The sequence below is a fragment of the Dipodomys merriami genome, unplaced genomic scaffold (genome assembly GCF_024711535.1).
Source record: "Dipodomys merriami isolate MVZ:Mamm:240054 unplaced genomic scaffold, mDipMer1.0.p SCAF_125, whole genome shotgun sequence".
In the NCBI taxonomy this organism is placed as follows: domain Eukaryota; kingdom Metazoa; phylum Chordata; class Mammalia; order Rodentia; family Heteromyidae; genus Dipodomys; species Dipodomys merriami.
This window is the reverse complement of record NW_027202549.1, coordinates 1,557,241-1,624,094: the sequence shown is the minus strand read 5'-3', so window position 1 is coordinate 1,624,094 and position 66,854 is coordinate 1,557,241. Positions and strand designations below refer to the sequence as shown.

Sequence of the window (66,854 nt, the reverse complement as noted above, 5' to 3'; positions counted from 1 at the left end):
TCAAGACGTAGCAGATTACAAGAACAGCCTTAAAATAGTTCAGCCCCTTGGATGGCTCTTCTCTAGAAATTTATCTATGTCGTTGAGTTAGATGGGGGGTGGGGAGAAGCAAAGGGAGTTGGGCATCAGTGGTTCACACATCTGTTCATCGTAGCTACTCAGGAGGCTGAGATCTGAGGATCATGGTTCAAAGCCAGCCCAGGCAAAGAATGTCTGTGAGACTCTGATCGCCAATGAACCACCAGAAAACCAGAAGTGGAGCTGTGGCTCAAGCAGTAGAGTGCTAGCCTTGCACACAGAGAGGTTCAGGGACAACGCCCAGGCCCAGAGTTCAAACCTCACGGCTGACAGAAAGCAAGAAAGGAAGAAAACAAAAGCACTCACCTCAGCTAGGCACCAGTGGCCCACGCCTGTAATCCCAGCGACTCAGGAGGCTGAGATCTGAGGGTCACAATTCCAGGTCAACCTGGATAGACCATCTGTGAGACTCATCGCCAATTTCCCAACCAAAGAAAACCCAACAACGACAATGACGAAAACAGGAAATGGAGCTGTAACTCAAGTGAGTGTTCGCTTTGAACACAAAAGCAAAGGGCCAAGGCCTAAGCCCTGAGTTCAGTCTCCACTACCAACACACACCCATACCCATGCACACACAGCACACACACACACACACACCACACAACAACAACTCTTTCACGGCTCTGATATTGAATGGCTGCATCTCTTGGCCTAGAAACAGAATAGACTCAAGACCTAACTACATTTATAGGCACACCGCAGCCAAAACTTTCCTTGGGCCATTAGCTCAAGCTAGTCAGCTCTAGCTGGAGCTGCAGAGAGTAATGATGGAGAGCCATCCCTCCATTATTTCCTGGACCAAAAAGAGGATAATAAGCTTTTATTGATTGGGGAGGGAGGGAGGGAGGGAGGGAGGGGGAGAGCTAAACAGTTGGCACTTGTCCATCAGAGACTAAATAAATTAAATCAAGATTTCTCTTCCTTCTTTTGCACAAGCCCAGGGGCACAAGGGAAGAGTCACCCGCCATGCAGGAAGTGTGCAAAGCATCCTGACTTTGAACTTGAACTCGACCAGTTCCAAAGCAGTCCATTACATTCTGGAGCAGGTGCGTTATTATGTATCATAAACATCCTGGCCTTATGACAAGGCTGAATGACTTTCCAGGCCTAAGTTATGGAGGGGAAAAAAATTACCAAACTAGGACAGGAAGGAGAAGTCTCTATTCATTCCTGATGGGAAATAGGACAAGCAAACCCTGGGTTGTAATCTTGGACAAATATTTCTTCAATGGTTGACATGTCTACGTGCTGACCTGAACGAAATCTGATGCTTCAGAGGTGTGAATGTGCGTGTGTGTGTGTGTGTGTGTGTGTGTGTGTGTGTGTGTGCATGCGCATACGTGCACACCAGTCCTGGGGCTTGAACTCAGGGCCTGGATGTTGTGTCCCTGAACTTTTTTCACCCGAGTGTTGGTGCTCTACCACTTGAGCCACAGCTCTTCTTCCAGCTTTTTGGTGGTTCCTTGAAGATGAGACCGTAAGAAGACTTTCCTGCCTGGGCTGGCTTTGAACCCTCATCCTCAGATGTTAGCTTTCTAAGTAGCTAGGAGTATAGGCGTGAGCCACCGGGGCCCAGCTTGTGTTTGATTTTTCGATAGTTTTGTTATTACGTGTCTTACTGAACTCCTTCTTGGGTTGCGTTTGATTTACAACCATCCGGCTTCCTGTACTCAGATACTCAGATGGCGACATTTAAGACAGATCTGAGGATCATGGTTCAAAGCCAGCCCGGGCAGGAAAGACCTTGAGACTCTGATCTTCAATGAACCACCAAAAAACCAGAAGTGGTGCTGTGGCTCAAGTGGTAGAGCACTCGCCTTGAGCTGAAGAGCTGACAGACAGTCCAGGCCCTGAGTTCAAGACCCACGACCAAAAACAACAACAACAAAAAAAGAATGTCATGGACTTTCCTGCCTGGGCTGGCTTTGAACCATGATTCTGGGCCTGGGCGCTGTCCCTCAGCTCTTCAGCTCAAGGCGAGCACTCTACTACTTGAGCCACAGCGCCACTTCTGGTTTTCTGCTTCACCAACACACTTATATGTGTGTGCTAATCTGTGAAGATATGTGTGCATACATTCTCATGTGTGAATAAACACACTTGTCATCTGTGTGCAAAGAGACACATTGATGTATGTGTATGTGTATATAGACACCACGTCTGTGTCTGGGTCTGTATTTATACGCATGTCTGTATGGCTGTACGTGTATTTACATATATACATGTAGATGAATGTATATACACAGCTGTATGTATCTACACCCATGTACATATGTGTGCATATGGATATATATGTAGGTATATATCTACATATGCAATACGCATACAAATGTATATATGAGTGTATCTACATATATCTGGACATGCATGTGTATATATGTGCGCACATATATGCATATGAATATGTATGTATATGTATGCGGGAGATGGATGGGAGATATAAGTATAGCATTTACAGATGAGATGCTATGGGATATATGAGCTACATGGGGTGAACATATGGTATATATGTTTTCTATGTGTTACATATAGTATGTATATATATATGGTGTGTATGTTGTCTATAGCATATAGGGGTAGATGGATACATAGGATATTACGGGATGTATGGGATATACACACACACACACACATACACACAGAAGCACATACAGTCGCACCTATAGGAAAGGAGAATGCGGGTTCACTCCTTTAACCTCTGGGGGGCAGACAGCTGGTTCTTAGAATTGGGGGGGCCACCTCGTCCCGCCCCCCCATCCTGGCCAACCTCACCCCCCCATTCCTGCCGCAGGAGTTGGGGGTGGGAAGATGGGAAGAGTGAAGTCCGGGGGGAGGGGTCCCCTGGCCTCTAGGACTAGGTGTGTGTGTCTAGGTGGGCGTTGGTGCAAGCTTGAGGGCGAGAGGGAGAGAGAGAGAGAGAGAGAGAGAGAGAGAGAGAGAGAGAGAGAGAGAGAGAGAGCGCATGCCGCCGGGGAAGGAGCGAGTCTGAGCTGGGTCTCCATCTGCAGCTGCGATCAGGAAGAGAGCGAGTTCTGTATGCAGAAGCTGGGAGGGAGGGAGGGAGGGAGGGGGGCCGCGTTTGGGAAGGAGGGGGCTGCCCGCACCCCAGGAGGACACGCCTTCCCCGCTGCACCACCCCCACCCCCAGGAGACCACAAGGTGAAAGGATGAACAATTTGGGGTGCACCGGCTCAATCACACACACACACACACACACACACACACACACACACACACACCTTTTAAGAAAGGTGAGTGCAGGGGTGAGGTGGGGAGGGGAGGCCGCGTTGGGTGTGTGTGTGTGTGTGTGTGTGTGTGTGTGTGTGTGTCCTGGGGTGCAGAGTGTGCAATGCGGAGGAGGTTTGGGGTGCTGCAGGACAGACTCCCCCGGAGGGGGGAGTATCCCAGATCAGCCGTGGGAAAAGGGCGTGTGTGTGTGTGTGTGTGGACGTGGATGTGGGTGTGGGGGTGTGGGGGGTCCCTTGGAAATCCCAACTGGTGAGATGTGTGTTTTGGGGGGGAGCCCCCCCTCCCCATGCAGAGAGCAAGGACACGTGGGTATGGAAGGAGCCAGCAGCCAGGCCTCCATCCATCCTTGTAGCTAGGGGGGTGGGGGGTGGCTGCCCCACCCCCACATCCCAAGGGGCACCCCACATTCCAGCCCCTAGGACCGGCAGGGGGAGGCGGAGGGAAGGAGGGGGGGAACCCAGGGATCCCCGGGAAATCCGGAGCTGCTCAGCCATAGCACCCCACACCGCCCCCCCTCCCCTCTGAGTAGGGGAACCCAAAAAACTTGGCTTTGTCTGGGGTTCAAGGGGAGGTGGTGGGGGTGATTTGGGGATCAAAGAAAGATGAGGGGGGGTCTCCCTTCCCTCTCTACCTCCCCTGCCCCTCCACTCTTCCCCAAACTGGTCAAAATCCTTAGGCAAAGACTGAGTAGACACAGGACCCCAATGTGGGGGTGATCTTGGGTGGTGGGGTTTTTTTTGGGGGGGGTGGTGAGGGAAGAGGAAGGGAAGAGATTTCTAAAAAACTAGTCAGGGTTTCTGGGGGAACCCCCCCTTACTCCTTGGAAGGGGGTGGGGTTCCAAGTGGGGTGAACCATCCCTTCCCCCACAAAATCTGGGACACCACTCCCCCTTCTAAACCCTAAATGCCCACCTGATGTCTTGGGGTGCCCTCCGGCTGGTGTGTGTGTGTGTGTGTGTGTGTGTGTGTGTGTCTGGTGTGTCTGTGTGTCTGTGTAGGGGGCAGGGAGATGTTGGCTGGGTTCTGGGGGAGTGGAAAGAGAGGGGAAGCGGAGGGGGAGGGAAGGTCTGGGGGTGTCGGGGAGCCATTGAGGTGTGGCTGAAGGGGGATGGGGTTCGCGTCTTCCCTGACTCCCTGATCAGCATCACCTCAGCCCTGCATGGAGCACAGGGTGTGTGTGTGTGTGTGTGTGTGTGTGTGTGTGTGTGTGTGTGTGTGTGTGTTTTGGGGGGGGGTGTTCTAGGGGTGTCCCTGTGTGATGTTCACTTGCTGTGAGGAAATAAAGGGGAGGAAGAAAAAAAGTAAGCCAAAGCCTCCCTTTGAATGAATGGGGGGGACAGCTGGGTTTTGTGGGTGTGAGGGGGGAGGTAGGGTACCCAGTGTCTTGCTGGTACCCGTTGGGTCATGGAGAGATTTGGTGGTGGAGGAAGAGGGGGGTGGGCAATGTCTGCCCTGTCCCTGGTGAGATCTGACCTCCTGGTACCATGGGGGGGGGGTAGAGCACCCCCCCAAGAAAGATGGGGTGTGGGGGGAATATCCTCAAATGGGACACATCCCCCCACCAAAAAACCTGACCCCGCCCCCTGCTCACCCCCACAAATGATCTCCAAGGTCTTTCTAGCACAGTCTTGCCAAAAAAAAAAAAAAAAATCCACCCAGTCCAGATAGCTTCTTCCTTTTAGATTTTGGAGGAAAAAAAAAACAACCACCGGGACCCACGATCCGCCCTTTTCCACCCTCCCCCCCCCCTTCCCCACGTCACAGCCCAAGGCCCCCAGCCCTTCAAACCCAAAGCACTTAGGCTCTCTATCTGCCGGAGAGAATCTCACACCAGGGAACAGTGAAAGGCCATGCATGGATCAGTGCCCAGCCAGCTACTGGGGACACCCCTCCCTGTACCCCAACAGCATGCAAACCTCAAAACACCCCTAGCCGGGGCTCCTGCGTGTTCTACGCAGGACCAGAGGACCCTCCTGCCCTGCTCCGGTCTCACCTAGATAAGTGGGTGGCTAGCTCCCTGCACCCCCACCCGCAGCTCAGCGAACCCCCAAATTGCAGAAATCCAGGGCAGGGAGGCTTTCTTCCTAATCCATGCGGTCCAAGGATAGAGATCCCCATGAGAGTCTGATACCCATGTTGTGCACTCTCTCTTTCTCTCTCTCTCTCTTTCTGTCTCTCCATGTCTGTCTGTCTCTCTCTCCCCCTCTCTGTCTGTCTGTCTGTCTGTCTGTCTCTGTCTCTCTGTCTCTTTTTCTGTGTTTCTCCTCTCACTTAGAAACTGTCTCTTCATCTTCTGTCTCTCCATGTCTGTCTCTCTCTTTCCCCCTCTCTGTCTGTCTGTCTGTCTGTCTGTCTGTCTGTCTGTCTGTCTGTCTGTCTCTCTCTCTTTTGTGCATTTAACCATGCACAGAAATTCCCACAACTGCTCACATTTCAGGGGAAACAAAACAAAACAAAATAACAACAACAAACCCTCTGCAGGCTCTGAGTTGGTGCGTCTGTGTGTCTGTGTGTCTGTGTGTCTGTCTGTCCTGGCTCTGGAGCAGCTGCAGAAAGGATTTTTTTCAACACCAGGAGCAGATGTGTTAGGAAATGACCTCTGCCCCCACTTTGCCCACCCAGATCCTCAACTTTCCAAGTACCCAGTCAGGAAGTTTTATTTCTTTTTAGTGGTGACGATTCAGTGTGTGTCCTCACGCACTGGAATATTCTCTTGTCATCGCCCACCTTCCATTGAGATCAAAATGAACACCTGGAAATGGAAAACTTGCCCAACTTTTTAATTAAAGAAGTTGTTTATTATTATTATTATTAATAATTATTATTATTATTTGTGCCCAGAGTATCTGCAATGCCCACGCGTGACAGAGATGTCCACCTAGAAAACAGGACTTTTAAAATGACTATTTCATTACATTTTTTAAAAAAAATTACAGGATCTTTTCATGAGCCTGTGCTGATACTGGGACTTGAACTCAGGACCTGGGTGCTGTCTGTCTCTGAGCTTTTTTTTTTTTTGCTCAAGGCTAGTGCTATACCACTTGAACCACACCCTCTCCTTCTGGCTTTTTGGGGGTTCATTAGAGATGAAAAGTCTTAACTGATTTTTTTTTCCTGCCTGGGCTGGCTTCGAACTGTGACCCTCAGATCTCGACTTCCTGAGTAGCTAGGATGACAGGCGTGAGCCACGGCCATCTGAGAAATTATATGTATACGTATATATATATATATATAATTTTCTATTTTTTAAAAAATCACATCATTCCTCAGCTCTCCATTTATAAAACTGCCTCTATCTTCAAAGGCTCCTTGAAGCTTTAGTGCTCTTTTCAAATAAACTCACACAGCCCAAGTACAAACACATCCAGTTTTCCATCTCAACGTTGTCTAAGAAGGTGGAGAAAAACCCTCTGGGTATGTGTGTGTGTGGGGGGGTGAAGGTTATGTTGCTAGAATGATCCAGGGTGAGTGTGTGTGTGTGTGTGTGTGTGTGTGTGAGAGAGAGAGAGAGAGAGAGAGAGAGAGAGAGAGAGAGAGAGAGAGAGAGAGAGAGAGAGAGAGAGAGAGAGAGAGAGAGAAAGATGTCAAGTCATCTAAAAACCAAGAGCCCGTCTTCCTGTCTGCCTGCTTCTTCCTCTCTCTGTGTGTTGGGCTGGGCTGTTTCCCGGCGCTGAGGTGGTGGTTTTGTCTTGAAATGACATCCACGCCCCAAATCAAAAAAATAAAAATTAAAAAAGCCCCAAAGACCCAACCAGCTGAACAAACAAACAAACAAACCACAACATAAAAACCCCACCAAACCCTCTTGCCTAGAAGTTTGGAGAGAAACACCCCCCGTAGGAGAAATCAAACTACTTGTCCTTCCAACCATGTGGTTAGAATATTAAATAACCCACGTGTTGCTGGGCGAGGCTGTGCAGAAGGCGGACGGTTGGACGTGACACCGCAGTTTTATCCCCCCCCCCTCCTCCGAATTCCTGCGATCTAGGTAGGGGAAGTGGGGGTGCAGCCTTGGAGAGTTGTGGGGGAGGGCATAAAGAAGTAGCAACCCCACAGCCTGTGTCGGGAATAAGAGCTGTGCAGAGTTCCTGGGGTGTGTGTGTGTGTGTGTGTGTGTGTGTGTGTGTGGATGGAGAGTGGGGAGAGGGGGTGTCTTTCCAATAGTCTCATGCTATCACAGAAGTGGGGTTCATTACGGATAACTAACAGTGGGGCTTTATAACCCCTCACCCCACCCCCTCCAGCAACTACCACTAGCCTGCACCTCCAGATGACGTATGATTAATGCGATCAATTGATTACCCGCATGCAGTTCTAGACACTGTGAATGTGCATCCAATGACTTGTTTCTGGGGCCATCTGGCTGGCTTCTTGTGGGGGGGGACCTGGTATGGGAGGGATGTGGATGCTTAGCTGTAGTCACTGCACCAATTTGGGGGGGAGTCTCAAGTCTGAGATACCCCCTCCATCCCACAAACCTAGGGAGGGAGTCATCAAAGCATCTCCTGGGGTGTGGTCATGGGGGTTGGGGTGTCATACACTGTATAGCCTAGAGTTGTGGGGGGGATATTGCAATATGCCAATGTGTGTGTGTGTCAGAGAGAGAGAGAGACAGAGACAGAGACAGAGAGAGACAGCGAGAGAGACCGGAGAGACACAAGGATGGAGAGAGAGGAAAAAAAATCATAGAAAAATACCAATCATGAGAGAGGAAAAAAAAAGAATCAAAAATCACTCTTGAGAGAGAAAAAAAATCATTTTAAAAATCACTAGAGAGGAAAAATCACAGAGAAGTAAAAATCACTAGAGATTCACAGGAATCATGCTTGTGAGCGAGGGAGGGGAAGATCATCTAGAAATAAAACAAATCATATTGAAAATATGGACAATCCTATGGAAAGAAAATAACTTGTATAGCAAATCCTACAGAACTAAAAGTCACTGGAGAGAAGGAAAGAGGGGGGGGATCATAAAAATCACTCTTGAGAGGGAGCAAATAGATAAAATAAAAAAATCACTAGAAAGACAGACAGGGGGAGAGGAGAGAGGAAAATTATAAAAAGCATAAAAATCACTGGCGAGAGAGAAAAAGATCCTAAAAAAATGAAAATGGAGAGAGACAATAATCAGGATTTTTTTTTTTTTTTTTACAAAATCAACTCTTGCTAACTGATGATCCATAGCAAATGGGGAGGGAGGGGGGGTCCATCCAGGCCTTGGACAGGGTGTGTGTGTGTGTGTGTAAGAGGGGGGACACACAAATGCAGGTATGCTAATTATGGGGGGGAACCTTCCTCCCCTCCCTCCCCCCCCAGGAATTAAAACCTGGGATCACCCAGCATTGCTAAAAGGCATTTGATTGACAGGTCACCCCCCACACACACACATATACCCATCCAACCCTCTATGCTCCCCACTTGCCCCCCTCCCTGGTTTCCCCGTCCCCCCCCTCTTCCCCTCCCCACACTTTCCATTCGTGGGTGGGGCGCCCAGTGCCGCGTAGTCCGGCCGTCCCGCGTCCCCCTAACTCCCCCCCACCATCACCACCCATTCCCAACACTGCAGAGGGAACTTCCAATCAGAGCGCGCCGGGGGTGTGTGTGAGTGTGTGTGTGGTGTGGAGGGTGCGGGAGGGGCGGGGGGAAGTGGGCGGAGGGAGTCCGGAGAGAGAGAGAGAGAGAGAGAGAGAGAGAGAGAGGGGGCGTGGCCTGGAAGGAACCATTCAGCACGGCGGCGGAGGGTGAACCGCTTTCCCCCGCCCCTGGGTCTCCCCGTCCTCCAATCGTCTTCCCCCCGCCCGTCGCCCCCCCTCCGGCGAGTCCGAAAAGGCGTGGTGGTAGCGTCCGCTGGGCTATAAAAGGCCCCGCCCCGGCGGCCGTGCGCCGGGTTGACAGGCGCCGGGGCTTCGCGCGGCAGCAGCGGCAGCGGCAGCGCGCGCGCGGCTGAGGAGGCCGGGGCTCCGCGAGCCCCGCCGGCTGGTGCTGGGGTGCGGTGTCTATCCTGCACCCCCCTTCTCCCTCTCGACGTGAAGTGGGAGAGGGGAGGGGTGCGTGTGTGGATGGGGGGGGGCCGGTGCGGACCACGCCGAGACGTCTGTGGATGGATGGGGTTCGGAGGTGAGCTGCGGGATGGGGGGCCCGGAAGGTGTGTGGGGGGACACTGAGCCTGGGGAGGGGGGAGCCGAGATCGAAGCTTGCCACAGCAGAAAAAAAAAAAAAAGAGGATGTGGGTCGTGGGCTTTCGTTCTTCGGATGGATGGATGACTGTCCCCCGAATGTGAGGAGGGTGGATCTGTGGGTGTTCCCATTGGGGTGCGGACTGGGTGGGGTGTGGGGTGGGGGGGAGCTTTCCCCCTGGGTGGGAAACAAACCCCTTTGCCTGTCTTGAGTGAGAACTTGACAAAAGGTGGGAATTGGGGGGGGGGAGAAAAAAAGGAGGAAATTTTTTTTAAAAAAAGTGGGGTGAGAGTGTAAAGATGGGGGGCAGCTGGTTAGCAAGTGGGGTTCTAGCCCTCTCCCCCCCAAAATATAAGAAAGCTTCCTGCAGAGACTGGGGAAGGGGTGCCATTTCATTCCCCCCACCCACCCCCTTCCCAACTCCCACCCAGCACCTCTGAAAAAAAATCCTCCCTCTCCCCCTCTCCAACCTTCCCCCCCCCAAAAAAAAAAGCTGAGGAGGCAAAAAAAACCCTGAGACATTTTTAGGGAGTGGTAGGTGGGTGAGGGTGTTCATCTAGAAGGTGACATCCCTTCTTCCTTCCTCCCCCTTCCCCCTCCCTCCCTTCTCCACCCCCCCCCAGAATAATCTGGTATTTCTGAGGACACCCCCACCCCCCCCCCACATACACACAACCAACCAACCCAGTTCCTCTGTAGTCTGCAGAAGGATCCAGGAAAGAGTCGATGAGATTTTTTTTTTCTTAAAGGTTATCTAGAAAAGAGTTTTTTTTTTTTCCTTTTTCTTTCTTTTTTTTTTTTTTTTTTTTTAACTTTTGGGGGCAGAAACTAGTCTTAAAAGTGCTGAATCATGTGGAAAAAAAAAAGAAAAGATGGGGAAAATAGAGTGGGACTGGGTGTTTTGGTCAAGTTGGGTGTTTCCCCCCTCCCCTCCACACACACACACACCCAAAAAGACTCCTCCATTTCTGCCTTTGCAGGTGAATGTGTTGAAAGTTAAGGCGTCGGTATTTAAATGGTTAATGTTGAGGACGGGGTGTCTCTGGCTTTAGGATTTGTCAGTTTGCTTGGGTTGGTGGCAAGTGGGAGGCATTGATTCTTTTTTTCTTTCCTCTGTCTTTAACCATATTTTGATTTGAAACAAAAAACCCAAAAGGGGGGGGGGTATCTTAAGATGTTATACGTGTGTGTGTGTGTGTGTGTGTGTGTGTGTGTGTGTGTCCTGTGTCTGTCTGTGCAAACTGGAATAGAGAGGAAAAAGCTGGCCAAGAAGTAGGGGACATGCTCTTTCGATGAGTAGAAGGATGTGACCAATTTGATTTGTCATATGCCACTGAAGGGGAAAAAAAAACAAACCTGCTAACACTGCAGAATGAAAAGAAGGGGAGAAAAAAATCAAATCAAATGAAGCAGGAGTTGCCCATGGGATGGGTGGGTAGGTGGGAAGGACATTAAAAAAAAAAAAAAAAAAACCTTCATCAAATTGCACTCAGTGGAAGTAGCAGTTTTCCTTTATTAACCTAACGTCTTTCTTGGTCGATTTTTTTGGGGTGGGAAGGTGCAGTTTTGAAGACACACTGAGAGGTCACACACCAAGTAGCATCCAGGAGATATTTCTTTTAAAAAACAATCAAGATTGATTTTTAAAAATTATATAGAGATATAAAATAAAATGAATGGGTGTGTCCCAAAGCGCTTTACATTTCCGTTGCTCATTACCTGCTGATTCATAGGGCATGGGAGGCTAGGAATTTTCCTCCGACACTTCACCTGTACTTGGCAAATAAAAGGAACACATGTTAAGCATCTTACCAGCTCACGGCTCCTGGACTTGTTACCTTTGATTACCTACACCTGTCACCTGTGTGACACAAAGGTTCCTTTTTTTCCCCTTTGCAGTGGTGCTGTGGAGAAATAGTGGCACTCTTGAATTGCACGGCTATTTTAGGAGGGAATTGAAGAGCATGCTTTCTCGTGTTTTCTTGACAGCCAGCGTTCTTAATATTCCATTAGCAAGACCTGTGGGGTGCCCCACCCAATTTCGGAACCTCTGCAAGACCAGGGGAGGAAAATCAGATAATTGCTATAGTACGGGGGGGGGGGGAGATTTATTTCTAGGCTTCTTGTCCTCTCTTTAGTGAAATAATTACTAAGGATCTGTAAGATCGTCTTATCTTAAAAAATTAAATAAAAGCACTGGGGTCCTTGGGGTTTTTAACCTGTGCGTGTATGAAAATAGCCATTTAACTTTGAGGAATTGGTTTGGGAGAAGAAAAAAAAAAGAGAGAGAGAAATAAGAACCGCGTCTACATTTTCAGCTACTCAGAATAAAAGTCATGATTTGGGGGGGGGGGGGGAAAGAGACAAAATGATCATAGCATAACGGAAAGTCCGAAAGAAGAATTTGGTTTTGTTTCTGCTTTGGGGTGAATATATCCATAATATTCTGTGATAAAGTTGTTTTTTGTTGGGTTTTTTTTTTTTTGGAAAGTCGGGGGGTCATTTTCAGGCAATGCATAGAATAAACCAGCACATTCTACAGCAGAGGTTGCTGGCTGGAATAAGAAATAGAAGGGTGGATCTCCCATTATTGCTGGGTTCTTGGAATAGAGTCATGATTGAAAGGACACTGCAAAATCCATATATAAGAACATCCTAGCTACTCAGGAAGCGGAGATCTGAGGATCACAGCTTCAAAACCCAGCCTGGGGAAGGAAAATCTGTGAGATTCTTCTCATTCCACAAACCACCCAAAAAGCCAGAAGTGGAGCTGTGGTTTGAGTGGTAGAGAACTACCTTTAACTGGGGAAAAAAAAAAAAAAAGCTCAGGGACAGCGCCCAGTCCCTGAGTTCAAGCCCTCAGATTGGCACCAAAAGCAACAAAAAAATACCCCACATTTTAGCTTCTCTGAAAAGACGTGATGAATTCGCCATTCCAATTGTACCACTGCGCTTACGCCATTTATTACAAGACAAGCAGGTTTGACCAAGAGGAAGAGCGCTAGGAAGCATTATGTAAAACAAAAATCAGAGAGATGCCAAGTTGATAGCATCTTTAAAAAAAATACTTAAGGGAAAAATGGTATTTTTTTTTAACTGATTGCTCAAAGGACCGCCTGCTTTTTCAAATCGTAATACAACGAGCAGTTAGCATATTGGTAGTTAATGTGAAAATTTCTCCAGATGCAAAGAAAAATCAGACCTGCTCTAGCCAGAGGTCTACTTTTAATATAGATAGATAGATAGATAGATTATTGATTTATTTTCTATGCTGGTCCTGGGACCTGATCTCAGGGCCTGGGCTCTGTCCTTGACCTACAATCTTCAGATCTCAGCTTTCTGAGAAGCTAACAGGCATGAGCCACCGGCACCTGGCCTTAGTTTTTTTTTTTTTTTTTAATTTAATAGCCCACCACCTTGCTTTAAATTCACTGCATTTACAAATCCTAGCACCTGGAAAGAGCTAGAGAGAAGGGGAAAAAAAGTGGTGTGTATATATATATATATATATATATATATTTTTTTTTTTTTTTTTTAACCTGATTGCTAAAAAGACTGCATGATTTTTCAAATCACAATACAGTGAGCCGTTAGCATATTGGTAGGTAATGTGAAAAAAAAATCCTCCAGATTGAAAAAAAGAAATCAGAGCTGCTGCAACCGGTGATCCACATTTTTTTTCCTTTTTTTTTTTTATTTAAAAAAAAAAAAGCCAACCCACCTGCAAAGAGACAGACAGACAGAGACAGAGACTGAGTCACTAGGAACATCCAATCCAGTGAAATTGCCGGTGATGGTAGCTCATTCTAATCTCAAAATAGATTTCAGACCAGGCGCTGTAGCTCATGATACCTGTCATCCTAGTTACTTAAGAACCATGGTTCAAAGCCATCCAAGGCAGGAAAGTCTATGCGACTCTTTATCTCCAATGAAGTACCCCAAAAAGCTGCATTAAAAAAAAAACCTGTGACTCAAGTGGTAGAGCTATAGAACTTGGTGCAAAAAATAAATAAATAAAAGCTTCAAGGACAACGCCCAGGTCGCGAGTTCAAGTCCCAGGCCCGGCACCAAAACTATTTTATATTAAATAAAATTAAAACTCGGCTGCTTCAGGAATCAAATCGGTAACACTTGAGTTTTGGAGTGTGGGTGATCTTAATGTCTACTGAGCTTTTTTTATTTTTATTTTTTCCTTCAAGGTTAGGGTAATATCACTTGGAGCCACAACACCACTTCTGTTTTAGGTTTTGGTGGTTTTTTTTTTTTTTTTAGGTGGCTCATTGGAGATACGAACCTCCCAGACTTTCCAGTTGGAGCTGGTTTGGAACTGCGATCCTCCGGATCTCAGCTTCTTGAGTAGCTAGGATGACAGGTGTGAACCACTAGCGTCCAGCATTTTTTTTTCTTTTATCTCACCCTTAGGACATGGAGATTCTTGCAGAATAGAGAACAGAATATAGTTGCCCTTCACGGATTACTGAAGCTTCTCACATGATAATGATTGGCTGAGCCAGATATTGGCGGCTCACGCCTGTCATCCTAGCTACTCAGGAGGCTGAGATCTGAGGATCCTGGTTCAAAGTCAGCCCGGGCAGGAAAATCTGTGAGACTCTAATCTCCAATGAACCACCATAAAACTGGTGGTAGAGCACTAGCCTTGAGCTGAATAACTCTGAGACAGTGCCCAGGCCCTGAGTTCAAATCCCAGTACCAGCACACACACACAAATTTTGGAGATTGTTGCTCCTTTAAATCTCGGTGACAGTCAATACTTCCACACAGGTTTTTTTTTGTGTGTGTGCACAATTCCAGAGTGTTCTTTAGTGTGCACATTCTGCCACATCCATAGGATGTCCTACACAAAATGGAAGTGGTATTTACAGTTCATCCAGTGCTGCTTTCTGAGGATGCTCACTAAAGCTCTTAACTGCTGCTCTGGGGACTTGAACTCTGGGCCTGGGTGCCGTCCCTGCCCAGGACAGCTTCAAACCCCAAATCCTCACATCTCAGCCTCCGGAGTAGCTGGGATTACAGGCGTGAGCCACGAGGTACCTGCTGTTCTATTCAAAGCAGCTTAGTCCTAAGTAGCGAGGCTCCAGTTCTTAGGCCTCGCTTCCGTTCAGAATTCATCTCCTTTGACCTCAACCTCATCCTGGCTGCTTCTAGAATGTGCCAACTCACCCAATGTCTGCTAATGATCTCTCTCCTTCCGTCTTGCAGGTGGATTCTGCTACTCTGCGCACTTCTGCGGACTTCTTGTTTGCCTGCGTGCATGAGCAATTCAGCAAGCCAAAACACGTAAGTTCAGCCAATTGACTATCACCCCCTGAGATCACCCCAAGACTTCAGCATCCTATGGGTGGCGAAGATGGGCTGGCTGGCTGGGTGAAGTTGGCATTGTGTCATTGTGATTTTTGTCACCTACACGCCAGGTCAGCCATCGATTGGTATCTTTACCTTCCCATGCACAGTTATAGAATATGAGGTGTTGGTATTTTGGGGGGGTGGCTGGGGTGGGGGGAGATAGTACTGAATGGACAGTTCTCTTCAGTGCAGCCCTGTTTGGTCAAATCCTATTTGAAAGTGCAATCCCCACCCAGCTTCAAGAATAGAATGCTTTTCTGGTTCAATGCAGGTCCATGGGGATCGGTGGAATACAGTCACCCCAAAAGTGATCATTCTAGCTGCCCCCAATCTTTGCCTTTAGCAAGGTTATGTGTTCAAGTCTCCAACAGAACAGGTGGCTGGGTGGGTGGCTGGGTGGGTCGGGTAGGAATTCTCCAGGATGTCTGGGGTTGGATCTGCCTTCTGTAATTGATTGATGTGAAATTCTTCCATGTGTGATGATGGTGTGTGCACACACACACACACACTTGTGCATGCGTACATGCTGGGACTTGAACTCAGGGCCTGGGCGCTGTCCCCAAGCTTTTTGTGCTCAAGGCTCGTGTTTTCCCATTTGAACCCAAACTCCACTTCTGGATTTGGGCTTCGAAATGCGATCCTCAGCTCTCAGCCTCCGAAGTAACTAGGATGACAGGCGTGAGCCACCGTGGCCCGGCCAACTCCTAAGCTCCACTGTGCATCTTCAAGCAGAAATGGACCCGTGTCGAGATCTCTTCTTATCACTTGGTGGACCTCAAGTGTATCATTTATGACTTTTTTTTTCCCTAAAAGCTGAGCATGGTGATACATCCCTGTAATCCCAGCACGTTGGACACTGAGGTTGGAGGATCACAAGTTGGAGGCCAGCCTGGGTTATATAATTCACTGTGAGACATCATAAGACAGGCATCAGTGGTTCATTCCTGTCATCCTAGCCACTCAGGAGGCTGAAATCTGAGGATCGTGGCTCAAAGCCAGCCCAGGCAGGAAAGTCTGTGAGACTCTGATCTCCAATAAACCACTAGAAAACCAGAAGTGGCACTGTGGCTCAAGCGGTAGAGCACTCGCCTTGAGCTGAAGAACTGAGGGGCAGCGCCCAGGCCCAGAGTTCAAGCCCCTGGAAGGGCAAAAATAAATAAATAAACCATAACGGTGACGGTGATGTCTTTCATCAATGGCTAGGTCTAGCAAGCTGATTTTCATACGAAACACCATCTGTCTTTTTCCTTGATTTTTTCTGCTCTGTCTCCACCCTCCCACCCCGTTACCTAGAACATTCCGTCCATTTCCTTCCGGTTGCATTTTTTTGTTTCTCTGCACCGGCGTATAGCTGGAGTTGCTAATAGAACTTTCCAGCCCGCATGGTACATATTGATTATTTGCAATCACCTTTGAGCTTGACTGGATATCCATAATGACATGTCTATCAAGAGGAGAGAAAAAAATAATAAATGCTCCTCATACATGTCAAAATCACGAGGAGGAAAACCTTTTTTTTTTTTTTTAAGAAAAGGGCAAAAAAGTCCCGAATAGCACATGAGATACCAGGTTTACTGTGGCATGCAGATTGAAATGGTATCTTCTACGCTGGCTGGAGATGGAGTTTGGAAAGCCAGCCCCCAATACCAGCCTCCTGCCACCTGCCTTTCTTAGTGCATTTTGGATTTTGCCCTTTTCCTATTATGCCACCGTAAACATCTCCTAGAACCCCAAGCAACCAGAAAGATCTTTTCTCCCTGAGGCAGGTATTCAGAAATTGCAAAACAGCTCTGTTGCAGTTTGGAGGCGGTGTAGGAAGGGGTTGGGGGGGGCCTGGCTGTAGGCCCATAGCCTTTTGTTTGACTTTATTTTTTTACAGAATAAAAAAAGCTTGTTTTAATATCTATTTAATGTAAATATATAATTTAATTTTTGAGATTTAACTTAATATATAGTAAAACAAGCTTTTTTCCTGTAAAAATAAAGTCAAATAAATATATGTGTATACATATATATAATATATATTATATATATGTATGTGTATGCATATATATTATATATATTATATATGTATGTATACACACACATTGGTCGTGGGGCTTGAACTCTGGGCCTGGGCGCTGTCCCTCAGCTCTTCAGCTCAAGGCTAGTGCTCTACCACTTGAGCCACAGCGCCACTTCCGGTGTTTTGGTGGTTCATTGGAGATAAGAGTCTCATGGGCTTTTCTTACCCAGGCTGGCTTTGAACTGCGATCTTCTAGATCTCAGCCTCCTGAGTAGCTAGGGTGACGAACCATCCATTATTTTCTTAGGAAGGACTGAACGGAGGAATACAGCCAAGCCTTAGGAAAACCAAAATTTAATTTTTTTCTTTTTTTTTAAAGCTTCTTATTGAATGGTAAATGAAGAACTCTCTTTTAATCTTCTTCTTTTTCTATACCGTTCTTTAAAATCACTTTTCCTAAAGACACGTGCTAGTATAGACTCACGCCTGTCATCCTAGCTACTCAGGAGACTGAGATCTGAGGATCAAAGTTCAAAGCCAGCCCCGGCAGGAAAGTCCATGAGACTCTTATCTCCAGTGAGCCGCTCAGAAAACCGGAATTAGTGCTGTGGCTCAAGTGGTAGAGCGCCCACCTTGATCTGAAAAACTCAGGGACAGGGCCCAGGCCCTGAGTTCAAACCCCAGGACTGGCATATACCCTAACAACAAAAACAATTAAAGCAACAAAAACCACAAGATACCTAGGTTTCCTTGTAATTGGCAAATATTCATGCAAGATAGTATAACCCACCACCAGGAGGGGGACAAAAAGCAGTAGAACTAGTTTTTCTTCCATCCATGACTTAAAGAAGAATAAGAAGGAGGTTGATGTAATGAATTCAGGTGATAATTGGCTTTTTTGGTGGTGGTGGTGGTGGAACTTGAACTCAGGACCCGGGTGCTAGTCCCGAGCTCATTTATACTAATGATATTTTATATCACACATTTATTTTAGATAACGTAATATAGTTATATTTTACATCTATATTAGATTATAAATAATACATGTCCGTTATGTTAAGTTGGTGGTGTGAACCACATGGGTCTCTGCGCTCCTGAATATCTGGGATTACAGGCGTGAACGACAGTGTCCAACCTCCATGTGGTTTGTTTTTCTCTACTCCAGCCAGCAACTCCAAGATACTTTTTCTTTTATACGGCTGCAGCTTAAAACCACGAACCCTGTTACAGACCCTCCTTGTCAACATCTCTTCTTGGACCATCATCCCCAGGAGATAATTTTGTGATCACACAATGGTTGACCCTCAGTCTAGCCATAGTATGAAATCTCCAGAACGTTCTTAGAGAAATCATAGACCAGTATTTTTACAGATCCAAGGGATGGATGTTGTGATAACATAGACAAACTCCCTCTGAGACTAGAGTTTTGGTGTTTTTTGGTGGTGGTGGTGGTGGTGGTGGGGCTTGAACTCTGGGCCTGGGCACTGTCCCTGAGCTCTTCAGCTCAAGGCGAGCACTCTACTACTTGAACCACGGCACCACTTCTGGGTTTCTGAGTGGTTTATTGGAGATCAGAGTCTCACGGACTTTCCTGCCAGGGCTGGCTTTGAACCTCAATCCTCAGATCTCAGCCTCCTGAGTAGTGAGCCACCACGCCCAGCTTGAGACTAGAGTTTCAACTCACTGGAAAGGAAAAACAACTTCAGTGTGTGGGAGGGAGGGACATAAACGCCCTGTCATCCTAACTCATCTGGAGGCTGAGATCTAGAGGATCACGGAGTGAGGCCAGCCCAGACCCCCCCCCCCCCGGCGGGGAGAGGGGGGAAATCTGAGACTCTTGATCTCCCATCAACCACCAAAAAGCCAGAAGTAGGGGCCATGGCTCAAGTGGTAGAGCACCAGAAGAAGAAGAAGAGGAGGAGGAGGAGAAGGAGTTGGTCCTCAAGGACAGTTGCACCCAGGCCCTGAGTTCAAGCCCCAGGACACACACACAGACTCTCTCTCTCTCTCTCTCTCTCACACACACACACACACACACACACACACACACACACACAGAATTATTCACACAGGCCTCTCCAGGGCAGTCTGTTCATGCAGAAGAATGACAGCAGAATGGTCGGCCTTAGTGCCATGTCGCGTTTTATTTCTAGAAGGTTCTATGCTTGGCATGGGGCCAAGAAAGCAAAGAGGAGGAGGGGGTTTTGGTCCTTGGATGGCAGGCACGCTGCCAGGCCTGATTGTGTCCAGCGGGGTAACGGCCTGGCTGGAGCCGTAGAAGGGTTGTGAATGGATGATGGTCTTCCACACTGGCACCGGCGGTTATGGGAGGGGGTGGGGGGGTGGCTCCAGCTGGCACCGACTGGGGGTGCACCACCTGCTTGTAGCTTAAGAGACAGTCCAGCCCAGCTCAGCCCCAGCAGTGTGTGGCATGACACGGCCCAGAGCCCTGGGCCTGGGCCTCTTCATGTTTGACGGGTGCCATATTGGAAAAGACCCTGGGTGTGGGGTGAACTACTGCTTTGAACCCTCCACCCTCCATCCATTGAGGACAAGCCTCTGGTTTAGAAGGGAGTCCAGCCTCCAAAAGAGGCTCACGGTCCATTCTGCTATGGAAAGGACCAAAGAAGCATCTAGATCCATCTAGAACTTTCTTTTTTATTTTGTGCTGGTCCTGGGGCTTGAACTCGGGGCCTTGGGCGCTGTCCCTTCGCTTTATTTTGTTCCCCTTGATGCTAGGAGGGGGTCTGACCTCTTGAACTACACCTCCACTTCAGCTTTTTGGCTGGTTCACTGGAGATAAGAGTCTTCATGGACTTTCCTGACCCGGCTGGCTTTGAATCACGGATCCTCTAGATCTCGGCCTCCTAAGTAGCTACGATGACAGGCGTGAGCCACTGGCGCCCATCTTCGAGGTTTGTTTTATTTTACTGTTTTAAATCTACAGATCTGGGCTGGGAAGGTGGCTCAGTGGTAGAGCGCTTGCCTCGCATGCATGAGGCCCTGGGTTCGAATCCTCAGTATCACAGACATAGAAAAAAGCCAGAAGTGGCGCTGTGGCTCAAGTGGTAGAGGGCTAGCCTGGAGCTAAAAGAAGCTGAGGGACAGCGCCCAGACCCTGAGTTCAAGCCCCAGGACTGGCAAAAAGAAACATCCACAGATAGTTCTTTTATGCTTGGTAATCTGCCTTTGTCTGTTCTTACCTTGTCTGGACGAATCACTATTTCAATAACTTCGTATTTTTGTTCTGTTCGGTGAAGAGGAGAAATTCTACCTCGGGGTTATGAGCGAGAGGAAGGGCTGTTCGGTGTTTGGTTTAAGGATAGACAGGTGTGGCTGAAAAACAACAACAATAAAATGCTCCCAGTGTTTGAACAGCTGCAGACTTGCACTGGGCATGCCAAGAGGGTTTTGTTTTGACATGGGGTACAAGAGAAAAATGAAGAAAAATTCTAGCCAGGCGCTAGTGGCTCACGCCTGTCATCCTAGCTAGGCTGAGATCGAGAGGATCGGGGTTCCAACCCAGCCTCGGCCAGGAAAGATCATGAAACTCTTACCTCCAATGAACCACCAAAAGCCAGAAGTGGTGCTGTGGTTCAAGTGGTAGAGCACTAGCCTGGAGCACAAAGAAGCTCAGGGACAGCACCCAGGCCCTGAGTTCAAGCCCCAGGATAAGCAAAAAAATAAAATAAAAAATATTTAAAAAGGCTTGATAAATTAAAAATTTGCATGTGTTTACAACTATTCCTGGAAAGCAAATTAGAAAGTCAAAGGCGTTGAATTGAAACCCAGCTTTGGCCCAAAGCTCTTGAAAAACAAGCAAATATAAGTGCTAGCCACCGATATATTTTTTTAACGTGGATTTACAAAAAGTAAATATCTAAGTAATTTAATTTCGCGGAATTTTATGATTGTGCTCTGAGCGATTGGTGGCTTTCTGTGTGTATACGTGTGTAGTGTAGGGTTTTTGTTGTTGTTGTTTTAATAATAGAAGATCACTGGAAAATTCCAACAGAATTATTTCCTAAGTATCCTCTGCTTTGTTTTTGTGTTTTCATTTTTGTCAGTCATAGGGCTTGAACTCTGGGCCTGGGCGCTGTCCCTCAGCTCTTCAGCTCAAGACTAGCGCTCTACCACTTGAGCCACAGCGCCACTTCCAGTTTTCTGATGGTTTAATTGGAGATCAGAGTCTCACAGACTTTCCTGCCCTGGCTGGCTTTGAACCATGATCCTCAGATCTCAGCCCCCTGAGTAGCTAGGATGGCAGGCGTGAGCCACCGGCTGCTGGTTTGTTTTAATGGAGGTCTAATTAGGAATGGCTTATGCATTGAATCCCACACACACCCCCCCAGAGAAATCACTGGAAAAACAAAAAAGCATACAGTTCTTTCTCTTCCTCTTTCCTTCCTCCTAAACTCACATTTGACCACAACTGCTTTAGATGTGTTCAATTTCAATTATAAGGATGACCATCGTAAGTGGGAGGGAGCCGCCAGGGAGGTGTTTTTTGGTCTTTTAAATCAGGGTACCTTGGAAATAAATGATCATTTTCATTACACAGAAGAAAACGCATGTTTTCTTCATTACAAAAGCCAGAAGGATTACAGTGATGGCGTTTGTATTGTTGTTGTTCAGGAACTTTTCATTCTACCTATCAAAGCGACTTGGGTGGTGTAATTAAATTAGCGCGTTTGTCCTGTCATCTGGGAAATGGCCGTGTGTCTTAGACAAATCACCTGAGTTGATTTTTCAGAGGTAATGTCCATCGGCCAGTAAACGGGGGGCAGGAATGTCTTGGCCCATCCCGATCCATCTGATTTTAGTTCTCAGTGCTCCTAGAAGCTCACTGAGATGCACCTGTTCCCATGTGCTTTCGAAACCAGGCACGGTGGACTCTGTTGGACTCTGGAGGCTGAGATTGGGAGGATCGCAGTTCGAGGCCAGCAAGCCTGGCAGCCGGGAGGAGGGGAATAATGTGGCATTTCAAAAGACAAAAAGCAATCAGAGCCAAATAACAACCACCAATCTCAAAGCAAAAACACCACCACCACCAACACCAACAACAAATCCCACGTTTCCATCTTCTGGAATTTGTTTTGGTAAATCCTATTTTAGGCCGGGCGCCCGGTGGCTCACACCTGTCATCCTAGCTGCTCAGGAGGCTGAGATCGGAGGATGGAGATTGGAGGTCAGCCTGAGTAGTCGAGACTCTTTTTTTTTTTTTTTTAATCTCCAGTGAACCCCAACAAGAAGCTGGAGGTTGGAGCTGAGCGTCAACCGGTAGCCCTGAGTAGAAAACAAGTTAAGGGACAGTGTCTAGGCCATGAGTTCAAACCCTCCTAGGACTAGTGAACACACACACACACACACACACACACACACACACACACACACACACACACACACACACACACACACACGCACACACGATTGGGTTTCGATGCAGTTTTGCAGGATACAGCACCAGGAAGAGTGGCAGGTTTCTTCTTTATGTAATTTGGGTATTTTAAGCAACTTTATTTCAGGGCCGTTGGCCTATTTGGAGCGAGAGATAATTGACCCATGCTAACAAGCCCACGTTACCTTGGAAAGAATAAATTAAGAATGGGACCCGGAGACACCCTCCCGTGCTCTCCCCAGAGACCCTCAGGAACTAGTTTCTGAGCGATCGGAAGAGGGGAAGGCGTGTGGAGAGCCTCTCTGAGCCTCTCCTGAAGTTTTAGCCCAAGTCGCATCTTCTCCAGGCTTGATCCTCAGCGCCTCTGCTTTGTGCTTGTGTCCCTCCCTTCCCATCCGTGGAATTTTCCTCCATCAGCATCTCCAGGTGGCTCCCCAGCCGCTGTCTCTGACTCTTTTTGCTCAAGGCTGGCGCTCTACCCCTTGAGCCACAGTGCCATGCCCAGTTTGGGGCTGTCCATTGGCGATCAGAGTCTTCTAGGCTTTCTTTCCCCGGAGCTGGCTTCCAACCGTGATCCTCTAGATCTCAGCCTCCTGTGTAGCTGGGAGGTACTCTGGGGACTTCATACGGGGAGTACTCTGCCTCCCTCTTCCCTCCTCCTCCTCCTCCCTTCCTCCCTCTGCCCCTCCTCCCTTCCTCCCTCCTCCCCCCACCCCCCCGTTCTTGTGTTTCAAGCCAAGACCCACAAGGGGTTGGAATCAAAGCCGAACGAGCTCGGCCGAGCCATTCCTGACCTACAAAAATAGCAATTCAACTTTCTCCCTGTCACCCTGAATCCGCTTCTCCGCAACAGCAACCAGATCGTGATCCCAGCTTCTCCGGAGACTGAGCGCTGACTGAGGGTCAGGGTTCAAAGCCAAGCCTGCGGGGACGGGGGGAAATGCAACCTAGCCTCCACCTGGCGCAGCCGGCCTCGAACTGCGATCCTCCCATCTCAGCCTCCAGAGAAGCGGGGATGACCGGCCAAGGGGTGAGTGAAATTCGCATATACTCTAAAGCCCCCTAAGTCAGATCTTTCTAGGCAGTATAATTGCAGTTGATTTCCGTCTTCCGTCTCACTTACTGAAATGGCACCTGTGCTGTTAAGTCCCACGAGAGAACTTGGTCAAGCGTTTGTGATCTTTTGCTCTGTGTGTGTATGTGTGTGTGCAAAATTACCAAGAAGGGAACACACCCGTGGAAATCCCCAGAAATGCCACTCGCATCCAGAATGGATCCGTTTGCTTTCTCCTTTCGTTCAGGTTCAGCTGGAGGTGGTCGAGTCTTGTGCTTCTGGTTAGAGGTATTTTTCTTTTTATTTCCTTATATTTGTGTCCGTTGCGGGACTTGAACTCAGGGCCCCGGGGCACAATCTCTGAGCTTGTGTGCTCAAGGCGAGCGCTTTACCTCTTTGAGCCACAGCTCCACTTCTGGCTTTTCTGGTGGTTGATTGGAGCTGAGAGTCTCACCCACTTTTCTGCCTGGGGCTGGCTTTGAACCATGATCCTCTAGATCTCACCCTCCTGAGTAGCTGGGAAGACAGGCGTGAGTCACCGGCGCCAGGCTGGGGCAATTTTAGTTTTATTTATTGTGGTGCTGGTATTGGGGCTTGAGCTCGGGGCCTGGGCGCTATCATCAATTCTAGATTTTTCCAAATCGTTCATTGGAGATAAGAGTCTCTGGGACTTTCCTGCCCGAGCTGGCTTTGAACCGCGATCCTCTAGATCTCAAGTGGGGATGGGAATGTGGCTCATGGAACTTTCTACAGACTTCCCGTAGGAAGGAATTATTGCGTGGCTGTCTGTGTATACTAAGTCCTGGTGTCTGGCTCATGAGAAGATGAATGAAGGAATGAAGGAATGAGGGTGAACAGAGAGTAGAGAGGGCCAGGGGGTCGCATGCGTGTGTGCACCTGTCTTGGGGCTTGAACTCAGGGCCTGGGAGCTGTCCCTGCGCCCATTTTCCCTACTGAAGGCTGGTGCTCTACCCCTTGAGCCACAGCTTCCTTTTTGGCTTTTTCTTTGGCTAGCTCAAGGAAGATTAGCATCTCAGTGGGATTTACCTGGGGGCTGGCTGGCTTTGAACTGCCAGCCTCAGCCTCCTGAGTAGCCGGGATTACAGGCGTGCAGCACAGGGCTCTGGCCTGGGAAGGCTCTCTTTTCTGTGGTGTTGACTCTTGAGCAGCTTTCCTCCTGTCCCCCATGCTACCTCCTCCTCCTCCTCCTCCTCCTCCTCCTCCTCCTCCTCCTCCTCCTCCTCCCCCTCCTCCTCCTCCACCTCCTCCTCCTCCTCCCCCTCCCTTCTTCCTCCTCCTCCTCCTCCTCCACCTCCACCTCCTCCTCCTTCTCCTCCTCCTCCTCCTCCTCCTCCACCTCCTCCTCCTCCACCTCCTCCCTTCTTCCTTCCTCTTTCTCTGCTCCTCCTCCTCTTCCCTTCCTCCATCTTCCTTCCTTTTCTTCCTCCTCCTCCCCCTCCTCCTCTTTTCTTCCTTCCTCCTCCCTCCTCCCTTCCTTCCTCCCTTCCTTCTCCTTGTCCCTCTCCTCCTCCTTCTCCTCTTCCTCCTTGTCCTCCTCCTCCTCTTCCTTCCTTCCTCCTCCTTCCTCCTCCTCCTCTTCCTCCTTCTTTTCTTCTCTTCCTCCTCCTCTTTCTCCATCTCCTACTCTTCTCCTCCCCCCTCCCCTTTCTCTCTCCCCCTCCTCCTACTTCTTTCTCCTTCCTTCCCTCCTCCTCCTCCTCCTCTTCCTCCTCCTCCTCCTCTCCCTTCTGATTCTAAAAGTAAGCGTCGTCCCTTTGAGACAGTTGGAAAAGTCCAGAAAAGCAAAGCGTAGAGGGAAAACCAACGCCACCGCCTTCGCAGCTGTAGGCGCGCCGTGCTCCGGCCTCCGGCCTCCAGCCTCCAGCCTCCGACCTCCAGCCTCCGGCCTCCGACCTCCAGCCTCTGTGCTCGCTCTCGGCTTTGCGTGCAGTAGCTAGAGCTGGCTTCTGCTGTAGCTGGCCTTCCTTCCTCCACTTCTGGTTTGCTTTCCTTGTTGTGGGTCGTGGGGCTCGAACTCAGGGCCTGGGCGCTGCCCCTGAGCTCTTTTGACTCAAGGCTGGTGGTGCGCTACCCGTTGAGCCACGGCGCCACTTCTGGGTTTTTTGGTGATTCATTGGAGAGAAGAGTCTTTCAGGGAACTTCTCCTGTGCCGGGCTGGCTTTGAACCGCGATCCTCTAGATCTCAGCCTCCTGATGACACACGTGAGCCACCGGCACCTGGCTCATTTCTGCTCATTGTCTTGCGCAGATGCTCAAGATGACCAAACAACCTCCAAAGCTCCTCAGACTTTTCCAGAACCCAGACAGGATCTTAGCACACAGGAGAAAGTGGATTTTTTTGTTCACCTACTATTGGATGGAGGCCCTCTCCCCCCTGCCCCCCGTCCTAGCTACTCAGGAGGCTGAGATCCGGAGGATCGTGGTTCAAAGCCAGCCCGGGCAGGAAAGTCCATGAGACTCTGATCTCCAATAAAACCACTCAGAAAACCAGAAGTGGCGCTGTGGCTCAAGCTGTAGCGGGCTCGCCTTGAACGAAAGAGCTCAGGGACAGCGCCCAGGCCCTGAGTTCAAGCCCCACGACCCACTAAAAGAGGGGGGGGTGGAAAGAGATCAACAGGGAAGAGCTACTTGGTTTGGATGGCGGCCTTGGCACGTACATTCTGCTCAGAATTGGAAGGCACCCCAGCTGTCAGAGAAGAACAGGTCCCCCCCAACCCCCTGCACACACACCCCCCCATCTCATTCCTCCCACAGACTCGGGCTTTCCCGGGTCTGTTACCAAGAGACAGCTGCGCGCTTCGAGCCCAGAACCTGATGACAAATCACTTCGCAAGTTGTCTGTTGCCAAGGCACAGAGAGAGACAACGGGAGGAACTTCCCCGCTCTCCTCTTCGAGGCCTGCCCCAGTGGACCGCGATCCTACGGATCGAGTTGGCCCATGAAACCACCTTACCTGGGGCCGGAAGAAAAGACAGATCTCTCCCAATATGGGACATGGCTTCTTCAGGAGCCAGCCTTTCTAAGTTAGTCTTTACAAATACTGTGTGTGTGTGTGTGTGTGTGTGTGTGTGTGTGTGTGTGTGTGTGTGTGTGTGTGTGTGTGTGTGTGTGTGTGTGTGTGTACTAGGATTTGAACTCAGGACCTAGGGGCTGACCCTTTGCTTTTCCCCCTCAAGGCTAGCAATTGAGCTGTAGCCCCACTTCTGGCTTTTTGCTCTTCTTCACTGGTGGTTAAGAGTCTCATGGAATTTCCCACCCACACTGGCCTTCAGACCACGATCCTCCTATTTCAGCCTCCTCTTGGGTAGCTGGGATGACAGGCCAGACCCACTGATGCCCAGCTTTATCCAGGACGGTTTTTTTTTTCCCCTTTGGTCGGTCGTGGGGCCTGAACTCTGGGCCTGGGCGCTGTCCCTCAGCTCTTCAGCTCAAGGCGAGCGCTCTACCACTTGAGCCACAGTGCCACTTCTGGTTTTTGGCTGGTTTGGGGAGGTAAGGCTCTGGTGGGCTTTGTCTGGAAGGAGCTTTAGAAACACCGCCCTGACCCAAGCAAATGTGGAAATCTCCCCAGCCAGGTGAGATCCAGCACTATCCAGCCTTGACCTACTTCCTCCAACTCAAGTTCTCCATCAAAGGAATTCTTGAGTGTTCCCAGAACATTCTTCCTGCTCCTCCACCCACCCCCACCCGAGCCCAAGCATTAGGTCACACCCACATATTTCCAGCAACACTGAAAATCACAGGCCAGGCAGGAAAAGCCCAGATGCCTGGTGGCGCCTCCTGCCTGTTACCCTAGCTACTCAGGAGGCTGAGATCTGAGAGGATCGTGGTTCGAGACCAGCCGGGGAGAGGAAAGTCTGTGAGACATCTTATCTCCAATGGATTACCCCCCCAAAAAAAACCAAAAACAAGAAACAGAAGTGGAGCTGTGGCTCAAGTGGTAGAGCACCTGCTCATTAGAATGCAAGCTCCACCCCTGCCCTGGCTCATTAGAATACAAGCTCCACCCCTTCCCTTCCCTGTTAGAATGCAAGCTCCACCCCTGCCCTGGCTCATTAGAATACAAGCTCCACCCCTTCCCTTCCCTGTTAGAATGCAAGCTCCACCCCTACCCTGGCTCATTAGAATATGAGCCCTGCCCACTCAGATTCATTAGAATACAAGCTCCTCTCCCCACCCAGCTCATTAGAATGCAAGCTCCACCCCTGCCCTGGCTCCTTAGAATACAAGCTCCACCCCTGCCCTGTTAGAATACAAGCTCCACCCCTGCCCTGGCTCATTAGAATGCAAGCTCCACCCCTGCCCTGGCTCATTAGAATACAAGCTCCACCCCTCCCCTGCCCTGTTAGAATACAAGCTCCTCTCTCCCCACCCTGCTCATTAGAATGCAAGGCATCAGGATTATATGCTAGACCTAAGGATGCTTTTTTGGGTTCATTTTGTGATTTAAATACAAAAGAATTCTTATTTTTTTTCCCCCTTTCATTAAAAAAAAAAACCCCACCTTGTTAACTCTTGAGTAGTCTGAAGTTCCCCTGGGTACCGTGCCACACCTCCAAATGTCTGGATGGGGGAAAATCTCTTATTAATTATGAATTTGATATTATTCTTAATAATAATATACAACCAGAATGGCCTGGTTGCGTGTTGAGAAACTAACTATAAGATCTTTTAGCAGCTACATTTTCTTCCCTCTTTCTTTTCCTTCTTTCTATTCTTGTCTTCCTTCCTTCCTCCTCCCTCCCCTTCCCTCCCCTTCCCTCCCCTTCCCTCCCCTTCCCTCCCCTTCCCTCCCCTTCCCTCCCCTTCCCTCCCCTTCCCTCCTTCCTTCCTTCCCTCCTTCCTTCCTTCCTTCCTTCCTTCCTTCCTTCCTTCCTTCCTTCCTTCCTTCCTTCCTTCCCTCCCTCCTTCCCTCCTTCCCTCCTTCCTTCCTTCCTTCCTTCCATGCTGGTCCCGGGGCCTGAACTCAGGGCCTGAGCACTGTCCCTGAGCTCCTTTTGCTCGACCACTTTTGAGCCACACGGCGCCATTTCCAGCTTTTCGTGGTTTATTGGAGATAAGAGCCTCACAGAGACTTTTCTGCCTGGCTTTGAACCGCCATCCTCAGCTGCCCTCAATATCTGCCTCCCGGATGGCTGGGATTATGGACTTGCGCTATTATACCAGGCCTACCATTTGCCATGCAGCTCACAGCCTCGATGAGTTTATGGAGAGAGCCCCAAGTTCCAGTCCCTTTCTCATGCACCCAGGTCCCAGGAGGGAAGGGGCAGATGGGGTTAGAGTCTCTAGAATGTTCTCTGGGTCGCCTCCTCCCCTTTTAGGCTAGAGGCTAGGGAGGCAAAGCCCGAGGACCCAGAAGGTTAACATCACATCCTGCGTGACTTGGTTCTTTATGGTGGGGATGGCGTCTGCTAATGGCCTGGCTTCCAAAATCATGTCCCTGTTAACCGGTCCCCTCTCTAGTAGACTGGGCCGGGTCCCTGTCCATCCTGATCCCCCCAGGGGATCTTCAGTGGGATTCTTGGTAAATGCTTCTCAATGGGGACAGTTTCTCGCTGACACAGCCAAATCGTGTGGAGGGTTCCGAGGATATTTCTCTCCCTTCCCACCCTCCACCCCCAAGTTCATGGAACCAACTTTCCCCATGGAATGTTCTGGAACGTTTCACAGAGCCCTCCAGGTATGAGTTGCTCCCTGAGGATCACCTACGTGTTGGGAGGGTTAGGAGGTGGTGGCAGGTGCGCGATTAGTAATGTCTTCCATCGGGGTTGATTAGTAATGTCTGCCACAGGCTCAGCCATGGCAATAAGGGAGGGATTTTAAATAGCTGTTTGTGGGTCATCTAAAAAACTTCTAGGATCAGTTCCTTTTATTTTCTTTTTTGGCTGGGAGTGGAGGGGGGTAAAAAAGATTTAACTGAAGACTAGTAAAAAGACTTGAGATTCTTAAATCCATTTCTGAAGTCCTGGCAGTGCCCTATCAAAGAATTTCTTCTCTTCTGTCCATCTTGTGTTTTTCAGTGTGTGTGTGTGTGTGTGTGTGTGTGTGTGTGTGTGTGTTGGTCAGTCCTGGGGCCTTGAACTCAGGTCCTGAGTGCTGTCCCTAAGCTTTTGTGCTCAAGGTTATACGTTCTACCACTTGAACCACAGCTCCACTTCTGGCTTTTTGGTGGGTCATTGGCCATAGAGTCTCATGGACTTTTCCTGCCCGGGGCTGGCTTTGAACTGAGATCCTCCAGATCTCAGCCTCCTGAGTAGCTGGGATGACAGGTGTGAGCCGCCGGTGCTGGCCAATCCCTTAATCTTAAAAGGGAAGCTGATGGGCGAAGATGATCGGTCTCTGGTGTTGGCTTTCAGCTGAGTTTTTGAATCTCCTGCTGCCAAGGATTGTGCCTCATTTTACCTCATTGCTCCTGAGTCCCGGCCGGAGGTGATAAGGCTTTCCCAAAGGGTTGAGCGCCCGACGCCTCTGAAGAAGACATTTTGCAGTACTGCTGTGTAATGCGTCACCCTCCCTGCCGCTCGGGACATCTGCCTTGTTCCTGGCACGGAAAGCAAGACAGGGTAGCTCCCGGAGGGAGTCTAGAGCCGTCTTCTCCCAACAAACCCCTCGCTGTCCGCCACCAGCTGGGAGGGAGATCGGTAGTGTTGAATTCCAAGCCCCCTGTACAATGTGAGTTTGAATCCCAGCGTGAACTCTGTGTCCAGCGCTCTGCGAATGCGGCCTGGCTAATTCCCAGCTCGCTCTAAAAGAGAAATCCACAGCCCCTGCAGTGTGTGTGTGTGTGTGTGTGTGTGTGTGTGTGTGTGTGTGTGTGTGTGTGTGTGTGTGTGTTTAACCCTGTCAGCTACTTATACGCAGGAGGCTGAGAAGGGAGGATGGCGATTTGAGGCCAGCCCAAGGGAATGTTATTGTGATTCACTATCTCCAAGTAGCCACTGGAGAGCTCGAAGTGGAGCTGTGGATTCAAGTGGTAGAGTATTAGCTTTGAGGGTGGAAAAAGAAAAAAGCTCTGGGACAGCACCAGGGCCCTGAGTTCAAGCCCCAGGACGGACACACACACACACACACACACACACACACACACACACACACACACACACACACATCATCCTATGTAGTGAGGAGGCGTGGGGGGGCTGGGAAGGTGGCTCAGTGGTAGAGCGCTTGCCTTGCATGCATGAGGCCCTGGGTTCGATTCCTCAGCACCACATAAGCAGAAAAAGCCGGAGGTGGCGCTGTGGCTCAAGTGGTAGAGCACTAGCCTGGAGCTGAAGAGCTGAGGGACAGCGCCCAGGCCCAGGGTTCAAGCCCCAAGACTGGCAAAAAAGAAAAATGAAAAAAGAAAAGCATGGCTAACTAAGCACTCGACCGAAGCCAAGAGTTCGCACAGAAAGACAGCTAGATTATCAGACACAGCTGTCTCCCAATACGAAGAGGATAGAATATCTGCCAGGGGGAAGAGAGGAGGGGAAAAATCAATGCAGGAAGGAAGAGGTGTTTAAGAATTTAAGAGCTCAAGAACCAGAGGAATGACCTTGGCGTCTTGATTCAGCATTGGTTTGCTTCTAAAGTGCTCATCCCACACAGAACTCAAGAAATGGATCCTTGTTGTCTGGACAGCCGTTTAGGACATTTGGGGGAGAGGGGCTGGCATCTCCAGGAAATTCAAGCTCTCCTAGGAGGCAAGAGTTTGGTTATCGATTGTTCATGTCTGCCAAGGGCACGCACAGAGAAGAGAGGTGAATGCGCTCAGGTGACCTGGGTCTGCCATCTTTCCTGTCTTTCCCAAATTCTCCCATTCCCTCCGCTCTTCCCCCCGCCCACCTCCCACCCAGAAGATGTTCATTAAGGTGAAAAGGGGGACATATAGCCGGCCCTATATGGGGCTGGGAAGGTGGCTCAGTGGTAGAGTGCTTGCCTTGCATGCCTGAGGCCCTGGGTTCGATTCCTCAGCACCACATAAGCAGAAAAAGCTGGAAGTGGCGCTGTGGCTCAAGTGGTAGAGTGCTCGCCTTGAGCTGAAGAGCTGAGGGACAGCGCCCAGACCCAGAGTTCAAGCCCCAGGACCAACACACATCCATACAGAGACACACAAAGACCGCGCTTGTTAGAAAACGCAAGTTGTGAGGTGACAGTGTCATCTTTTATTAGTTGTTGCCTCCGCCCACCCCCCCTCCACTCTTCAGAAAGGAAAACAGACCCATTGAGTCCACCAAGAGCCCGGCGAGTGCCAGGAAGAGCCGAGTTGTGATACTTCTCGCTTTCCTCCTTTGTCAGTGAAGAAGCTTGATTGTTTTATTGTGTGTGGATCGCTTCATGCCCAAGGCCTGTGACAGCCCCCCCTCCATGGGGTCTGTGTGGTGTGTTAATAGGGGTAGAGGTGGCAGCTTTAAAGTAGAGAGATGAGCTGGGCACTGTGGCTCACGCCTGTAATCCCAGCTTACTCAGGAGGCCGAGATCTGAGGATCAGGGTTCAAAGCCAGCCTGGGGCAGGAAAGTCCATGAGACTCTTCTCTCCAATGAACCACCAGAAAATGGGATGTGGCGCTGTGGCTCAAAGTGGTAGAGCACCAGCCTTGAACAAGTAAAACAAATCTCAGGGACAGTGCCCAGGCCCTGAGTTCAAGCCCCAGGACTGGCACAAAAATACAATACACATACAATAATAATAATAATAATGCAGACAGATGAGACCATGTCAGAGATGTTGAGTCTCACAAACCCGACAGCAAATGTACCTGGTTGCTAGAACGCCTTTCTTGCTAGGAGTCTGGTTGATATTAATAAACGTCATCATATTAATCTAAAAATAAGATGTAGGAAGCGCTCGGTGCTTGCTGAAGATGCCTTTCCCTGTGCCTTTTATCCCCACCACCCCCCATCTTCCAGGACACCCCCATAACTGCTTTCCTCTGTGTGGAGAAGAGAATCACATTCCTAGACTACAGGTTGGTACCTTGTCTCCCAGCCTTGGTTGTGAGATGCCAGGCTTTTGAGATGTGTGTGTGTGTGTGTGTGTGTGTGTGTATGTGTGAAAATGGTCTCTGCTGCCTTTTTTTTTTTCATGTGTGGCTTGAAGGTTGTACCCACTTTGGGTCTACGGTTTTGTGTATGTATGTGGTGGTCCTGGGGCTTGAACTCAGGACCTGGGCGCTTGTGTTCATGACTAGAGCTCTGTCACTTTGAGCCACACACCTCTTCGGGTTTTCTGGTGGCTTCCTGGAGACGAGAGTCTCATGGCTTTGCCCGCCCGAGGCTGGCTTTGAACTTCGATCCTCCGATCTCAGCCTCCTGAGTAGCTAGGATGACAGGCGTGAGCCACCAGCGCCTCATTTGCAATTATTTATTTGCTTATTTCTGGTGCCTTCTACCTCCTCTTTCATCTTCCTGTTCTCCCTCCCTCCCTTCCACCTCCCTTTTTTCTCCTGCCCTCATTCCCTCCTTCCCTTCCTTCTTTGCTTCATTCCCTCCCTCCTTTCTTCCTTCCCTGCCCTCCTCTCCCTCCCTTCCTCCCTTCCTTCCTTCCTTCCCTGCTTTCTTCCTTATCTGCCTCTTCTTCCTCCCTCCCTCTCTTCCCTCCCTCCATTTTCTTTCCTTCCTTCCTTCCCTGCCCCCCCTTCCTCCCTCCCTCCCTCTCCTCCTCCCTCTTGCTGGCTGCATGTCTGCTCCACAGATCGGCTTCAAAGTCCTCCTTCTCGAACTTTTCTCCTCTTAAAGCTGGGGAGATGGGAGCCCAGAGGTGAGGGGAAAACTCTCCCTTTCCACAGAAGCCGTTGGAGCCAGGCAGGTGAGGGCTTTTGATTGTCTTTAAGTGAGAAAAATGGACTTTTGCTGGTGTCGGTCATGGGGCTTGAACTCGGGGCCTGGGCGCTGAGTTCCTTGGGTCAAGGCTGAGCGCTCTACCACTTGAGCCACAGCGCCACCTCTGGGCTTTTTCTTTTTCTTGATGCTTCATTGGAGATGAAGAGTCTCATGGACTTTCCTGCCCGGGCTGGATTCGAACCCATGATCCTCAGATCTCAGCCTCCCGAGTAGCTAGGATTACAGGCGTGAGCCACCGGCGCCCAGACCACACACATGGACTGGTGCATGTCAGATGTGGCAGATGAACGGCGTGGAGGAATCTCAGGGCATGAAGCCAGTGGAGGCTGGAGGCGTGGGCAGGATGGGCATTTCAGCACCTCGGACAGCAGCCGAGCTGGCGGTCTTGGTCAGCCCCTCCCCTGCCTTACCTTCCAGCCATGACCAACTTCCTGGGCCCCCTGACCCAACCCTGCTGGGTCCTCCTGGCTCCCAGTGGGTTTGTTTGCCAGCTGGGGCCCTGGGCACGGGTGAGCAGCAGGGTCCCCCCAACCCCTTCTTCCAGGCAGGCTGAGGAGCTGAGAGAAACGAACCCCTGTGAGAGAGCAGATTTTTACTTTTTCCAGCCACGCTGGGTGGCTCACACCTCAGGAGCTGCTTCGGAGGCTGAGATCCGAGGATCATGGTTGGAGGCCAGTCCTCGGGACAGGAAAGTCCCTGGGACTCTGGTCTCCTATGAACTGGGTGGGAGTGGGGGGTGGCGGGGAGCCCTGAAGCGGAGCTGTGGCTCAAGCGGTAGAGCGCTCGCCTTGAGCTGAAGAGCTGAGGGACAGTGCCCAGGCCCAGAGTTCAAGACCTAGGGCAGGTACCAAAGAAATATAAGTATATATCACACATATATATGGTAGCCCTTCTGTACAACCCCATAATAATAATAATGATAATATAATGGGGCTGGGAAGGTGGCTCAGTGGTAGAGCGCTTGCCTTGCATGCCTGAGGCCCTGGGTTCGATTCCTCAGCACCACGTAAGCAGAAAAAGCTGGAAGTGGTGCTGTGGCTCAAGTGGTAGAGCACTCGCCTTGAGCTGAAGAGCTGAGGGACAGCGCCCAGGCCCAGAGTTCAGGCCCCATGACTGACAAAAATAATAATAATAACAACAACATTACATATATTTTTAAAAGAATAATGAGATGTACAGGTTATTTCTCCAGGGAATTATTGCATAGGCGCCGGCTCATCCCTCTCATGAATTATTTAGTGGCTGTGCCATCCGAAAGACAGACCGGGCAAATGTGGACATGATTTATCCCTTCTTTTTTTCGCCTCAGTATCAGAGTGACTTTTTTAACCCTCTGAAACTAAGAATAATTCATGAACTCTATTGGGAAGAGAGTGTGTGTGTGTGTGTGTGTGTGTGTGTGTGTGTGTGTGTGTGTGTGTGTGTGTCTGTGTCTGTGTGTGTGTGTGTGTGTGTGTGTGTGTGTGTGTGTGTGTCAGTTGTGGAATTTGAACTCAGGGCCTGGGCATTGTCCCTGAGCTTCTTTCTACCCAAAGTGAGCGCTCTACCACTTTGAGCCACAGTGCCACTTCTGGTTTTCTAGTGGTTCATTGGAGATAGGAGTCTCATGGATGTTCCTGCCCGGGCTGGCTTTGAACTGTGATCTTCAGATCTCAGCCTCCTGAGTAGCTAGGATGACAGGCGTGAGCCACCAGCGCCCAACCATAAAATGTAGCGACATATATATATATATATATATATATATATATATATATATATATATACACATGTATGTATAAAAACACTATATGTATATACAAATTATAGTGTGAGAAATATAAACATAGCAAATATAGTGTGTGTGTGTGTGTGTCAGTGTCAGTGTGTGTAGGTATCAGTCCTGGGACTTGAACTCAGGGCCTGGGCACTGTCCCTGAGCTTCTTTCTACCCAAAGTGAGCGCTCTACCACTTGAGCCATAGCGCCACTTCCAGCTTTTTCTATGTATGGGGTACTGAGGAATGGAACCCAGGGCTTCATGCATGCTAGGCAAGCGCTCTACCACTAAGCCACAACCCCAACCGCTCTCCTAGATTTTTAACCTAACTTCTAACACTTATATATAGGTGTCATATCATATATATGAGATATATATATACAAAAGATATTAAAAGTATATGTATAATATTATATATACATATATACCTAGCATATGTATTATGTATATATAATATACCCAGTATATATTATGTATGTATATGTGATTATTATTAAAATATATGATAATGTGTAACATATATAGACATGATATATTTTATATATTAAGTACGTAAATATACATTTATATATATATATATGAAATACTCATGTGAGTGGTCAGAAGGAACTTTCCAGGGTGAAATCTCCCTGTGTGTTCATTGTAGCATTGTTCTATCTGCCTCATTCATTTTTTTTAAATTTTTTTATTGTAAAGATACTCTACAGAGGGTTACAGTTACATGAGTGAGGTAATGAGTACACTTCCTCTTGAGCATTGTTACCCCGTCCATTGTTTTCCCCCCACCATCCCCTCCCTCCCTCCCTTCCCCAAGGTTCTTTCATTCATTGTTCATTCATGGTGGTTGGTGGAGAGAAGGAAATGGAGGGAGATTATTCCCCTTCTTCCCCCTGTCTCCGGACCCGTCCACGGTATGTGGCAGTTCAACCAGCAGAAGGGCTTTTTGGCCCCTCTTATTTGTGCTTGCTTTCTTCTTTTCAAACTGCTAGTTCTTGCTCTGTAACTCCCAGGCTGCCTCTCGGGCTGCTTCCCTCCTTCCTGCCCACATCTGCTTTATTTTTTGCCAGGGACCACCAGCTGGCTCACATCGAGTCTAGAGCCACATATGAAATGCACAGCTGAGCGCTGTGGCTCACGCCTGTAATCCTAGCTCCTCAGGAGGCTGAGATCTGAGGATCGAAGTTCAAAGCCAGCCCGGGAAGGAAAGTCCATGAGACTTTTTATCACCAGTGAACCACCAGAAAACCGGAAGTGGCGCTGTGGCTCAAGCGGAAGAGTACCAGCCTTGAGCTGAAGAGCTGAGGAATAGCACCCAGGCCCTGAGTTCAAGCCCCACGACCGACAAAAAAAAATTCTTTTAAAAAGGAAAAAACAGGGCTGAAAGGACATTTGGTGAACAGGATTTTTTGTTGTTGTTGTGCCAGAACGGAGACTTGAACTCAGGACCTCACACACTCTAGCCTGACTTTCCACTCAAGGCTGGCGCCCCTACCATTTGAACCACAGCTCTGCTCCCTGGCTTTTTTGAGTGGTTCATTGGAGATGAGAGTCTCCCGGACTTTTCCTGCCCCGGCTGGCTTTGAACTCCGACCTTCAGCTCTCCGCTTTCTGAGTAGCTGGGATTAAAGGCGTGACTGCCGGCGCTCGGCCTGGCCAACCCAGCCCTCTTTGGTGTGATTTCTTTCTGGCCATGCGAGGAAGCCCCGACCAGGCCCTCCCTTTCCCCCAGAGGGCGACCGGCTTCCCTTTTGTTTCATGTTCCTCCCCCTAACCTGGGCATATCCCACCCAAAGGCAGCTGGCTGGCTTTCTAGAAGCTGTGATGACTTTGTTGTTGTTGTTGATGTAGTATCCTGGCACCAAGATGGTTTTCTTGAAGAGCTTCTGTGGACGTTGGCAAATCGTTTGGGCTTTCGTCCAAGAGACTGGATTTCTCCCAGTCTGAATGAGGCAGACATGGAACCGGTGCTCCAGGCTTGGGGGCCTTGTGCTGTCTTCTTGATCATTAATTTTTGTTAAGAAAGATGTCATTGCTGTTGGGTTCGGTCCCAAGTGTGGGTCTCCTCTCCTCCTTGCAAGACAAATGTAGCCTGCAGATGAGGTGGTCTTGGTACAGACACAGCCCACACCATTTTCTTCTTCCCCTTCCCACCATTAACTCCTATGAAGCCGGTCAGAAAGCAACTCGTGAGATGCCCTTTGGCGTCTCATTAGTGCGCATCAAGCACTTGGATGGCAAGCACACAGCCCACCCTCCGGGCTGCCTCCTCCTGCCCAGGCCCAGCTGGCATGCCTGAGTTTTCCTGGCTGAGAAACTCTTTTTCCAAGAACTCACTCTTGTTAACAAAAACAGTGGGGGGGGGGGGGTAGGCGTAGGCTTCTGTGGTGGTTGCTGGGACAGCAGGGTCTCCTGGCCTTTCTCTTCCATCCTCCGCTCTCAGCCTCCTGAGCAGTTAGGATGGTAAGGGTTGCAGCCACCAGTGAGCTGGTCGAGGTTGGATGTCCAGCAGAGTTCAAGTCCCGTCTAAGGACCAACCATTCGTGGAAGACAACACGGCTTGGGTGCCCTCCAGTGGCTGACTGGCAGCTGCCTCTCTTGGTAGATGTCTGGGGCAGTGGGGTCCCACCCCCACCCCCACACCCAGATCACCTCTGTCACCCCCCAGTTCACTCCGATTTGTGTCTTCTGTGTCGTTCTCGCCATGACCACCAGATGGCGCCCGAGAACGGGGGCGGGTGTCCCCTTGGAGGGGACTTGAACTGGCGGCCTGGGCGCCGTCCCCGGGCTCTCTTTGTAGGGCCCTACCGCACTGAGCCGCAGCCCCACTGCGGGTTGTTCAGGGTGGTTCATTGGCGACCAGAGTCTCACAGACTTCCCCTGGGCCTGGCTTTGAACCGCGATCCTCTCGATCTCAGCCTCCTTAAGAAGCTAGCTGTAGGATGACGGGCGTGAGCCCCCAGCACGCCCAGCCCCATTTCTTCTTCCAGATCCTTCCTTCTCTCCCTGTCCTCCCCCTCCTGGTACCCTGGGGGCCTCAATGTCTTCTCGGAAGAAAGAAATACAAATAAATGAGGCGCTTGAATTAGGTTATCTGGAATCTTGGGGGGTTTGTGAGATCGACAAGAAATCCGGGGGGGTGGGGACATGAAATCTAGGCCTCCCCGCCACCAGCTATGCTGAGTCAGAACCTACATGGGCGAGATGCAAATGTATGCCAAGATGCCTTCTAGAATCTTCTGTGAGGCCTTTGGAAGCCAGCCATGCTGTGCCTTTCTAGATCTCTCCCCCCCACCCTTCGTCCGATCTATCAGACGGATGATGGCTATCACGTAGTAGTTGTTTAGTAAACACCTTGTGGTGGACTGCACCTCACCAGGGGTGAGGGAGACCAAGAGGGAGATTCAGGCTGGTGGCTCCCGCCTGTCATCCGAGCTCCTCAGGAGGCTGAGATCTGAGGATCGCAGTTCAAAGCCAGCCCCAGCAGGAAAGTCTGTGAGACTCTTCTCTCCAATAAACCACCAGAACACCAGAAGTGGCGCCGTGGCTAAGGGGTAGAGCGCCCGCCTTGAACAAACGTCCAGCTGCTCAGGAGGCTGAGATATGAGGATCATAATTCGAAGCCAGCCCGAGGAGAAGAGTCCAGAGACTCTTTACCTTCAGTGGCCCAGCAAAAAGGTAGAAGTGGAGCTGTGGCTCAGGCGGTAGAGCGTCAGCCGTGAGGAAGGAAGGAAACCACAAATCTAAGCCAGAGCACGCAAGGTACTGAGTTCAGGCCTTAGTACAAAAGAAGGGAGGGAGGAAGGGAGGAAGGAAGGAGGGAAGGGAGGGAGGAAGGGAGAAAGGGAGGAAGGAAGGAGGGAAGGAAGGAAGGGAGGAAGGAAGGAAGGGAGAGAGGGAGGGAAGAAAGAAAGGAAGAGAAAGGAAAGGAAGGACGGATGGACGGACATCAGAGAGTTGTGGATGGCAGCTACAGGACTCAACCTAACTTGATATGAGTCCAGGGCCCCATTTCTCAAGCGTTCCAATTTCGCTTTTGTTCTATTCCTGGGAGAAGGGGAGAGGGTCAATGTTTCATAATTGCATTTCCACTCCCATCCCAGAGAGAATTCTAGCAAAAGATCTCTGGACACTGTCCCTCCCCCCCCCCAAACTCCAGCGCTGACTCCCCCTTCACCAGAGCCATCCCCCCTCCTCTCTGGGTTTTGTTGGGGTTTTGGGGGGGAGGGTGTGGGTGCTCTACTACTTGAGCCACAGCTCCACTTGCAGCTTTTGGGCGCTTCGCTTCCTTGGAGATTAAAAAAAAGAGTCTCTCCCAGACTTTTCCCGCCCAAGCTGGGCTCGGAACCGTGATCCTCCCTTCTCAGCCTCCTCCTAAGGAGCTGGGATGACGGGCGTGTGTGTGTGTGTGTGTGTGTGTGTGTGTGTGTAAGACTCAATCACTGAAGTAGCGCTTCGATCCACCCTACCTAGTACCGGCGCCTGTCCTATTTATGGGGCTTTTCTGCTTAAATTTTCCAAGAATCTAAAATAGCACTTGCCACCTCCTCTTCCTTCCTCTTCCTTTCCTTTCTTTCCTACTTCTTCTCCTCCTCCTTTCCTCCTTTCTCCTTCCTTCTTTCTCCTTCTACTTCTCCCTCCTTCGTCCTTCCTCCTTCCTCTTCTTTCTTCTCCTCCTCCTTCCTCTTTCTTTCTTCTTCTCCTTTTTCTCCTTTCTCCTTCCTCCTCCTTTCTCCTTCCTCCTTTCTTCTTTTTCCTCCTTTCTTCTTCCTTCCTTCCTTCCTTTCTCTCTTCTCTTTCTTTCTTTCTTTCTTTTTCTTTCTTTCTTTCTTTCTTTTCTTCTCCCTCCTCCTCCTTCCTCCTTCCTCCTCCTCCTCTTTCTCCTCTTCCTCCTTCTTCTGTTAACCACCCTGTCTTCTGAAACATTGAATTCCTTGGGTGGTTTAACATCCATTTTTGGAAGAAGGTCTCATTTGCTGAGAATGAAAAAAAAAAAGCAAGACAGCAGCTATCTCTCTCAGCTCCTGAAGGCAGGATGAAACAGAGCGCTCACACACACACACACACACACACACACACACACACACACACACACACACACACACACACACACACACACACACACACACACACACACACACACACACACACACACACACACACACACACACACACACACACACACACACACACACACACACACACACACACACCCCCTTATCAGCAATCCCAAGGCTGACCGCCTTATTAAACACACAGTGACGTGTGTATACTGGGGCTAGGCACTAATACTGAGCTTCTTTTGCTCAAGGCTCTACCACTTGAGCCACAGCGCCACTTCTGGTTTTTCTGGTGGTTTGTGGGAGATAAGAGTCTCACCGACTTTGCCTGGGCTGGGCTGGCCCTGAACCACAATCCTCAGATCTCAGCCTCCTGAGTAACTAGGATGGCAGGCGAGAGCCACCAGCGCCCAGCTCCAAGGCCTACTTTTCTCTTGCTGGCTTCATCTCTTGGTGTTCTCACCAAGCCTGGGCTTTCTTGTCCCAGTGGGGGCTTCTATCTCTGAAGATTTCCTTCCTTCCTTCCTTCCATCTCTCCTTCCTTCCTTCCTTTTTTTTCTTTGGTCCGGTCTTGGGGCCTTGAACTCTGGGCCTGGGCGCTGTCCCTCAGCTCTTCAGCTCAAGGCTAGCACTCTACCACTTGAGCCGCAGCGCCACTTCCGACTTTTTTCTTTTTGCTTATGTGGTGCTGGGGAATCGAACCCAGGGCCTCTGGCATGCAAGACAAGCGCTCTACCACTGAGCCACCTTCCCAGCCCCCTTCCTTTCTTCCTTCTATCCATCTTTTCTTCCATCTCCTTCCTTTCTTCTGTACTTTCTGCCTTCCTTCCTTCCTTCCTTCCTTCCTATCTCTACCTCCCTCCCTTCTTTCCCTCCCTCCCTTCAATGCATCCATCCATCCATCCATCCACCTACCCATCCATGCATGCATGCATCCATCCAGCCATCCAGGAAATAAACCCTGTACCCTTGTTCTGCCGTCTTGAGACAGAATTCTAACGAGAGGGTTGGGTTGGGGGTGCTCCCTCCCGTGGGCTGCTGTTCTGAGCCAGGCCAACACTGAGAGCCACTGAAGATACTATTACTATAAATAATTGAGAGTGCATGAGCGGCGAGCGGGCGCGCGTGCTGACGCTCTCCCTAAAAGCCTAAGTCAGGTAAGTAAAAGCGGGGAGGATACATGGCGTCGCAGCGCTGGCTTCTCCTGCCCGGCCCGGCTGGGTGCGGCTGTGTGTATTAGAGACACACACATAGTCACACACTTGCACACTCACACACATACTTATTCATTTACACAGTTATGCACAGTCCCACACACGCATACTTACATTCGTTCACACACACCGCACACTCACGTTACACATATTCACCCACTTGCACACCACAGGCACACGCTTCACACCCATCCACACACTCGTCCTCACTCTCACGGGCTCACACTTATTCACTCATCCACGTGCTCACACGCTCTTCCAACTCACACCCACCCACACCCCCACTTGTTCACCTACTGCTCACACGCACGCACACGCACACGCACACGCACACACACACACCCTGGCGGGGCCTTTCGCTTTATTAGCAAATGAAATTAAACACTTGAGTTGCCTAGTAACTAATGCAGTCTGAGGAGGAAGCAGAAAATAGAAGGCATAAATTTAGAACTCTTAGGCCATACGCCAAGCAAAATATTCTCGCTCCCATCCTTTTGATCAAGTGCAAATTGAATTTTTTTGGGGGAGGGGGAGATCCAAGAAGGGACATTCATATTGCTAACTTCTTGCTCAGTGTGAATTCCCTTTGATTTGTGTGTGCATGCATGAGCATGTGTGTATGTGTGTGTGCATGCACACGTACTGGTACTAAGACTTGAATTCAAAACCCAGGCACTGTCCCTGAGCTTTTTCACTTGAGGCTGGTGCTCCACTTCCGGTTTCCTGGTGGTTCATTGGAGAGAAGAATCTCATGGACTTTCCTGCCCAGGCTGGCTTTGAACCGTGATCCTCAGATCTCAGCCTCCCAGAGTAGCTGGGCTGACAGGTGTGAACCGTCGGTGTCCAGCTTGTGTTTTTGTTTTTAACCTCAAACACCCATTCAAAGGTCTCAGGTGTGTATTTATCATTTTTCTGGACATTGCCAATGAAAGCACTCCTCACAAAGGACCATTCAATGTTGAGATTTATGAAGGTCAGGGGAAGGAAAGCAAGAATATATATATTATATATATATGGGGGAAACCCATTGGTGGCTCACGCCCGTCATCCTAGCTTCTCATGATCTAAGGATCATGGTTCAAAGCCAGCCCAGGCAGGAAAGTCTGTGAGACTCTCGTCTCCAATTAGTCACCAAAAGAACCAGATTTGGGGCCGTGGCTCAAGTGGGAGTTGGCTGGCCTTGAGCAAAAATGCTCAGGGACAGCATTCAGGCCCTGAGTTCAAGCCCCAGGACCAGCACATATGCATTAAAAAAAAAACAACCTAGGTGTGATTGTATGTGCCTGTCATCACAGTTATGAGAGAAGCAGAGATGGGAGAATCATGGTCCAAGCCGACCCCTTCCCAGAAACACAAGATCCTGTCTGAAAAATAAAGGTATAAACAACTGGAGGCATTGTTTGGATGGTAAAGTATAAGCTTGGGGCCTTGGCTTTAATCTCCAGGAACACACACACACACACACACACACACACACACACACACACACGGCATATATAGGTATATATGTGTATATATGATGTATGTATACCATATATGCATACACTATATATACTATGACAGGCATGAACCGCCACTGGCTTTGCCCCATATATATTTTTTTCTTTTTCTTGCTTTCCTTTCCCTGACCTTCATAAATCTTAACATTGAATTGTCCTTTGTGAGAAAGCTTTCATTGACGGTGTCCAGAAAAATGATACACACCTGAGACCTTTGAATTAGTGTCTGAAGTTAAAAACACAGTACCACAGATACATATGCCACATATACATATCACATATATACTATATGCCTCATACATATACCACATATACATATACCATAGATGTACGATATACCACATATACATTTACTATATGTATACTACATATATACCATGTATTCGGGTGTGTGTGCATGCATGGCATATACGCATATATACATGCATGCACATGGATCTATGTATATATAGCATGAGTATATATGGGATATGTGTACTTATGTATAGGTGTGGTGTATGTGTATATGTGTTCATGTGTCTCATCTATGTATACATGCATATATGTGCACAAATCTGTATATATACACCCATATATGTGTGGGTGTGTATATATACATGTGTCCATATGTGTGTGCATACATGTGTGTATATTGTATGTGTATATGGGGGTGTACAGATACATCTGTATGATTCACCTTTCTTCCCCGCAAGAAGGACTGGTAGAGACAGGATAGTTGTGTGCATTGCTCAAGCACCGAGGCGAGGGCTGGATCGGGCCAACTCCTAATCGTTGCAGTCCCTAGGCTTCTGTGACCATAGACCAGGAGGGCCGTGGGGTGCGGAGGAGCTACAAAGGCCGTGGAGGGGCCTGTGATCCTCCCTCCCCCGGCCTGAGCCCCGACAGCGGCTTGGTGATGAATGGCCCCCCCCACCCCCACGGGCATGCTGAGTCAGAAAGGACATGGCCGCCAGTGAGGGATGACTAATTTCTGGAACTTTCTTGCAGCAGGAAGGAGTCTGGACCTACGTAGCACTGGGGCGTGCAGCCGCGCATGGATGGACGACAGGTTCGAGTTTAGGAACAGGTCAGTAGGTTGGCTGGTGGTTTAGATGGGATGTTTTGGCCCCGGCCCCGGGTCTAAACTAGAAGCCCAAAGGGTGTTGGTGTTCCCTTGTTAATGATCAAGGAAACTGAGGCACAGTGGTGGAGCCGCTGGCCAGCACGATAAGCCTGGAACGTGCAACACAAGGTTGCGTGGGACATCTGCTCTGCAGGAGGGGAGATGAGGTCTCACTGGGTAACCCTTTTAACTTGTAATCCTCCTGGCAGCTGGTACTACAGGGAGTTGCCACAGTGCCCGTCTTGGGAGAGATGTGCCTTGATTAACATGCTGTCTTGCCCCTGTTCTTCGAGCTTGAGATCACAGGGTTAAGGAGGGAGTCCTGGGGGTTTCCCGCAGCCAGAGACCCTTCTCAGAAGGAGTGTTGTGGATTCTGTGTTCAAGGAGAGAGAACGGGAAACATGTTTTGGTTCCCCTAAAGGAAACGAGGAGTATAGACTCAGCATACAAGGCTTAGTGATCATAGAAGAGATTTAGTTGGAACTGAGGCTCAAGATTATATGCTCAAACGCATGCATGCATGCCTGAGTTCAGTCCTCTCAAGGCTGGGCGCTCTACCACCTGAGACACACAGCGCCACATCCGGCTTTCCTGGTGATTTATCAGAGATCAGGGTCTTGTGGAATTTCCCGCCTGGGGCTGGCTTTGAACCACGATTCTCAACATCTCAGCTTCCCGTGGTGCTGGGATTTCTGCTGTGAGCCACTGGGTGCCTGGCAAAAATAAGATTTTTGGAAAGAAAGGAGGTCCTTTGCTGATTGGTGGAAGTGTGTGGCAGCGTCGAGGACTTCTGAGATGATTGCTCTGGGAACTCTGGCTTGGTTGATCTTCCTCATTGCACATTTTTTGGTCCCCTCAGGAGCGGAATTGCCAAGGCCCCGCCCACCTCGCCTGCCCTGGGGGTGGGGCCTGGCAGATGGGCGGGCTCTGAGTTCTGGTGGCTGATGGCTCAGGTAAGAGCATTTTGAGCGAGTTATTCATTTAGTCCTCCTGTAGTAGAGAGAGAGAGAGAGAGGTGTAGTTTCTGAGATCACATCTGAGACATCCGTCATGGAAGGGTTTGGAGGTGGGAGAACCTGGGGGGCAGGAGGCTGGGGAATGGAAGATGTTGTCTTTGCTTGTTTTTTCCCCCAGTCCTGGGCCTTGAACTCAGGGCCTGGGCGCTGGCCCTGAGCTTCTTTGGCTCAAGGCAAGTGCTCTACCACTTGAGCCACAGCGCCACCTCTGGCTTTTTCTGTGTATGTGGTACTGAGGACTCAAACCCAGGGCCTCATGCATGCAAGGCAAGCACTCTACCACTGAGCCACCTTCCCAGCTGGTGAAGATGGAGTTTTTCCGCCATGGAGTTTGAACTCTGGGCCTGGGCACTGTCCCTCAGCTCAAGGTGAGCGCTCTACCACTTGAGCCACAACTCCACTTCTGGTTTTCTAGTGGTTCATTGGAGATCAGAGTCTCATGGACTTTCCTGCCCGGGCTGGCTTTGAACCACGATCCTCAGATCTCAGCCTCCTGAGTAGCTAGGCGTGAGCCACTGGTGCCCAGTGAAGATGGAGTTTTTAAGGGCAGGTGTTTGTGCTATGACTAGTAACAAACCACATTGCTCATGGAAAAACAAGGCGCTGACAGGTTTTAAAAAAAAAAGTCCCTGAGACCCATTGCCCATGGACCACCGAAAACAGCTGGAAGTAGAGGGGTGGTTCAAGTGGTAGAGCACCATCCTTGAGCAGAAAAGCTCAGGGAGGAGCACGTAGGCCCTGAGTTCAAGTTCCATGACCAACGCCCCCCCCCCAAAAAAAAGAAAAGGCATAGAGGGCTTAGTGGCTCAAGGGCCAGAGTGTCTGCCCAGGAAATGTGGGGCTCTGGGGTTGAACCCCAGTATTTACACACACACAGACAAAACCCAAAGAGAAGCACAGATCCGTGCGTACACTGACACCGCAGCTAAGGGACTCTGCAGACACTTCAGGAGAGCCATCAGCCACCCAATCCCGGGTGCTGAGGAGCATGGGGGGAGGGGCGGGGAGGGGGGTTGCACAAAATGGTTTTGCTGACAGTGAACAAGCACTAAAAGAAAGTGGGGGGAAAGGGTATACTGCTATCGTTCTGCTCACAGCTCTCATTTCCTCCTACCCACCCCCACAGAAAGCGGACCCCCAGATACAGCCCCACATCCATCACGGCTGGGGCCAAGCTATGCCCTCCCCCCATTAATCACCAGCAGGGAACACGCGCATGCGCATTCCCTTGGATCCCTGATGCAAGAGGAAATTATTTTAATCTAGTAAGCCGGACTCCTTCCAGACCTGGGGCCCAGGGAGTGTCTTCCTGGCTCCAGCTCGGCCTCTGGGAGGGAGAGGGGCTCCCCCAGGACCCCTATCCCATCCATCCACTAGGACCCTCCTACCCCCCTCCCACAAAACAGAGCAGTCGGGAGAAATAGCTGATTCCATTGTGTTACAATGGAGAAGACAGGGAGAGGAGAGGAGAGACTAAAAGGAGACGAAAGAAGAAAGGGGTGAGAAAAGAAATAGGCAATGGGCTGGGAAGGTGGCTCAGTGGTAGAGTGTTTGCCTCGCATGCATGAGGCCCTGGGTTCGATTCCTCAGCACCACATAAGCAGAAAAAGCCAGAAGTGGCACTGTGGCTCAAGTGGTAGAGCGCTGGCCTTGAGCTGAAGAGCTGAGGGACAGCCCCCAGGCCCAGAGTTCAAGCCCCACCACTGACCAAAAAAAAAGTGGCAAAAGAACAAGACAGAAGTGTAAGAAGGGAGAGAGAAAAGAAGCAAGAGACAGTCGGGAGAGGGTTAAAGGAGGAGAGATGAGTGAGAGCAAAAATGGAGACAAGAGAGGAGAGAGATGGGCGAGGAAGAAGAGAGGAGGAAGGTGGAAGAAGAAAGAAAAATGGAGACAAGAAAGGAAGAGGCAGGCAGAGATTGGAGAGGAGAGGCAGCAGGGCGCTACTCAGGAGGCTGAGATCTGAGGATCACAGTTCAAAGCCAGCCCTGGCAGGAAAGGCCATGAGACTCTTTTTTCCTTTGCTCAAGGCTGGCACTCTACCACTTGAGCCACAGTGCCACCTCCAGCATTTGGCTGGTTTGTTGGCCAGCACAGCCTCACAGACGTTTCCTACCTGGGCTGACCTCAAACCAGGAGCTGGTGTCTAACTATGTGATCACCAGCCGTGTGCAATTACAACATGGTCAGGAGTCCCTGTGAGACTCAGTGACTTAAAGATCCAGGAACACAAGCAGGAAGGGTCGGTGGGTGTCAGAATGGAGCCCCAACCCCAGTCTCCTCCCGCAGTCCTGGAGCTTAACCACCCAGCCGACCTGCAGCCAGCAGAGCTACGGACGCAGATCTTTTCTTTGGTCAGGTCTGGGGCTTGAACTCAGGGCCTGGGTGCTGTCCCTGAGCTGCTTTTGCTCCAAGCCAGTGCTCTACCAGCTTGAGCCACGGCTTTACTTTTTTATTGTTTTGTGATTTATTGGAGAGAAGACTCTCACATTTCCCAAGGCTGGGCTGGCTTCGAACCAGCAATCTTCTAGAGCTCAGCCTCCTGAGGAGCTAGGATGACAGGCGTCGATGCCCAGGTCTGGGGACAGCTGGGCCCTCATTCCACAGATAGGTACGTGGCTGAGTGGGGTGGGGACTCCCCAGTCTGGCTAGGTCCAGCTCCCCTCCGCCTCCTCCCGCTCTTTCCCTTGCTCTTTGCCATAATGGTTTTGAGAGAGACAGAGACAGACATGCAAGGACATTTGGTAGGATCTCCAGCGTGACTATTTTCTTTGAGCCCTAGGAGCCCCAGGATAGAGAGATCACAGGCGTTTCTGAACTCTTGGTTCCTGGTGGTTTGCATTAGGCCTGGTGTATTAGGCTGTGACGGATGAATCACAACTTTCAGTTGGGCCCTGGGGATCACGCCTGTCGTCCCAGCCACTCAGGAGGCCGAGATCTGAGGATCACAATTTGAAGCCACTCGAGGCAGACAAATCAAAGGCTCTTCTCGCCAGCGAACCACCAAAAAGCTGGAAGCGGAGGTGCGACTCAGGTGGTAGAGCACCAGCCTTGAGCAGAAAAAAAAAAATTCAAAGGGACAGCACCCAAGCCTTGAGCTCAAATCTCAGAATGACATGCGTGCACGTGTGTGTACACACACACACACACACACACACACACACACGTGTGTGCCTCCCCCAACTCTAGCAAGAACTTTGGTAGAACTTCTGCTCCGCATGCAGTATAAGGAACTTGCCAAGTAAATGTCCTTAAAATACAGCAGGCTTCGAGATGGATGGCAGGAAGTGAAAAAAACATGATTTTTCTTGATTGCCTAAGAACTACTCGGCAGGGAAGAGCCATTTAGGGCCACAGAGCTGCTCACTTAAAAACTATTTAGCAATGCCTGGAAATAGAAATTAAGCAATCCTCTGTGTGTGCTGTTACTGGAGCTTGAACTTATTGTCTGGACTCTGTCCCTTATTTTTTTTTTTCTTTGCTCCGGGTTGGTGCTCTACCACTTGAGCCACAGCACCACTTCCAGTTTTCTGGTGGTTCCTTGGAGATAAGAGTTTCATGGCCTTTCCTGCCCAGGTTGGCTTTGAACCACGATCCTCAGATCTCAGCCTCCTGAGTAGCCAGGATGACAGGCGGGAGCCACTGGCGCTATTTTTTAGCATCAGTTTGGGGCCATGTAATTTCATAATGGTGATTTTTTAAGAAATCCAGGCAGATACCAAAAGCAGAGCTCCAGGGCCAGCTGCTGATAGGCCGGGCACACCGTTTGTGTGTCTACTGCCCAAGCACTGTGGCTGATCCCAGCTTTCTGTCTGCTCCGAGTCCCTGGCATCAGAGCCCTTACTCTGTGGAAGATGGTTGCTTTGTGTCCTTAAAACCATTCCATTTTCAGCCGGGTCTCGGTGGCTCACGCCTGTCATCCTAGCTACTCGGGAGGCTGAGATCTAAGGATCGTGGTTCAAAGCCAGCCCAGGCCGGAAAGGCCATGAAACTCTTGATGTCCAATGAACCACCCGAAAACCGGAAATGGCGCTGTAGTTCAACTGGTAGAGCGCTCGCCTTGAGCGAAAAGAACTCAGGGACAGCGCCCAGGCCCTGAGTTCAAGCCCCAGACCTGACCAAAGAGAAGATCTGCGTCCTTAGCTCTGCTGGCTGCAGGTCGGCTGGGTGGTTAAGCTCCAGGACTGTGGAAGGAGACTGGGGTTGGGGCTCCATTCTGACACCCACCGACCCTTCCTGCTTGTGTTCCTGGATCTTTAAGTCACTGAGTCTCACAGGGACTCCTGACCTTCATGTTGCAATTGCACGCGGCTGGTGAGGATAGATAAGGCCGAGGCTGGCCTCATTCTTCCTTCCTCCCATCTCCCAGGGTATTGCTCTCTCCCCTGCCCCAGGGCTTTTGCACGCGCTGCCACCTCCCTCCCTGTTTCACATAGTTAGACACCAGCTCCCAGCCAGGCCCTGGGCACGCGTGGCTCACGCCTGTCAGCGCAGCTACTGGAGGCGCAGATGGAAGGATCCTGGTTTGAGGTCAGCCCAGGTAGGAAACGTCTGTGAGGCTGTGCTGGCCAACAAACCAGCCAAATGCTGGAGGTGGAACTGTGGCTCAAGTGGTAGAGTGCCAGCCTTGAGCAAAGAAAGACAAGAAAAGAAAGGAAGGAAGAAGAAAAAGGAAAGACGGGACATAGGCCCCAGGCCCTGAGTTCAAGCCTGGTGACCTACCACAAAAAAGGGGGGGAGGGGATGGACAAGTCACCACTGAAGAATGTCACACGCGAACTGTCTTGTTTTTTGCCTTTGGTAATGGAATAATGGGGATTCTCGGCCTTCCTCCCAAACATCAGTGGAGGGAAGAAACGGTTTTTTGTGCATGCTAATGAGCCTTATAAATATTCAACAACCACTGCATTATTCATGGAAGAGATACTCACAAGCTGTGACAGATATTTTCTTCTGACGGTTTGTGTAAGGCCCACATAAGAAGTTTGCATCCCAGGCCTAGAGTTTCGTGGACTCGCTGATGGTTGCTTACGATCCTATGGGCTAGAAGAGGTGGCAGGAAACACAACCCAGGGGGCTGGGAAGGTGGCTCAGTGGTAGAGCGCTTGCCTCGCGTGCATGAGGCCCTGGGTTCGAGTCCTCAGCACCACATAAGCAGAAAAAGCCAGAAGTGGTGCTGTGGTTCAAGTGGTAGAGCGCTAGCCTTGAGCTGAGGCTGAGGAACAGCGCCCAGGCCCAGAGTTCAAGACCCATGATCAACAAAAAAAAAAAAAAAAAATCCCTTGGCATGGTGGGACCCTATCATCCCAGCCTCCCAGGTGGCAGGATCAAGTTAGGTGTTAACTGAGTCAAAAGTGACAGATCTGCGGGGCTGGGAAGTTGGCTCAGTGGTAGAGCACTATGCCTTGCATGCCTGAGGCCCTGGGTTCGATTCCTCAGCACCACATAAGAAAAAAGCCGGAAGTGGCGCTGTGGCTCAAGTGGTAGAGCGCTAGCCTTGAGCTGAAGATATGAGGGACAGCGCCCAGGCCCAGAGTTCAGGCCCCACTACTGGACCCAAAAAAATGACAGATCCTGTCTTAAAAGGAACAAAAAAGGCAGGATGCTGGGCGCTGGTGGCTCACACTTGTGATCCTAGCCACATCCTAGATACTCAGGAGGCTGAGACCTGAGGATCACAGTTCAAAGCCAGCCAGCCTGGGCAGCAAAGTCTGTGAAACATCTCGCATTAATCACCAGAAAACTGGAAGTGGTGCTGTGGCTCAAGGTGGTAGAGTGCTATGGTCTTGAGCAAAATAGGTCAGGGAGGGCTGGGAAGGTGGCTCAGTGGTAGAGTGCTTGTCTAGCATTCATGAAGCCCTGGGTTCGAGTCCTCTGTACCACATCCACAGAAAAAGCCAGAAGCAGCATTGTGGCTCAAGTGGTAGAGCGCTAGCCTTGAGGAAAAGGAGCTCAGGGACAGTGCCCAGGCCCTGAGTTCAAGTCCCAGGACTGGCAAAAAATAAAGAGCTCAGGGACAGCCCTGTGAGCCACAGTTGACAAAGCTGGGGCCTGACTTAAGCAGTAGAGCACTTAACTGCTTAGCAACCGTGAGACCCTGAGTTCAAACCCAGTTCCCACCCACCAAAGAGTGTCCTGGATGGGAGATGAGCGGGAGGGGATGTCAGGTGTGTGTGTTTATATCTTCCGTCCTCTTCTCTGCTTCCTTCTCTCTGGCAGCAGCAGCGTGGAGAGGTCAGCCCTGAAACAGAACCATCACCACCGCCATCACCAAAACCTCTTGGCCTGGTGCAGTGGCGGCAGCTGGTGTTGTGAATCAGGCCGTCGCCAGTCAAAGACCGGCTACTTCACAACACCAGGGTCGCCTTGTACCACGGGCAGCGCTCGGGCACCATGACCATCGGGGGACCCTGCCCACCGGCCACGGGGAGATAGCGAGAGGAAGACACCTCCTTACCTGCCAGACCAGCAACCCCCCCCCCTCCCCCGCCAGGGCCCACGGCTCTCCGCTTCCCATCTTTCTGATAGGGCCTCCCCAGGCGCCTGTTTACCCCAACCTAAATAGCTCCACTTGAAAAGGAAAAACAAAAGCCACTCGTGACAAACATTATTCGTCTCTGACAGATCCTGTCGCCGCCGCCGGGCTCCCAGACAGACTGCCCACGGGGAGAATGGGATTGCTGGTCCTTCGTGGGGGTAAAGAGCCACTCAGCTGGACGTTTCCTGCCAGCAACTCACTAGGAGTTGACACCCTCGGCTTAATGATTGTGGCTCCTGGCGAGTTTCCTCCTTTGAAAGGGAAAAACTCCAGCTTCTCTCCAGACACATGACTTGTCCCCTGTGCTCTCAGACAGCTTCCCATGTCTCCCACCCCCCACACACACACACATATACCCAGGTCCTCAGAGCCAGGGACACCCTGCCAAATTGGAAAACTACCTGGGGTCCCAAAGATGAGATAGATCCAGACTCAGATATGATCATGTTAACCTAAGATTTCAGAGTCCAGGCGGGATTCTTAAGACAGGGTAGCAGTGTTGCCAACCAACCTTTTGGAAGCATGGAGAATCGGAGAGAACTACTCAGGAGGCTGAGATCTAGAGGATCGCGGTCCAAAGCCAGCCGGGGCAGGAAAGGCCTTGAGACTCTATCTCCAATGAACCACCAGAAAACCGGTGCTGTGGCTCTGTAGTAGAGCACTTGCTTTGAGCTGAAGAGCTGAGGGACAGAGCCCAGGCCCAGAGTTCAGGTGCCAAGACCAGCTAAGGAAAAAAAAAAAAAAAAACAAGAAGAACAAAGGACCTCTTCTTTGGTGCTAATTGTTTAAAAGTCTAGATTCTAACCTTGTTTCAAGCACTTCATAATGGAACCTGATTTTAAAAATGTGTAACACACAAAATGGGGTCACATCCACAGAGAATGAGCTTAAGCACTTGAGAGGAAGCCCTAATTAATTTTGGTGTTGAACCTGTGAAATCCTTCTGCAGTTAGCACCGGCAACCTGCCAGAGGTAAAAACTCTGGAAATGGGGGCTGGAGGCGTGGCTCAGCTGGTAGAGCGCCATCCAGTGAGCAGAGGCAGCAGATACCGAGTTCAAGTCCTGGTCTTGGACCTAAAAAAGGGAAAAAGGCTCCAGAGACAGATCTGAGTGTCCCCCACCCCCACACACACACAATCCCATGTAACTTTTGGGGAGCCCAAACCTGGAAGTCTCCTATCCCCAGTTCTCCTCTCCCTAGCTGTTCTGTCTGCACTATGATTTCCCAGCATGCGTCCGGCATCACAGACAACCACTTCATCCTCATGTCTGAGGATGCTACCCGCGAGAGAGGAGAGTGCAGCCTCTTGAACTCAGGGCCTGGGCATTCTCCCTTAGCTATTCTGGCTCATGTTTGATGCTGGACCATTTGAGTGACACCCAGACTTAACCTGCCCAGGCTGGCTTCGAACCACAAGCCTCAGATCTCAGCCTCCTGAGTAGTGAGGGTGACAGGTGTGAGCCACCGGCGCCTGACTCAGCTGCCCCCTTCTCTATAACCTGCCCTTAGCATGCTAGCTACTTCAAATGAAGTCCTGGGAAGGTGGCTCAGTGGTAGAGCGCTTGCCCAGCATGATCTGGGTTTGCAAGCATCACAAAAAGGTGGGTGAAAATGGGAGAGGATGAGGGAGGGGGGAGATTGGGAAAGGGATGGACATTGATCCAGATGTATTGTGTTCAGAAATGACTTTGTTCAATGGCAGCTCCTCTGTACAACTACTTAAAGACAATAATAAAAAAAAAGAGGTTAAAACAAAATCTCAGGCTGGGAATGTGTCTTTAATGGTCAACTGCTTGCCTAGCATGCAAGAAGCCCCGAGTTTGATTCCTCAGTAGCATTAGACACCGAAAAAGCCAGAAGTGGTGCTGTGGCTCAAGTGGTAGAGTGCTAACCTGGAGCAAAAGCAGCTCAGGGACAGCGCCCAGGCCCTGAGTTCAAGCCCCAGGACTGGCAATTCATTAAAAAATAAAAAAAATTCTCAGTAAATTTAAAGTTTCTGTGAATGATGTGTGTAGCAATGGTCACATTTTGGTCTTTTACTGAGCTTTGGGTAACTTGGGTGCACCAGTGCTGGGATTTGAACTCAGGACCGGATGCTGCCTCTTTACCTTTTTCTTTTTCTTTCTCTCAAGGTTGGCACTCTTACCACTTCATCCACAGCTCCACTTCGTCTTTTGGTGCCCTCATTGGAGAGAACAAGACTTTCCTGCCTGGGCAACTTCTACCTTGGGCTTAGGGCAGCAGCATTGGGAGTGAGAAACCATCACTTATCAAGGCTCCCAATCTGGGCGCCGGTGGCTCAGGCCTGTCATCCTAGCTGCTCAGGACGCTGAGATTTGAAGGATCATTGATTGCAAACCAACCCCGGGGTCAGGGAAAAGTCTGTGAGACTCTTCCTTTCAACAGCAAAAAAAAGCTGGAAGGGGTGGCATGGTTCGAGTGGTAGAGCACTGGAGTTTTCAAGAAATAAAAAAGAAACATGAGAGTGTAAGGCCTTGAGTTCCTGCTCTAGAATGCGCACAATATATACATATATATAATATATGCATACATATAGGTATACATATGATATATACACAAAGTAATTCATGTTCTTCAGGATGAGACCTTCCATGTTGTTTCCTCGGGCCTGACTCAAGAGGAAGAGGCGGGGATGTGTGGAGTACTTGTGGATATTTCGAGACAGAAAACAATAGGAAATATAACACTACTCAAGAGCCAGAATTGTTCCAAGTAGCACCGACTACAGATGTACTGCTGCGTGATTTTCCCTTAGAATCCTCTTTGCAGAGACAGAAACAGTTTGTTCTTTCTTGTTACAACGTAAACATTTCCTACGGTGACAAAAGCTGCACACTTTGCAAGCTATCTGGGAGCAAACTAGCACCAGGTGCGTGGCTCACACCTGTCATCCTAGCTCTCAGAAGGCTGAGATCTGAGGATCGCAATTCAAAGCCAGCCTGGGGAAGGAAAGTCCCGGGAGACTGATCTCCCAGTGAACCACCAAAAAGTCAGGAATGGAGCTATGGCTCAAGACAACAAACTATTCAACTTTTAAATGGGCCTAAGACCTGCGTAGACACCTCACGAAAGGTAGACCAATGAGGTAGTGCTGTGGGTCACATCGGTAATACCTGCTACTCAGGAGGTAGAGCCGGAGAACGATGTGGTTTGAGGCCAGCCCTCCAAGTTGGGCATGGTGGCGCATGACTGTAGTTCCGGCTGCACAGGAGGTGTAAGTAGGAAGGTCGTGGTCTCCATCGCTGGCTCCAGGCAAAGACCTGAACCTCACCTGAAAAACATCTAAACCAAGGGGTGGGGGGATGAGTGTGGATCAAATTGATAGCACAGGGTGCCAAGCAAGTGTTACGGTCCTGAGTTCAAATCCTAGTACTGCCACACACATACATCCGCGAGTCGGTGGTTCACACCTAGAATCCTAGCTATTCAGGAGACTGAGACCTGAGCATCACAGGCTAATGACTATGCCCAGCAGACAGCCAGGACTCCGCCACTTCCATCCCAAACCAAGACTTGAAGTGGAAGTTCTCCCTGTTTGGAACTTTTTATTTTGGTCAGCATGGGGCTTGAACTCAGGGCCTGGGCAGTGTCCCTGAGCTCTTCAGGCCCAAGGCTAGTGCTCTACCACACTGAGCCACAGCACCACTTCTAGTTTTCTGGTAGTTCCTTGGAGATAAAGAGTCTCACGGACTTTCCTGCCCTGGCTGGCTTCGAACTGCGATCCTCTAGATCTCAGCCTCCTGAGTAGCTAGGACGACAGGCGTGAGCCGCCGGCACTCGGCTCCTTTCCATTTTTACATTCTGTAGGCATCTGACTCTTTCTGTTCTTAGCTTCTTGCCCCTCCCCCCTCCCCTTTTCATGAGATCCTCTGGTGATTTTTTTTTTAAGATGCTAATAATACATCTCTTCCTTCTGCTCAAAATAGCAGTGGCAGGTTTTGGTGGAACTTGAGGGTCTCAAGATTTTTTTTTCCACCCTTCCAAAAGGAATCAGGATCCACCAGGGTTAGCTCTCTCCATCGCAAGTGATAGAAACAGATGCTACTAAGAAATGGTGCGGTGCGAGGCTCTGGGATCATCAAAAATGTTGAATAATTGGTGAGTGGAGAGAGCGAGAGACGGTCATGATGCTTGTGGTACTTAATTGAAGATGGAACCAGGTAAGCTGGGAGGCATTGGGAGAGGGGGATGGAGTTGGGTGGAAGGGGGGAGATCAGTCAGGTGAGTTGTATTCATACATTGGTATGCTGAGTTGAAACTTCTTTGTACAACTAAGTTTTTCTAAAAAAAATACATAAAACAGTTGCGTGCCGGTGGCTCCTGCCTGTCATCCTAGCTACTCAGGAGGCTGAGATCGGAGGATCATGGTTCAAAGCCAACCTGGGGCAGGAAAGTCCATGAGACTCTTATCTTCAATGAACCACCAGAAAACCAGGAGTGGGGCTGTGGCTCAAGGGGTAGAGCTACAGGACAGCGCTTTGGGACCTGAGTTCGAGCCCCAGGAATGGCGCGCGCACACACACACACACACACACTCCACGAAGACTTAGGAAACCTCAGCCTCCCTCTGTAATCAGGGCGGGAAGTAAATGGGCACAAAGCCCCCCCTTGGCTGGCTGAGGGGAAAAAATTGCCTGTGCAAGCCCCCCCCCCTCCTTCCCCTACCTTTCTCCTTCCAGAAAGAACCTGGAAGCCCAGCCCTCTGCATCCGATGAGCAGTTACCTTCCCTCCAGGAAGAAGGGGTGAGGGGGTACCAGGAGGAGAGTCCGGGGATACGGCTGCCACCAGCCGTTTGTTACCTCTAGACACATTTTTCCCACCGACAGGCTCTGGGCTGCAGGGGGTGCAGGGGGGCGGCGGGGAGGGGAAGGGTGTAACACTATTTTTATTTAAGCCTCCAGTTGCCATGGTAACAATCCACCCGACCTGATACTTATTCTAAGTCATACAGAATACCCTTGGGAAAGGGGAGGCGGGAGAGCGCTGGCCATGCCTGGCATGGAGGGGCCCAGGCTGCCCCCCACCTGCTGGCCTTGCTCTACCATGGATCCAAACCTGATTCAGAGACTTCCTGGGCCGTGTGGTGTGTCTGCCCCAGCAGCCTGGTGAGTGGACAGCTTTTCTTCCTTGGACCCTGGTGGCAACTTCTGGGGTATTTGAGTCCTGGGCACCACTCTGGGTATGAGGTGATCGAAGTGGCCAGGAGGCCCCCCATAACGGCCTTCAGATCGCCGGTAGGGAGTTCAAATCCCCACAGTTCTGCAGAAAGGAGGCTGGACCCTTGTTAGACTAAGCCAGGAGGAAAGGACCTGGAGAACACCTCCAAGAAAAGACGGGGAAGAGCCACGTACCAGGGGAGGGGAGGGCAGGGGAGGGGAGGGCAGGGGAGGGCAGGGGAGGGGAGGGCAGGGGAGGGGAGGGGCGCGCTCACGCCTGTCATCCCAGCTACTCAGGAGGCTGAGATCTGATGATCGAGGTGCAAAGCCAGCCCGGACAGGACAGTCTGGGAGACTCTGCACTTCAGTGAACCACTTAAAAGCCAGACGTGGAGTTGTGGCTCAAGTGGTAGCGTGCTAGCCTTGAAGGGAAAATACATAAAGCTCATGGATAGAGCCCAGGCCCTGAGAGCAAGCCTCATGACAGACAGACTGACAGAGAAGAGGAAGGAAGGGAAGGAAGGGAGAAAGGGAGGGAAGGAGGGAGAGAAACAGGAAGGAAGAAGAAAATGAAGGAAGAAAAGAATAGAAGGGGAAAGGCAGAAAAGAAGAAATGGAAAGAACAAAGAAGAAAATGAAGAGAAAGGATGGAAAAGGGGGAAAGGAAGGAAAGAGGAAATGGAAAGGAGAAAGGAATGAAAGAAAAGAAAGGTAGAAAAGGAGAAGGAAGGAAAGGAGGGAGGAACGGAGAAAAGAAGGAAAGAGAAAGATCCAGAAGGAGTTGGCTGGGAAGGGTCAGAGCGCACACATCCATCATAGACCCCCATGTCCCTCCCTGGCCACAGGCCATCCTGTATCCACCAGCGATTTCTCCCTTAGCAGAAGTTCAGGACTAGAAATGCTCACAGCGCTTCTGGGTCTAACCCAGAGGCTCCAGCGGCCGCTGAGCGTCCCTGTTGAATGCGCTGTAGGGCTTTGGAGAAAGGGCTGACGGTGGTTCGGTCCGGCCTGGCTTCGGGGAGCTCTGCCTGGGCTGAGTGAGGCCTGTTACTTCTCAGGGCTGAGCTACAGTTCATCTCTGTGGCCTGAATACAAAAATACGCCTTTCACCAGCTGCTCCTAAGAACTCACAATGAGCTAGGGTGCTGGTGTCTCATACCTGTAATCCTAGCTGGTTGGGAAGCAGAGACTGGGAGGAAAGCATAGTTCAAAGACAGACTGGACAGAGAAAAAAGTTTGTAAGACTCTTATCTCGGGCTGGGAAGGTGGCTCAATGGTAGAGCGCTTGCCTCACATGCATGAGGCCCTGGGTTCGATTCCTTAGCACCACATAAGCAGAAAAAAGCCAGAAGTGACGCTGTGGCTCAAGTGGTAGAGCGCTAGCCTTGAGCTGAAGAGCTGAGGGACAGCGCCCAGGCCGAGTTCAGGCCCCATGACCCACAAAAAAAAAAAAAAAAAGTGTCTCACAGACTTTCTTGCCCAGACTGGCTTCGAGCTGCGATCCTCAGATCTCAGCCTCCTTGAGCAGCTAGGATGACCGGTGTGAGCCACCGGGGTGTGTGTCAGGAGCTTTTGAGTCATCTAATTCTATAGGACTGCCTTGTGTGCTTTTCAGGAAGAAGAAAGCAAGAGAATCTGACACAGGCAACAGAGTGAATGAGGAAGAAAGAAAAAAAAAGCGAATTCTGCCTCTTGTTCCCATGACACCCTTCCCCTTTACAGCAGAAATCCTCTCATTTTAATATACAGAGGAGTCGGGAAGGAGGGGAGGAGATCTGTAAAACATAACCCCAAGAGGCAGATGTCTTTGGTCTAGAGTAGGCCTTGAGAATTTTCTTTTCTTTTTCTTTTTTTTTTATAGTGCTATTTTTTTTTTTTTTTTTTTGTGGGTCATGGGGCCTGAACTCTGGGGCCTAGGTGCTGTCCCTCAGCTCTTCAGCTCAAGGCTAGTGCTCTACCACTTGAGCCACAGCGCCACTTCCGGCTTTTTCTGCTTATGTGGTGCTGAGGAATCAAACCCAGGGCCTCATGCATGTGAGGCAAGCGCTCTACCACTGAGCCACCTTCTCTGATAAGTTCCTTGTACAAGCCAAGGTCAGTCCCTTGGCCTTAAGCTCCCGCAGGTAGCCGAACAGATCAGACGATTCTGCTGCTCATCAGAGACAAAAACAGCGCGAGAAATCTCACGCATCACAGAGATCAGGAATCCCATCACCAAACCCTGTTCTACAGCGTGAACATAGTTTGGAATCTGTGATTATTTATAGACATTCCAGCAGTGTGAGCTTGCTGGAAGACACACCCTCTGAGGAGAAAAATGTTTTCCCATAAATTAGGAAGAGAAGAAATAAGATACACGCTGCCCTCTTCTTGGAGTGTTGCGTGTGAGCCCGACAGGTGTATGAGCGACGTATGGGAACCCCTGGGGGTTACTTGACCTTAGAAGAGGAAACACACACACACACACACACACACACACACACACACACACACGACATCTCCATTCCCCACAGACCACGTCTTTTCTTGCCTTTTTTAGACCAAAGGGTTCATCAACTTGGGAGAAAGCTCTCAAGGAAAGATCGAGAATGTGTGTCACTCAGGGTGAGCCCCTGAGCTTCCTGCTTCCTGATGTCCTCACTTAACAAGGGTACTGGAGCCGAGCTATGCAAGTCCACCTGCAAGATCCTTTTGGGAAAGACAAGCCTGCCCTCACCCGTCCCTTGCTGGGCCAAAGCCAGAACAATGAGAGAGGTCTGCCACTATCTGCTTTGCCCATCCATCACAGATTTATTACTATTATTGTTATTCTTGGTCATGGGGTTTGAACTCAGGGCCTGGGTATTGTCTCTGAGCTTTTTTGCTCAAGGCTTGGCCTCTAACACTTTGAGCCACAGCGCCACTTCTGGTTTTCTGGTGGTTCACTGGAGATAAGAGTCTCACCGAGGGCTGGGAAGGTGGCTCAGTGGTAGAGCGCTTGCCTTGCATGCATGAGGCCCTGGGTTTGATTCCTCAGCACCACATAAGCAAACAGAAAAAAGCCGGAAGTGGCACTGTGGCTCAAGTGGTAGAGCGCTAGCCTTGAGCTGAAGAGCTGAGGGACAGCGCCCAGGCCCAGAGTTCAGGCCCCATGACCGGACCCAAAAAAAAGTCTCACCGACTTTCCTGCCTAGGCTGGCTTTAAACTGCGATCCTCAGATCTCAGCCTCCTGAGTAGCTAGGATGACAGGCCCGAGCCACCAGCGCCCGGCTTAGGTTATTTTTTGATTAAGCTCTTGTTTACCTATACTGCAACATTTTCAGCCAACAACTTCAGGTGGCTTTTGGAGCTGTCCGTGGCTCTGGTGCTGAAATCAGGAAACAAAAGGCCAGGGAGATAGGATGCAGAAACAAAAGATAACCGACTTTCTCCCTGCTTGCCTGCAGTTGGCTTGGAACTGTCCATTGCTGTGGTGCTGAAATCAACGCCAGGAAGATGGGATGTAAACATTATATATATTACATATATATGTGCATATAATATACACTCATATATCATATATAACACATAATATATAGAAAATATATGATATAGGATCTAGAATAAAACATGTAAACATATTAAATATATAATATATAATTTTATATTATATAAGTAATATAAACATAATTATATATCATATATAGATTAAAATATAAATATATAAGTAAATACAATAATTATAATATAAATATAATTAGAATGTATTATGTAATATCACATCATCATACCATATATCATCATATCATGGTTTTCTTTTTGGTCATGGGGCTTGAACTCTGGGCCTGGGTGCTGTCCCTCAGTTCTTCAGCTCAAGATGAGCGCTCTACCACTTGAACCACAGCGCCATTTCCGGGTTTCTGGTAGTTTATTGGAGATAAGAATCTCACAGACTTTCCCGACCGGGCTGGTTTTGAACCTCGATCTTCAGCTCTCCGCCTCCTGAGTAGCTAGGATGACAGGTGTGAGCCAACTAGTGCCTGGCTCTATATCATATCATTACACCATATAATGTTATATAGTATTATATACCCTATATTATTGTATATACGTTATATGATATGTAGTATATGTCATATGTTGTGTGTGCTGTTTATTGATGTATAGTGTACTGTGTATTATTACATTCTGTGACGCGTTACGTGTTTGTGATGCTCACGTGCATGGGCACAGGCGTTCGCTCCAGGCCTGGTCTCTGGTGTGTGGAGGGGCCATGCCCGGTTCTCTGGTCAGGACGGGCTGGCGGTGTTCTCGTGGGCTGTGTGGATGCCGGGGGTGGGCTGGGAGGACTGTCACACTGTCACACGGGCTGTTTCCATAGGCACCGGCCTAGAAATATCAACGCTGCGGGAGCGCGGAGGCCCCGCAGGCTCTAGAAATAGGAGCAGGTGCATCGCCCCCTCCCCCACCAAGCACCTCCCATACTGGCAAAAAAAAAAAAAGCCTGCCCAGAACCCAATGGGAAAGATGAATAGGAGGACTGGGGTCAGCAGACAGGGCGATGCTGGGGTAGGGGTCAGGCAACACAGCTGTGGGGGTGGGGGGTTCTGTGACCCCCTCCTCCCAGGGCTGGGTGAGGGAAGCTGAGGACAATTTCGATCTTACCAACCCCTGCCAGGAGCTAGCTGTGTGACATCCACCCAGGAACGTGACCCCTCTGAGCCTTGGCAAAAAGCCTGGGTTCCATTAAACCAGAGATTCTCCAACAGTGCTCCGAAGGGAACCCTCGAGAACCCCAGGGTTTTATCTCCCTGGGCCAGTGAGGGGGGGGTCTGGGTGGAGAGAAAAGGCCAAGGATCTCTGTTTGAAGCAAGAACTGGTTCAAAAGCCCATGAGACTCATCTCCAAGTAATCACTGGAAATTTAGCTGTGGCCCAAGTGGTAGAGCACTAGCCTTGAGTGAAAAGGCTAAGGGACAGTGCCCAGGTCCTGAGTTCAAGCCTTAGTTTTGGCACCAGTGCACACACACAATTAAGCTGGGTGCTGGTGGCTCACACCTATTATCCTAGCTCCTCAGGAGGCTGAGATCTGAAGATCGTAGTTCAAAGCCAGCCCCAGCAGGAAAGTCTGTGAGACTCTCATCTCCAATGAACCTACCAGAAAACAGGAAGTGGCGCTGTGGCTCAAAGTGGTAGAGCCACTACGAGCCTTTAGCAAAGGAGCTCAGGGATGGTGCCCAGGCCCTGAGTTCAAGTCCCAGGACCAATCAATCAATCAATCATTCAATCACCAAAAGGGAGTGACTAGATGACTGAATAAATAACACCTAGCACACAATTCCTCCTCCAACTGAAAGATGCAAAGCCAGCTAGGGGTAGAGATGCACTCTGAGGTAAGTGATCTTGGAGAATATTCTGGACATCAGCAATGGAAAAACTGCAATCTGCAATAATCTGGAGACCCAGGATGACAGCATAGTTAAGAAACACCAACTACACTAGCCTATTTTTATTTTATTTTGTCAGTTGTGGGCACTGTCCCTCAGCTCTTCAGCTCTACCATTTGAGCCACAGCACCACTTCCAGTTTTCTGAGTGGTTTATTGGAGATTAGAGTCTCACGGGACTTTCCTGCCCAGGCTGGCTTCGAACAATGATCCTCAGCTCTCAGCCTCCTGAGTAGCTAGGATGACAGGCGTGAGCCACCGGTGCCCAGCTCTTCTCATTCTTTCGAAGCAGAGGAACTTTGATAAAGTTGTCTGGCAAAGAAAAAAAAATAATAAAACACCCACTAGACCAAAATCAAAACAAATCATTTTTGTGCATATTAATAATCTTCCTGATTGAAATTGTGCCTGGCTGCTTCGAGAGAAGAATATTAAAAGTAAACGGTTACTAATTTAAGCAACAACTCATTTTCAAGGCTATAATCCCTACAAACAGCCAGTTGGGAGAGTCGGCGAAGCTGTTATCGGCATCTGCTTTGTCTGATGAGATGTACCTGGATTGGGATGTAATGACCTTTGCTTCATCTCTGTGAATAAAAATAAAAAGTCAGCCAGCCCTGTAAAGAAATGTAATCTGTGTGTGTGTGTGTATGTGTGCATGTGTGTGCGAGCGCGCGTGTATTACTAGGGCTTGAACTCAGGGCCTGGCTGTTGTCCCTTAGCTTTATCACTTAACCAGCAGCTCTACTTCCTGGTTTTTGTTTTTTGTCAGTCCTGGGCCTTGAACTCAGGGCCTGGGCACTGTCCCTGAGCTTCCTTTGGCTTAAGGTTAGCATTCTACCTCTTTGAGCCACAGCACCACTTCCATCTTTTTCTGTGTATGTGGTGCTGAGGAATCAAACCCAGGGCCTCATGCATGTTAGGCAAGCGCTCTACCACTGAGCCACCTTCCCAGGCCTCCACTTCCTGCTTTATGGTGGGGATTAAGAGTCTCTTGGATTTTTCCGCCTGGGCTGACTTCAAACTGTGATCCTCAGAACTCGGCGTCTTTAGCTAGGATAACGGGTGTGAAGCACCAGTGCCCAGTCCTACTCTTTTCTCCCACAAACTACTTTATTTACACTCAGATCTGGGTGGATTTGATTGCTTCATCATGATTTTAAGTACTTCTTTCAAACTCATTCAAGATTTTTCCAGCTTTTGGCTGGGGAAAAAAAAATTGGTATGTAGCATGCATTCTCTCAAAGCAAGTATTTCCTTCTTATTCCACCAATTATTCCAGTTACTCATATTCCAGAAGAGCTAGAAAAGCAACAAGCAGATGTGCTGCGGAAGACTTGTAGCCTGCCAGAAATGGGGAGAAAAAAAGACGTGTAGCATCCTTTCAAAATAGAGCCCCAAGACAGGCTCACGCCTGTCATCCTAGCTACTCAGGAGGCTGAGAGCTGAGGATCGCAGTTCAAAGCCAGCCCAGGCAGTCCATGAGACTCTTCTCTCCAATGAACCACCAGAAAACCGGAAGTGGCGCTGTGGCTCAAAATGGTACAGCGCTCCAGCACCCAGGCCCTGAGTTCAAGCCCCATGACCGACAGTAAACAAATACTAGTTTAAAGTATGCACACGAACAGAGAGATGTGTAAGGTGAGAACGAGAGGAGACCAGAGCAGAAGAATTTGGGGGTCTAGTATACTGCTGGCGAGAGGATGCATGTGCCAACCTGAAACGCCCTAAACCCTGTCATTTAAGGTTGTTGTTGGGTTGGGTTTTTGGTTGGTTTATTTTTGGTCATTGTTTACTTGTTTAGGCAGAACTAGAGTGAACTTAGGATCCTGCATTTGTTAGGCAGGCGTTCTACCACCTGAGCCATGCCTCTAGCCCTTTTTTTGCTTTTGTTATTGGAGAGACAGTGTCTTATTTTCTGCCCCAACAGACTTGGACTGCAATCCTCCTATTTGCATTTTGTTTGGGGGAGGGGCATCGCTGGGATGAAAGCTATATGACAAGATTATTCTCTTACTGGGGGTCTCTGCAAACTTTTTTGGTCAAGACTGCCCTTAAACGGTGACTTCCTCACCCCCTGCACCCCTGTTCCTCCCCCCGCCCAGACCCAGCCTCAGCATCCCAAGTAGCAAGGATTATAGGCATGAGCTACCATGCCTGGCCATTTGAGTGTTATTTCACCAGGCTTGATTAAGTCATTGGCTCTGAAAAGGGCTGCAAGTTCCAGTCCTGTGAGCCTGCCGTGGATCTTTCTAGCATGTGGCTTCTTGGGGAAGCTCTCTAGAAGCCACTCAGCCAAGTGCGACATCATTAACACACCAAAGGCCCACTAGGGGAATTCCACCACCCATTCCTGCACCTGGCAAAGGCCCAGCAACCAGACACTAGTCAGGACAAAGAGGGATAGATACCTTACTTATTTCCAACCTTTGTGGTTTTGTTGTTGTTGGCAAAGGACACAACCAGAGAGAAGAGGTTTCCGGTGCTATTTGCAAAGCAGTTCTCTCAAATAACACCTGGCCAGATGTGGATAGGATTTACTGCCAATAAACAGAAAAGCCGACATGGAGTCATTTTCGGTGGATCGTTCTCTTTAGCACTGCTTGCTTGAGAGAGGTTAAACCACTCCTTTAAGATCTCAACTACAGGGGCGGGGAAGGTGGCTCAGCGATAGAGAGCATGCCGTGCAAGCATGAGGCCCTGGGTTCCATTCCTCAGCACCACATAAACATAAAAAGCCAGAAGTGGCGCTGTGGCTCCAGTGGTAGAGCACTAGCCTTGAGCTGAAGAGCTGAGGGACAGCGCCCAGGCCCAGAGTTCAGGCCCCGGCAAAAAAAAAAAAGATCTCAACTACATAAGTGCATCAGGGGCTGATGGGAAGCGTCTCTTTTATCTGCTATCTATCAGGATGCCAGTGGGACTCACGTTTCCAGATTTCCATCCCGCCCTTCATCATGGCTACAAAGCAAATGTCAGACATTATGGCTATGAATTAAAGTCCATCAACTAAGAAGGAAACACTTTTAAACGGATCATGTGAGGATAACGACAAATCGTTAGCCACCTGGACCTGAGTTCGGAGAGACGTGCACAGGAGACACTGGGAAACTTCATCCAGCACCCCACATTTGCTTAGGGTTACTGGACGAGAGAGGGTACTACCACTTGGAGCCATGGCTCCACTTCCAGTTTTCTGGTGGTTCATTGGAGATAAAAGAATCTCTAGGAGTTTCCTACCTGGGCTGGCTTTGAACCGTGATCCTCAGATCTCAGCTTCTAGTAGCCAGGATGACAGGTGTGAGCCACTAGGACCCATCTGGGACACCTTCTATCTTAACCTTTAGCTGATCCTATGTGCGGATGAAGGTCTCCAATCCTCCTTTTCCTCCTTCCTCTGCCCCCTCCCCTCCTGCTTCCATGTTCCTCTGAAAACCATCCAGAAAGTCATCCCTATGAAAATCAGCTTACTTTTGATGAAACTCCAATCTGAACTCCTCTCACCAGATTGTGGGCATTCACTGCAGAATTTAGGTACCCACACTAGAAAGCCACAGATAGATTCTGAATTCCTGCCCATAAAACAACAAATTACGCCTGGCTCCCTTCCCACATTCGTGTAGCAAAGCAAGTCAGTATCAACTTTCCAGTTGGACTTCCTCTAAACAGTCCCATTGTGTCCAGCTAAATAAAGAGATACGACAGCAAACATCAGGGTCTAAGAGACACGTGGGACTGTTAGAAAGAGCTGATCACTCCTGATTTTCCCATGTATTTCATTAAAGCTGCAATGTCTTCACGCATCACTGTTCAGCATTTGCAATAGAGTAGGCTTAGTAGTCGGGGAAAAAGGAGAGAGAAGCGATTTTATTCAAAAGTGAGTATCTGGGGCTGAGGATCATGGTTTGAAGCCGGCCTAGGCAGGCAAATCCATTAAGATTCATTATCTCAGCTGGGCGCCAGTGGCTCACGCTTATCATCCTAGCTACTCAGGAGGCTGAGATCTGAGGATCTGAAGATCGACGTTCAAAGCCAGCCTGGGCAGGAAAGTCTGTGACACTCTTATCTCCAGTGAACCACCAGAAAACTAAGTGGCGCTGTGACTCAAGTGGTAGAACGCTAGCCTTGAGCTGAAGAGCTCAGGGATAGCGCCCAGGCCCTGAGTTCAAGACCCACAACAGCAACAACAACAAAAGATTATCTCCAAATAACCAAAAGCCAGCCCAACAGTGAAGGGTGGTTCACACAGGTAGAGTGCTGGCTTTGAGCACAAAAAAGATACAAATAAAAAGCTAAGGAAGAATGTGAGACCCTGAGTTCAAGCCCCAGTACTGCCACAAAAAAAAAAAAGAAAAAAAAAGGAAGGAAGGAGGGAAAGAGGAAGAGAGAAAACAAGCATTGACAAATGCTGGTAAAGATTAAGGTAGAAGGCACCTAATAGACTGTTAGAAAAGTAAACAAGTACAACTACTATAGAAGTGGTATGTAGAGTCCTCAAAACATTAAACATGACTACAGGCTAGTGGCTCACACCCCTAATCCTAGCTACTCAAGAGGCTAAGATCTGAGGATTGTAGTTCAAAGCTAGCCAGGGCAGGAAAGTCTGTGAGACTCATCTCCAGTTAACTACCAAAAGGCCAGAAGTGGAGCTGTGGTTCAAGTGGTGGAGAGCCAGCCTTGAGAAAAAAAGCTCAGGCCCTGAGTTCAAACCCCGGGATCAACACACACACACGCACAATACACAGCAAAATATTAACTGTAGGCTGACAAAAAAAAATTAACTATAATTCTGTCTGGATATAGATTTTTGTGGCCCTGTTTTCTAAATCTTCAGTGAACATGTTATCATTTGCATAATGAGAAGCAAACCAAATAAAAATTATATTTATATGTTTATATATAAATATATGTATATATTTCATA

The 66,854-nt window shown here is 49.6% G+C and overlaps 2 long non-coding RNA genes across 3 annotated transcripts in view; one reads left to right on the top strand and one right to left on the bottom strand.

Moving 5' to 3' along the window:
- The first annotated feature begins 9,393 nt into the window (after positions 1-9,393).
- Positions 9,394-51,882, top strand: LOC138823934 (uncharacterized). 2 transcript variants are annotated; one of them, XR_011370964.1, is made up of 4 exons: positions 9,394-9,446; positions 14,727-14,804; positions 43,686-43,764; positions 51,036-51,882. It is a non-coding gene; the product is annotated as an uncharacterized lncRNA (long non-coding RNA). The 2 variants fall into 2 exon arrangements; XR_011370963.1 differs by lacking the exon at positions 51,036-51,882 and adding an exon at positions 44,660-44,740.
- Positions 51,883-62,330: 10,448 nt separating this feature from the next.
- The window catches only part of LOC138823933 (uncharacterized), a 25,131-nt gene continuing 20,607 nt past the window's right edge, over positions 62,331-66,854 (bottom strand). The window contains exons 4-5 of the long non-coding RNA XR_011370962.1: positions 64,346-64,474; positions 62,331-62,521 (exon numbers count right to left, since the gene is read on the bottom strand). This is a non-coding gene — a long non-coding RNA (uncharacterized lncRNA). The remainder of the gene's footprint in view (positions 62,522-64,345; positions 64,475-66,854) is intronic.